The following is a 72,089-nucleotide window of genomic DNA, read 5'->3' on the forward strand; positions in this document are numbered from 1 at the left end:
GTCACTGTGTACATACATTACATTACTGATCCTGTACTGATCCTGAGTTGCATCCTGTAGATCTTTTATTATAAAAATGAAAACCATAACAATAGTAACAACCGTAACATAACAAGAGTATAAGCCAGAAAATAATCCGTATACTGAACACTGGTGCAGCCACTCATTCTCTCCTCTCACACATATTATACATATATACAGAATAATATACAGAATAATACAGGCCGCCTGTGCAAGCTGAAGATATGGATGAACTCTTTATGCATCAAATGGCCAAGTTCTCCCAAAAATATGACATAGTTGTCATGGGAAATTTCAACTATCCAGACATTTGTTGGGAATCTCTCTCAGGCAAAACTAACAGGTCAAGGAAATTCTTATCCTCTCTTGCTGACAACTTTATCTTCCAGAAGGTAGGGGAGAAAACAAGGGGAACTGCTACCTTGGATCTAATCCTTATAAACAGGGAGGAAATGGTTGAGGAGGTAAAAGTGGCTGGGACCCTAGGGGGTAGCGACCATGATATTTTAGAATTTTGGATAACTAGAGGCGGAAGACCTGTGAAGACTCAGACGTCAAGGTTAGATTTCAGAAAGGCAGATTTTAAGGGATTCAGAAAGAGAATTGGAGGGATCCAATGGCTGGATATCCTTAAAGACAAAAATGTCCAGGAAGGATGGGAAATCTTGAAAAATGAAATTCTCAAAGCTCAGTTGTTAAGGCTGGTTTCACATTTGCGTTTTTTTGCGCTTGAAAAAAACGCATACGTGCGCATGCGTTTTTTTCCCCTATATTTAACATGGGCGCGCTTACGTGCGCGCTGGCATGCGCACGTATGCGTTTTTCATGCTCTGCGTTTTTTTGGGGTGTGCGTTTGTGTTTTACAGATGCTACATGTTGCATTTTTTCGTCCGCCCAAGCACTGCAAAAAAGCGCATGCGCACGTATGCGCACGTTTTGCGCTAAAAATGGCCATTATGGCCTATGGATGCGCATACGTGCGCACTGGCATGCGCATGTATGCGTTTTTTTAGCGCTGCGTTTTTTTGGTGGTGTCCACTAGTTGTCCTAGTTATAAAATTCTAAAGTAAAAAAAAAAAAGTCTATATAAAGGAGGTGCTTGCCAAAACTCTGCCACTACTACACTGACAGATTGGAGAGCAGACAGTCACCAAGGAACCCATCTTCTATCAGCGTCAAGAATGTGAGTATTATTACATCATATGCCTGTCCTTTTAAATTATGTATGTACTAATGATTTTTATTATTTTTACATGCAGTATGTCTTCAGAATCAGAATATTCCCCATTGCAGCAGGAATTGGCGCAAGCAGACCGTGAGGTGATTATTTTCGTGCATCTGGTAAGTATATCTGCTGCTACTCCAAATCTCTTACGTTTTTTTCAACTTTTTTAAGACATCATCATCATCTTCTGTGGACGGGACTACTGAGGGCGAACAGCAGGAGCAGCGAAGCCAAGTCACGGTGGTGATACGGAATGTATGTATCAAATGATTTGTAATGTTCTTTATTTTTTATCTTCTATTTTTACTCTTTTTTATGTTTCTTTTTTTTGTAACTTTTTATTCAAATTAAATTTGATTATTCTAATGAATGTGTTTTGTCTAGGTTCCACAACGGGATGAAGACGTCTACCTGGATAATGAGCAGCTCATCAGCCTGGTCCAGGAGCGTGCGCCGTTGTGGGACAGCCATGACCGGCTGTACAAGGACAATGTGGTGACCCAGCGGCTCTGGAATGAGGTGGCTGCAGCGTTGATGGATGGCTGGGACAGCACCACAGCATCCTCCAAAAAGGCGTTTAGTGAGTATTTCCCTGCTCTGTATTGTGCCGCAGTGACTGTTGTCCTTGACGGCACTGTTGGGTTTCGTGCTAGGTATATTCTAGCAGGAAACCCAACAGTGTCATCGGGCTCTACAGTGACTGCTTTGAGTATTGTATTGGTGTATTGTGCCGCAGTGACTGTTGTCCTTGACGGCACTGTTGGGTTTCGTGCTAGGTATATTCTAGCAGGAAACCCAACAGTGTCATCGGGCTCTACAGTGACTGCTTTGAGTATTGTATTGGTGTATTGTGCCGCAGTGACTGTTGTCCTTGACGGCACTGTTGGGTTTCGTGCTAGGTATATTCTAGCAGGAAACCCAACAGTGTCATCGGGCTCTACAGTGACTTCTTTGAGTATTGTATTGCTGTATTGTGCCGCAGTGACTGTTGTCCTTGATGGCACTGGTTTTTTTTTCCCAACAGTGGACAAAGTCCGAACACGTTGGCGTTCGATCAAGGACCGCTTCAACAGTGATGTTCGTGCTGAGGGCCAGGTTCGCAGTGGATCTGCATCAAGGACCAGAACTAGATACCGTTACTATCACGCGTTGCAGTTCCTAAGACTGGTCCTTGCCACGAGATCGTAAGTATTATAAATTGTGGGTTCTTAGTTTTATTAATCTGTGTTTTTCTAATCCACAGCTGATGCTTCTTGTAAAGGCATGGTAGTAATGATTTTCCTTTCTTCCACAGCACCTGTAGCAGCACCCTGCAACCTGGCCCTAGAGCGGTCCTTCCTCGGACGTCCTCTGACCCATCCCAGCCATCCGACAGCCAGGAAGCACCTTGCAGGTCAGCCACACACACAGCTGGTGACCAGGAAGCTGGGCCATCAGGTGTTCCCCTGTCCCAGGTCTCTGCCACTGGTTATGCGGGCACTACACGCCAGCGGCAGAGGGCCTTGGACAGGAATGTCTTGCCCGAGTTTATGCATTTGAGCGAGGCCTTTAATTCCAGCCTCAAGTCGCTGTCCGACAGAGTTGAAAGCGGTTTTGCACTCATGGAACGTGGTTTTAACCACTTTGAACACCGCTTCAATTCTGTAGAACAGCGCCTTGACCGTCTGGAGGCCGACCTCAACAGACCAGCACACCATTTTTTTAGTAAGATTGAAAAGGGCATGGCGGAACACCTTAGTCCTGAGCAACAGCTGAATGTGCTGCAGGCCTGCAACAATGCTTTCTTGCAGGCTATGCAGCATAATCGGTACGGACAGCAGTCAGTGGTGTCATTTCCACCTATGCCACCATTGACTCGCTTCACCTCACTACCGACTTGTGCTGCATACCACTGCACGGACACCTGTATTCAAAGCCAGGACACCCACCGTTACACCACCACAAGTCTGAGTGCAGCTGGTCACTTCACCGACACCACCATGGCAAGCGCAGCTCCTGTCTGGAGCACCACCGCCACTCCCATGCATGCGTGGAGCTCAGCCACCACTAGGCAAACATGGAACAGCCCTGCCGCTACAACAACATGTAGTAGCCCTGGCTCCACCACTCTGCAAACCTGGACCATCACTGCCGCCACCAGTCCTCCTGCAAGGACGAGCACTGCCAACCAAGAGCAGCAGCAGCAGCCACCTCAGCAGCAGCAGCAGCCACCTCAGCAGCAGCAGCAGCCACCTCAGCAGCAGCAGCAGCCACCTCAGCAGCAGCAGCCACCTCAGCAGACGGGGGACCTACACTCAATATTTGCCCCAAGTTCAAGGCGAAATCAATCAAGGCGGGCATTGGGCCAAAGTCGGTCCAGGCACACAAGCCTACGGCGACATGCCATTACAACAAATGTACCTGAACAGATTTCCTCTCCTCCAAGTGTTCCTAGTTTAATTCCCTTAACTGGACTACCTTCCCCCACAAGTTTTGTTGCCCCTTCCCCTCAAACACCGTCTTCAACTGCAAGTGTTGCATATTCCCTGCACACCCCCAAATTGAAACCATCTGCCCCCAAACGCCGAAAAAAATAATTTTATTGTTTATTTTTGTGGTTAAAAATAAATTTACATTTGTGGTTCACCATTACAAAGTTTGATTAATGTTGTTTGCGCCGCTCACACACACTGATGGGTAAATACATGTTAAAAACCAACCCAAGGCCTAGTATAGTCATACCAAGGCCTAGTGTAATAACTCTAGTTTTACCAACTAGGATCTGGTTTCATGAAAAACAAACTGTTGAAACTTGTCTAAAAAAATAAGTTTCTTTCTTAAAAAATGTTTCAATTTTTTTAGTCAAGTTTCACAAGTTTGTTTTTCGTGAAACAAGATCCTAGTTGGTAAAAATCGAGTTATTACAGTAGGCCTTGGTATGACTATACTAGGCCGTGGTATTTCACATATGACTATACTAGTAGGCCCAAGGCCTAGTATACTCATATGTGAAATACCACGGCCTAGTATAGTCATACCACGGCCTAGTATAGTCATACCAAGGCCTAGTGTAATAACTCTAGTTTTACCAACTAGAATCTGGTTTCATGAAAAACAAACTGTTGAAACTTGTCTAAAAAAATAAGTTTCTTTCTTAAAAAATGTAGAAACTTATTTCTACACTACCACAATTTTAAATAAAAGTTGGAATTGTAGAAACTTATTTCTACACTACCACAATTTTAAATAAAAGTTGGAATTGTAGAAACTTATTTCTACACTACCACAATTTTAAATAAAAGTTGGAATTGAGCTGATTACATTCATCCACTCAATGCTGACTTGTATTCCCCATTGACTTTCATTGGGGTTGGGTTTTGAAAAAAAATCACATACTTTTTTTTCAACTAGTTGGACAATTTTCTCTTGAAAAAAATTGGTTTCCTGATTCATGGCCTGGTTAATACGCATCAGATTTAACATGCAGCTTTGCTTACGTTCCAATATATTTCACGCAGACTAGCAATGCTGCATTTTAACTCATATGTGTATTTACCTGCCCAGGTGTGTGAACATCAAAAACTTCACAGTTATACATGGGAAGTTTTTTATTTAATTGGAGTTTAAAAAATATAGTGCACTCAGTACTGGTATCAAATAAGGTTTTTTATTACCATAAACAAACAAAAACATTACACCATTTCATCTTGCCAGTGCACCCGTCCTACATCAGAAATAAAGTAGGCCGCAAATTGGTCCCTCATTTGGCCAACTTCAACGGATGACCTGAGAGGGTGCTGAGTGAATTCAGGCAATGGGTTAGGACCATCATCGTCCAGTTCAAAGGTCGGGTGCTCTTTAGCCATCACAAAGTTATGTAGAACCACACAGGCCTTCACCACCTCATCGACTGTTTCAAGTTTAAGATTAATGGCCGTGCCGAGAATTCGCCATCTGGAGACAAGAATCCCAAAAGCACACTCGACAGTTCTTCTGGCCCTGGTCAGCCTGTAATTAAATATTTTTTTGGTGTGGTCCAAGTCCCGGCTGGAGTAGGGTTTCAGTAAGTTTCCGCACATTTGAAAAGCCTCATCGCCAACCATTACAAAGGGCAGTGGCGGAGCTTCGGTGTGAGGAAGAGGCCGTGGCATAGGGAAATTAAATTGGTTGCCATACAACCTCCGGCCCATGTCTGAGTTTTTAAAAGCCTGTGAGTCATTACCACGGCCAAATGCTCCAATGTCCACTGCTACAAACATACATCCGGCATCCGCAATGGCCATGAGTACTATTGAAAAGTACTTTTTGTAATTATAGTACTCAGATCCCGTTCTTTTGGGTTTGATGATCCGTATGTGTTTACCATCAACAGCTCCCAAACAGTTGGGGAAATTGCATACTGTCCAGAATTTGTCATCAATTTCCATCCACTTTTCAGCGGTGGGCAGGGGCATAAATTCTGGACAAAGAACATTCCAGAGAGCCCGGCAGGTCTCCGCAACAATTCCAGACAAGGTAGAGATTCCAATACGGTACTGGAAGTGTAGTGAAGATAGGGTTTCTCCAGTTGCCAGGAATCTGTGAACAGAGAAAGAAGTTAAATTAATATTTATGTATATTATTTTAAAAAACTATAAAATAAATTAGTACATTCACGAAAACTAATTACCCAAGGTTTTGAATATTAAATTTAAAAAAAAAAAAAAAATCAGACCGCACCCCTTGGTTTTTAAATATTACGTACCGTAATGTCACCAGTAGCCGTTCCTCAGGAGGAATCGCACGACGGAGCTGTGTGTCCTGTCTCCGGATGGATTGTTGGACACGAGCAAGCAAATCCCTGAAACTTTCTTGGGACATCCGGATATAATCTGTAAATTTCTCTGGGTTTGCCTGGAGCTCGCTGTAGAGGGTGTGGTATGCCCCACGGCTCTCCCGGAGTTCAACAATCGGATGTATCCACATATGCCGCCTCTGCCGTCTTCGCTGCCTCTCTCTCTTCCTTTGTTCATGGCAAGCAACTGCATACGCCTGAGTCATCGCGATGTCCAAATCCAAGTTGAAGTGAAAACTCTTCCAGCGCAGATCCATGGTCACGAGAAGAATCAAGCAAATGGGAAGAATACTGTAGACAGGGTCTATATAATAACATACCACACCCACAATGAAGTCCCATTGGTCTTGTGTGTTGTTGAATGGTTTTTTTTTCTTTTTTGGGGGGCTGTCCAAAAATCTGGAAAAAAACGCAAACGCACAAAAAACGCATACAAACGCACAAAAACGCTGCGTTTTTTTCCTGCATGCGCATAAAAATGCTTGAAAAAAGCGCAGCATTTGTATGCGTTTTTTCTATGTGTTTTTTTGTGGGAAAAACGCGCTGCAAAAAAAAGCAAGTGTGAAATTAGCCTAACAATTCCAAAAAGAGGGAAGAATGGGAAGCATTTAAGGAAACCAGGATGGATGAACACAGAACTTAAGCACATGCTAAAAAGGAAGAAAAAAATGTTTATAAAATGGAAAGAGGGAGGCATATCTAAAGAAGAATATAATGCTGTCTGCAGAACCTGCAGGGCACAAATCAGATTAGCTAAAGCTGAAAATGAATTGAGGCTTGCAAGAGATGTCAAAAGCAATAATAAAGGATTTTGGGGATATGTCAAAAGTAAAAGAAAAGTCAAAGATGCTATAGGATTTTTACAGGATGAAAATGATGAAATGGTAAGACAGGATGTTGAGAAGGCTGAACTTTTAAATTCCTATTTTGCATCTGTTTTCTCTCAGAAAGGAAATGTAATATCAACTGTTCACTGTCCTATTAAGGGAATAGAAGAATCCAGGATATCTATAAACAGAAAGATAGTGAGGAAACACTTAGCTAACCTAAATGAATTCAAGTCTCCAGGTCCAGATGAATTACACCCCAGAGTACTGAAGGAGATAGCAGAAGAAATTTTTGAACCCCTCTCCATAATCTTTGAAAATTCTTGGAGAACAGGAGAAGTACCAGAAGACTGGAGAAGAGCAAATGTTGTTCCTATCTTCAAAAAGGGGAAGAAGGTGGACCCAGGCAACTATAGGCCGGTGAGTCTGACTTCTATACCAGGAAAGATCTTTGAACAAATTATTAAACAATATGTATGTCAGTACCTGGATAAGAGTGAAGTGATTAAACAGAGTCAGCATGGGTTTGTAACTAATAAGTCATGTCAGACTAACTTAATATCCTTCTATGACGGAATCACTGATTGGGTGGATCAAGGAAATGCTGTAGATATAGTATATCTTGACTTCAGCAAAGCATTTGACAAAGTCTCTCATACAATCCTTATTGAAAAAATGACTAAGTATGGAATGGACAAGGCAACTGTTAGGTGGATTCATAACTGGCTTAATGATCGGACCCAAAGAGTGGTCGTAAATGGCTGCACATCCAGTTGGAAGAATGTCTCAAGTGGGGTACCACAGGGCTCTGTCCTGGGCCCTGTATTGTTCAACATCTTTATCAACAATTTAGATGAAGGAATTGAGGGTAAACTGATTAAATTTGCTGATGACACAAAGCTAGGAGGGATAGCTAATACTAGAGAAGAGAGAGAGAGGATTCAAAAAGATATAAATAAACTGGAGAAGAGGGCAGCAACTAACAGAATGGTTTTTAACAGGGAGAAATGAAAAGTACTACATCTGGGCAATAAAAATGAAAAAAGCATATACAGAATGGGAGGAATAGGCCTAAGTGACAGCACATGTGAAAAAGACTTGGGTATACTAATAGATCACAGACTGAATATGAGTCAACAGTGTGATGCAGCAGCAAAAAAGGCAAATGCAATTCTAGGATGTATTAACAGAAGCATACAGTCTAGATCACGTGAAGTCATTATTTCCCTCTACTCCTCTTTGGTCAGACCTCATCTGGAATACTGTGTCCAGTTTTGGGCGCCACATTTTAAAAAAAGACATCAACAAACTGGAGCAAATTCAGAAAAGAGCGACCAGAATGGTGACCGGTCTGCAAACCCTGTCTTATGAGGAAAGGTTGCAGGATTTGGGAATGTTTAGCTTGCAAAAGAGAAGACTGAGAGGATACTTAATAGCTGTCTACAAATATCTAAGGGGCTGTCACATTGTAGAAGGATCATCTTTATTTTCATTTGCACAAGGAAAGACTAGAAGCAATGAGATGAAACTGAATGGGAGGAGACACAGATTAGATATTAGAAAAAACTTTTTGACAGTTAGAGTGATCAATGAGTGGAACAGGCTGCCACGAGAAGTGGTGAGTTCTCCTTCAATGGAAGTCTTCAAACAGAGGCTGGACAGACATCTGACTGGGATGATTTAGCGAATCCTGCTTTGAGCAGGGGGTTGGACCAGATGGCCCAGGAGGTCCCTTCCAACTCTACGATTTTATGATTCTAATAACTAATAATAACTTACACCTTCTGGTCCGGTCACCAAACAAACTAATAACAATAAAATAAACAAAGGCCAACATAAATATATACATAAACATTTTATATATATATATATATATATTATATATATATATATATATATATATATATATATATATATCATAACCAAACTATAAAAATATCACACTCAGCCCCACCATTCCCAACCCCCGCACTGACCTGAGAGCTGGTCCTGCATCTCATGCCTCAGTCCATGTCCAACGTTCTTAGGCCAGACCAGGCAGTGCCAGTGTTTCCCCAAACACCCCAGTGTCCCATAGTCCCACAAGATAAACCCACCTCCCCCCTTTTCCCACCACACAACCTGACACCTGCACCCAAACCTATATCACTATATACAATATACAGTGGGGAAAAAAAGTATTTAGTCAGTCAGCAATAGTGCAAGTTCCACCACTTAAAAAGATGAGAGGCGTGGCGTCTGTAATTTACATCATAGGTAGACCTCAACTATGGGAGACAAACTGAGAAAAAAAAATCCAGAAAATCACATTGTCTGTTTTTTTTTCATTTTATTTGCATATTATGGTGGAAAATAAGTATTTGGTCAGAAACAAAATTTCATCTCAATACTTTGTGATATATCCTTTGTTGGCAATGACAGAGGTCAAACGTTTTCTGTAAGTCTTCACAAGGTTGCCACACACTGTTGTTGGTATGTTGGCCCATTCCTCCATGCAGATCTCCTCTAGAGCAGTGATGTTTTTGGCTTTTCGCTTGGCAACACGGACTTTCAACTCCCTCCAAAGGTTTTCTATAGGGTTGAGATCTGGAGACTGACTAGGCCACTCCAGGACCTTGAAATGCTTCTTACGAAGCCACTCCTTCGTTGCCCTGGCGGTGTGCTTTGGATCATTGTCATGTTGAAAGACCCAGCCACGTTTCATCTTCAATGCCTTTGCTGATGGAAAGAGGTTTGCACTCAAAATCTCACGATACATGGCCCCATTCATTCTTTCATGTACCCGGATCAGTCGTCCTGGCCCCTTTGCAGAGAAACAGCCCCAAAGCATGATGTTTCCACCACCATGCTTTACAGTAGGTATGGTGTTTGATGGATGCAACTCAGTATTCTTTTTCCTCCAAACACGACAAGTTGTGTTTCTACCAAACAGTTCCAGTTTGGTTTCATCAGACCATAGGACATTCTCCCAAAACTCCTCTGGATCATCCAAATGCTCTCTAGCAAACATCAGACGGGCCCGGACATGTACAGGCTTAAGCGGTGGGACACGTCTGGCACTGCAGGATCTGAGTCCATGGTGGCGTAGTGTGTTACTTATGGTAGGCCTTGTTACATTGGTACCAGCTCTCTGCAGTTCATTCACTAGGTCCCCCCACGTGGTTCTGGGATTTTTGCTCACCGTTCTTGTGATCATTCTGACCCCACGGGGTGGGATTTTGCGTGGAGCACCAGATCGAGAGAGATTATCAGTGGTCTTGTATGTCTTCCATTTTCTAATTATTGCTCCCACAGTTGATTTCTTCACTCCAAGCTGGTTGGCTATTGCAGATTCAGTCTTCCCAGCCTGGTGCAGGGCTACAATTTTGTTTCTGGTGTCCTTTGACAGCTCTTTGGTCTTCACCATAGTGGAGTTTGGAGTCAGACTGTTTGAGGGTGTGCACAGGTGTCTTTTTATACTGATAGCAAGTTTAAACAGGTGCCATTACTACAGGTAATGAGTGGAGGAAAGAGGAGACTCTTAAAGAAGAAGTTACAGGTCTGTGAGAGCCAGAAATCTTGATTGCTTGTTTCTGACCAAATACTTATTTTCCACCATAATATGCAAATAAAATGAAAAAAAACAGACAATGTGATTTTCTGCATTTTCTTTTCTCAGTTTGTCTCCCATAGTTGAGGTCTACCTATGATGTAAATTACAGACGCCTCTCATCTTTTTAAGTGGTGGAACTTGCACTATTGCTGACTGACTAAATACTTTTTTGCCCCACTGTATACAGAGACAAGCAACAATACCTACAAATCACAAAGCCCAAGTTCGGTGCCTGCAGCCCTACATCACTGTATACTGATCACAAAACAAAAATCTCCAGTGTCAGCAGCAGCCTACCACTAGGAAAGGAGATGACCAGACTAGGGCACACAAAAAAAAAGCCCCTCCAGAGGACAGCGGCCCTACGTGTGCCCAGTCTCTCATACTCCAGAGAGCGCACCTTCACCAGGTCACCGAGTATGGTCCTAAACACATAGTCCACTGGGAGGATTTTCCGTAGAGTCGATACTAAATACCGTGCGTTCCATATGTTACCTAACCACTGCACTAACTAGAAATAAGGTGCAGCGGTCCCGGCCACCAAGGTCTCCGAATGCTCCATAGGCCCATTCCGCATAGGAGAGACCGACCAGCCGAGACCAGCCAATAGAGGCGCCCACCCTGTTGTACACCTCTGTGTTGAAGGGACAATGAAGCAGGAAATGGTCCATACTTTCCAGCATGGTACCACAATGCTCCCGAGGACAGTTCCTGTCCTCAGAGCTCCTACACTTCAGATTGTCTCTCACACACAGTTTCCTGTGGAAGCAGCGCCAAGCCAAGTCCCAAAACTTTGAGGAGATCCTGATAGAATTCAAAAGATGCAAACCCACCCCAAGATGCCGACTTGGGCAATCCCTGAGCACCAGAGGCCTCTGGAAATGGGTCAACAGAACCCTATTGTCAAGGAGTTTCCTTGGCAGAGTCCTAATCTCCCACATTCCCAGACCCCACCGGCGAATTACCATCAGAAGCAAGGTAGCGTAAGCCAGAAGATGTCCATGCAGTGTGCGAAGATCTTTCACTTGCCCTCCTGTCTCCCATTCCTGGAAGAAAGGCTGAAACCATCCTCTACAGGAGAATACCCACGGAGGAGCCCTCTCTTTCCAGAGGTTTGCAATATTGATCTTAATGAAGGTATCCACAAGGAATACCACAGGGTTGACCATACCCAACCCTCCTAGTCTCCTCGTATGGTAAGTAACCTCCCTCTTGATCAGGTTCAGTCTATTCCCCCATAATTGTTGGAAGAACAAACTGTAGACCCGAGTCGAAAGAGACTCGGGCAAGATGCACACACTGCCCAGTTAAATCAGTAAAAGGGAGCAGTTAAGTTTTGATCAGGTTTACCCTTTCCCTGAGGGTCAAAGACCAACCCTTCCATTGGTTCACCTTCTGAGTGGCGATCACTAGCCTGCTGTCTCAACTTTGTTTGGGGTAATCCCCCTGGCCAAATTCGATGCCAAGGTCTTTTGCAGAGACTTTGGGTCCTGGAACTGTGTCCGGGAGATCAAAACCAGGATCTCCTCTTCCCAGCCAGAGACTCTCACACTTATTCCAGTTGATCTTCGACCCGGATGCCTCCAAGTAGCGATCTACCTCTGACATCAGCCACCCTCCTTCCTCGTGAGAGGAAACAAAAACAGTGACATCATCGGCATACACCACCACCCTCAGAGTGGCTTCTGGTGCTGCCCGGTCCATCCCGATCCTGGCCAACGGTCCACGCTCCACCCTCCTAAGAAATTGCTCAATCGCAAACATGTACAGCAGCGGGCTCAAGGGACAACCCTGGCGAACACCAGATCCAACCTTAAAAGGGCTGCCAATCCAACCGTTCATAAGCGAGAAACTCTGCTCCACCCTACGAGGTTTTAAGTCAATCAACAAACCCCCCCAGCAGGCCATATCTCAGAAGGACAGACCAGAGGTACTCATGTTTAACCCGATCAAACGCTTTTGCCTGGTCCAGTGACAGCATGTACCCATTCCAGTGACCAGCCCTGCCCTGCTCCACTGCCTCCCGGACACCGAGCACAGCACTAAATGTGCTGCGATCCTGAATAGAGCAATGCTGGGCCTCCGAAAGGAGTCGGGGTGCAAATTTCACAAGCCGATTAAACAGCACCTTTGCCAGAACCTTTTGTCTGCATTGAGAAGCACTATGGGATGCCAATTCTCAATGCACGATGGGTCCTTGATTAGGGCAGACCTCCTCATTGACTTTGGCAGAGTGCCCGAGGAAAGACACTCATTGAATACCTCAGTCAAGGGGGGAACCAAAGCATCCTTAAAGGTCTTATAGAACTCAGATGTTAAGCCATCTGGACCGGGTGATTTTTTTTGGGCAAGCACTTCAACCGCCAACTTAACTTCCTCTTCCCTGATCATCTGTCATAACATCAAGAGAGGGGTCTACCCCTGGTTCGGGAACGGCTTCAGCCAGAAAAGTCAACATCTCATCCCAATCAAGATCCCTCTTCCCCAAGATGTGCGAGTAGAAGGATCTGACAACCTCCAGGATCCCTGATCTGGATCGCCTCAGGGACCCCATAGTGTTGACCAGTCCTGTAACCACTTTACTATTCACTGACATCTTGCAGTTTCTGTAAGGGTCGGGTGAGCGGTACTTCCCGTAATCCCTCTCAAAAACCAAAAGATGCGTGTCTATCGTACTGACACCTCATAAGTAAAGATTTCACTCTGGAGATCTCCTCGTGGCTACCTCCAGTTGAGACAAGATGCTCGAGTTTCCTCCTCAGGCCCTGATACAAGCGGTACCTATTCTGACTCCTGAGGCTCGAGAGCTGGCTTAAGAATCTCGCCACCCTTTTCTTGAACATCTCCCACCACTCTGACTTACTACTACAAAGATCCAGTAAGGGTACCTGGCTCTGAAGAAAATCCTCAAAGTACTGTCTTATATCTGCTTCTTCCAAGAGAGATGAATTGAGCCTCCAAAAGCCTCTTCCCATCCGGAGGGTCTCTAACATTCAGAGAAAACAAAATTAACCCCTTAACCCCCAAGGGTGGTTTGCACGTTCATGACCGGGCCAATTTTTACAATTCTGACCACTGTCCCTTTATGAGGTAATAACTCTGAAATGCTTCCATGGATCCCGGAGATTCTGACACTGTTTTCTCGTGACATTGTACTTCATGTTAGTAGTAAAATTTCATTCAAATAACTTGCGTTTATTTGTGAAAAAATGGAAATTTGGCGAAAATTTTGAAAATTTCGCAATTTTCCAACTTTGAATTTGTATGCCCTTAAATCACAGAGATACGGCACACAAAAAACTTTCTAAGTAACATTTCCCACATGTTTACTTTACATCAGCACAATTTTGGAACCAAATTTTTGCTTGTTTGGGAGTTATAAGGGTTAAAAATTGACCAGCGATTTCTCATTTTTGCAACACCATTTTGTTTTTATGGACCACATCACATTTGAAGCCACTTTGAGGGGTCTATATGATAGAAAATACCCAAAAGTGACACCATTCTAAAAACTGCACCCCTTAAGGAGCTCAAAACCACATTCAAGAAGTTTATTAACCCTTTAGGTGCGTCACAGGAATTTTTTGAATATTTAAAAAAAAAAAATGAACATATAACTTTTTTTCACAAAAAAAATACTTCAGGTTCAATTTTTTTTTATTTTACCAAGGGTAACAGGAGAAATTGGACTGCAAAAGTTATTGTGCAATTTGTCCTGAGTACGCTGATGCCTGATATGTGGGGGGAACCACTGTTTCGGCGCATGGCAGAGCTCAGAAGGGAAGGAGCGCCGTTTGACTTTTTCTATGCAAAATTGGCTGGAATTCAGATCGGACGCCACGTCACGTTTGGAGAGCCCCTGATGTACCTAAATAGTGGAAACCCCCCACAAGTGACCCCATTTTGGAAACTAGACCCCCAAGGAACTTATCTAGATATGTGGTGAGAACTTTGAACCCACAAGGGCTTAACAGAAGTTTATACCGTACATATTTTTTTCCACAAAAATGATCTTTTCACCCCCAATTTTTATTTTCCCAAGGGTAACAGGACCATAAAAGTTATTGTGCAATTTGTCCTGAGTACGCTGATACCCCACATGTGGGGGTAAACCACTATTTGAGCGCATGGCAGAGCTCGGAAGGGAAGCAGTGCCATTTGACGTTTTTGGCTGGAATTGAGATCGGACACCATGTCGCGATTGGAAAACCCCTGATGTACCAAACAGTGGAAACACCCCACAAATGACCCCATTTTGGAAACTAGACCCCTCAAGGAACTTATCTAGATATGTGGTGAGCACTTTGACCCCTCCAGTGCTTCACAGAAGTTTATAACGCCCGGGCGTGAAAATAAAAAAAAAAATTGTATTTTTTCCACAAACATGATCAATTAGTCCCCAATTTTTTTATTTTCCCAAGGGTAACAGGAGAAATTGGACCCCAAAAGTTGTTGTCCAATTTGTCCTGAGTACACTGATGCCCCATATGTGGGAGAAAACTATTGTATGGGCACACGTCGGGGCTCGGAAGGGAAGTATTGACGTTTTGGAATGCAGACTTTGATGGAATGGTCTGCGGGTGTCATGTCCGTTTGGAGAGCCCCTGATGCACCTAAACTATTGAAACTCCCCACAAGTGACCCCATTTTGAACACTAGACCCCCCACGGAACTTATCTAGATGTGTGGTGAGCACTTTGAACCCCCCAGTGCTTCACAGAAGTTTATAACGCCCGGGCGTGAAAATAAAAAAAATCATTTTTTTCCACAAAAATATTTTTGCCCCAAATTTTTAATTTTCCTAACAGTAACAGGAGAAATTGGACCCCAAAAGTTGTTTTGCAATTTGTCCTGAGTAGGCTGATACCCTACATGTGGGGGTAAAACACTGTTTGGGCGCATGGCAGAGCTTGGAAGGGAAGGAGCACCATTTGACTTTTTCAACTCAGAATAGGCTGGAATTGAGATCAGACGCCATGTTGCATTTGGAGAGCACCTGATGTGCCCAAACAGTGGAAACCCCCAATTATAACTCCAACCCTAATGCCAACACACCTCTAACCCTAATCTCAGCCCTAACCCTAGCCCTAACCCTAATGGGAAGATGGAAATAAATACATTTTCTTTTAATTTTATTTTTTTTCCCTTACTAAGGGGGTGATAACGGGGGGGGGTTTGATTTACTATTTATGGTGGTTTTTATTTTTGGCAGCTGTCATACGCTAAAAGACACTTTTTATTGTAAAAATAGTTTTTGCATCACCACATATTGAGAGCTATAATTTTTCCATATTTTGACCCACCGAGTCATGTGAGGTCTTATTCTTTGCGGGACGAGATGACGTTTTTATTGGTACCATTTTCGGGCACGTGACATTTTTTGATCGCTTTTAATTCCGATTTTTGGGAAGCAGAATGAGCAAAAACCAGCGTTTCATGAATTTCTTTTGGGGGTGCGTTTACACCGTTCCGCGTGCGGTAAAATTGATAAAGCGGTTTTATTCTTCGGGTCGGTACGGTTACAGCGATACCTCATTTAGGTCTTTTTTTATGTTTTGTCGGTTTTATGCAATGAAAACTATTTTATATAAAAAATAATTATTTTTGCATCGCTTTATTCTGCGAGCTATAACTTATTTTTTCACTGATGATGCTGTGTGGTGGCTCAATTTTTTGCGGGACAAGATGACGTTTTCAGCGGTACCATGGATATTTATATGCGTCTTTTTGATCGCGCGTTATTGCACTTTTTGTTTGGCGGTATGATAAATCATTTTTTGCTTCTTTTTTACTTTTATTTTTTAAGGGGTTCGCTAAAGGGGTTAACTAATGGGACAGTTTCATAGGGCAGGTCGTTATGGACGCGGCGATACCTAATATGTGTAATTTTATTGTTTTTTTATTTCCAAAAAATGGATTTATTGGGGGAATTTTTTTTTTTCTAATTTATTTGACGATTTTTTTAAAATTATTTTAACACTTTTTTTTTAACTTTATTACATAGTCCCAGGTGGGACATCACTGTCCTGTGACAGATCGCTGATCTGTCACATCACAGATCACTTTGACAGATCAGCGATCTGTCACAGGCACTGCTGCAGACTTCCTCAAGCCTGCGCTTTGCATGCACTGAGGAAGCCGGCTCCCTGCAGGCCCCCGAAGGCCCCCGTCGCCATCTTGGATTCGGGGGCCTGCAGGGAAGGAGCCCCCCCGCAGCAGCGCTGCACATTTCGCTGCCGTGGGGGGAACAGGGAAGCATGGAGGGAGCCCCCTCCCTGCCGATGCTTCCCTTTAACCCCGGTGTAATATCCACACGTTATGAAGAATTCAAGGTATTAAACTTTAGATATGTTTTATTCTTCGTCCTCCAGCACACAGCATAACAGTTGCATTCCCATGCTACCCAGAAGTGAAAGTGAAACTTCCCTTCTCATCCCTCTTGTCTCCACCCCCCAAGTCCCATAAGTCTGGCTTGCTTAAAGAGACAGATCTAATTATACATTACATCATCCCCCCTTTTTTTTTTTTATTTTTTTTTTACTATAAATAAACCATATTACTGATAAATGCAACAACATGAAAACGTCCAAAGAAATCATATGTCCGTTTTGTCTTATTTGTTCAATTCAAAAACCAGAGAAACAAAAAAAACAAAACAAAAAACTGTAGTTACACTTCTTCAATAAGCCTCGATGGAGCTCTTCTCTCTCGTGTAGGATAACGTCTGGGCTCATTGAGAGGGTTCATTATTGATGGACCAGCTACCTCTTGTTGGTCCTCTCCACCATCGGATACCAAATCTTCCACCAAAGGGAGTTCATTGTCATCATTCTGCGGTATGACTTTAAAATATGAAGAATTTCGCGTTATGGAGTGTCCATCTCGTTCAGCTGTGATCATGCTGCCTTTCCTTTTAGTAACATAATATTTTGCAGGACCTTATACAGGTGAGGTCTTGTTGGTTGGTCTTTGACGTACCACCACGACATCCCCTCTTTCGATGGCACTTGACTGTGTCCTTCGCCTTCTGTCTGCATAACGTTTCATGGCTTGTTTGTTGGAGAAATCTGTGGATCTCACTGAGGAGTCACTCGGTCGGGGATGGCTGGTCACATCAGGGAGACGTATACGCAGGGTTCTGCTGAACATTAAATGAGCTGAAGCAGCATTAGTAGTGGAATGTGGCGTATTGCGGTAATTACGCATGAATTTGTATAATGACTGTTTCAGTGGGATGTGCTCCAGACTCGCTGCCTTGATACGTTTCCCCAGAGTACGCATAAAACGTTCCACAATTCCATTGGCTTGTGGCCAGCAAGGTGTGATTTTCCTGTGATTGAATCCCAAGTATTCAGAAAATTGTGTAAACACATGTCCATTGAATGGAGGTCCATTGTCTGTTTTGACCACTCTTGGAATACCATATGCCGAGAAAATGTCGTCCAGCTCTGGTATGACATTATTAGCAGATGTTGAAGAGATAAATGAAATGACAGGGTATCGAGAATATTCATCAATTGTTACGAGAATGTATTGGCCATTTGGCAATGGTCCATATATATCGACTGCCACTTCCTCCCAGACAGCAGTGGGTAACGGAGACATTTGTAATGGCTCCAAGTTTGATGATGGAGTGACTAATTGACAAGTAGAACAGCGTCTAATCTTTTCTTCCACCAAGTGATCCATATTTGGGAACCACACTTTTTCTCTGAGTAACTTCTTTGTGCCAACAATTCCTAAATGACCTTCATGTGCTATCTGTATGACTAAGTTACGCAAAGTCTTAGGTACAACTAGTTTGGTACCTCGAAGAATGAGGTGTTCTTCAGTGACTGATAATTCCTCACGTACGCTTGAGAATAGTTTTAACTCTTTCAGATCAATCTCAGAATCAGGAAATTTTTCCTTTTGAATTTCATGCCACCTTCGATTTTGGATGATTTGTATTAGGGCACAGAGTGTCTTGTCTTTTGTTGTTTCATTTATAAATTGATCAAGAGAAAGTGCTTTTGGCACGGCATGATCTGTAACAAAACGTAGGTATTCTTCAATGGAGGAATGCACAGGTATATCATCATTAGTAGGATGTCTTGAAAGATAATCAGCCGGATTGCTGTATTTTCCAGGTTTGTGAACAATTTTATAGTTGTAGTCCTGTAGACGTAGGCCCCATCGTTCAATTCGTGCAGGCATTTTAGCTCTAGGATTTCCAAAAATTGTAAGAAGTGCTTGATGATCTGTGACAATGGTGAAGGGAGCTCCATAGAGAAATAAGTGAAAGTGTTCACATCCCCAGACAACTGCCAAGCTTTCTTTTTCAGGTTGAGAATATTTTCTTTCAGTGTTTGTTAAGCTCTTACTTGCATAAGAAATGATGTGAGGATTTTGATTGTTATTCTTGTACTGCGCTAGAATAGCACCCAGTCCCACGGGACTGGCGTCCACAATCAGTTCAGTTCGAAGGGCTGGATCAAAATAAGCCATAGTGGTTGTCGAGCAGAGTTCATTTTTAATTGTTTCAAAAGAGGCCTGACAGTCTTGAGACCATTGAAAAATACAACTTTGTTTTGTAAGTTCCCGTAGTGGATTGCTGATTGTTGAAAAATTCGGAATATATCTAGCACAGTAACTTGCCATTCCAAGGAAAGAACGCACTTCACTGGCATCCTGTGGAATGGAGGCTGTTCTGATAGCTTCCACTTTCTTGGGGTCTGGTTGTACTCCTTTTGCCGAGAAGATGTGACCATAGAATTCTAATGAACCCTTGTCAAACTCGCACTTCTCTTTGTTTAAAGTGAGTCCAGCAGAAAGCAGACATTCGAAGATAGCATATAGAGCACGATTATGCTCAGCTTGAGTTTTACCAAAAACCAATATGTCATCACTGTAATTAAAGGCATTTGGGATGTGTTGAATGACACTCCTTATTGCATCCTGAAAAATTTCTGCTGCTGAGCAGACTCCAAAAGTCAATCTTTTGTATCTTCTGAGGCCCACATGGGTGGAAAATGTGGTCAAGTATCGGGACTCTGGACTCAGTTCTAATTGATGATATCCCTTATTGAGGTCGAGCTTTGAGAAGACGGTGGCTCCATTTAATAAATGAATAATGTCATCAATCGTAGGTGAGATATGTCTTTCCCTCTGTATAGCGGTGTTGGGCAGGCGCATGTCAACACACAGTTTCACTTGATCAGGAGTCTTTGGTTTTGGAACTACCACAAGTGGAGAGACCCACGGAGTGGGACCAGTAACAGTTTCAATAACGTCCTCATCCATGAGCAATTGGAGTTCTTTTTCTACCTTCTGTCTCAGGTGAAATGGAATACGCCTGTGAGGCTGGGCTACTGGACGAACATTGTCATCCACATGAAGGTGTACTTGAGAGTCCTTTAGTTTTCCCAAACCACTAAATAGGGAGGGAAAGCTGTTCACCATAGTTTGTACATCCATATCCGCAGGGTCAGTTATGGTATGAATAACCTGGATGAGCCCTAGCTCCAAGGCAGTGTGATAGCTGAGAAGACAGCCTCCCGATCCTTGTAATGTGTGGAAAGTGGTTTTCTGCCTGTTTTCTTTATATCTAATTTCAGCATCAAATTGTCCCATTATAGCTAGAGGTGTTTTAGATCCATAAGGAAAGATTTTTGTCTGCACTTGTTGTAAGACTGGCCTTGTTTTCAATTGTTCATATGTCGTGCCATCTATGATATCCACTGAAGCTCCTGTATCTATTGTAAAGGTAATGTCAGTGTTGCAGATTGAGAGTGTAACACAGGGAGACTGTACTGAACCAGTGACAGAGGTAGTGAACACATAGTTCTCAGTCGCAGACATTTCTTCTGTGTCCTGATTTATCACTTTTACCTCTGCAGATTTTGTCATAGGCAGCAGAGGCTTGTAGTGCGCTGATTTGCAAACAGCTACAAAATGATTCCCTTTTCCACATTTACTGCAGGTTCGTCCTATAGCTGGACATTTGTTCTGGTGGTGAGGGAAATCCTGTCCACATCTATAACATTTCTTCTGTTTCTGGGCTTGTTTGTCTGGTAAATTTTTCTGTTTGAGATTATGCACATGTAATTTAACCCCATTCTCCATTACAGTAGCCTGATGATCTGCTATTTCTTTAGCACGGGCCATTTTGAGCAAATCATGTAGAGAGATATCCTGCTGCAGAGCCTTACGCCTTAGGTTATTAGACGAGCAGGTGACAATTATTTGAGTTAGGATTTCATCATCTACATCTGTAAAGGCACATCCATGTGCTAACTCTTTCAGCCGTGTGACATAAGTGTCTATGGACTCTTCTGGAAGCTGCTTGGCAATCCTGAATTTATATCTTTCATATCTGATGTTCTGTTTGGGGTTGAAGTAGCCAGTGAGAGCTTTAGTGCAGTTGTTGTATGTGTCTGTTTCTGCTGCAGGTAACGTACTGTATATGTCATAGACTCCTGTGCCTGCACAATGCAGGAGCAAAGCTCTCTTTCTTTTCTCCTCCTTTATGTCCTTGGCTTCTAGGAAATTCTCAAATCTGTTTAGCCATTTTCTCCAGTTATGGGAGAGATTAATGACATCAGTCATATCAAATTGTGGGAATGTGTGCAAGTAGTCAGCCATGATAGAGTCTCTCAGTGGTGCTGGCGTGTGAAGCGGTAAAATATAGTCCGTACTCACAGCAGTAGGTGATTATATCCCATCCTCGTCGCCAGTTATAATATCCACACGTTATGAAGAATTCAAGGTATTAAACTTTAGATATGTTTTATTCTTCGTCCTCCAGCACACAGCATAACAGTTGCATTCCCATGCTACCCAGAAGTGAAACTGAAACTTCCCTTCTCATCCCTCTTGTCTCCACCCCCCAAGTCTCATAAGTCTGGCTTGCTTAAAGAGACAGATCTAATTATTATACATTACATCCGGTACACCGCGATCATGTTTGATCGCGGTGTGCAAGGGGTTAACGTGTCGGGGGCGGTCCGTGACCGCCCCTGACACATTGTGCTGGGTGTCAGCTGTGATAATTAGCTGACACCCGGCCGCGATCAGCGGCGCACACCATGTGGGCACCGCTTATCGCTGAGACGTACTATCCCGTCCATGGGCATAGGGGCCCGGGTCCCATGGACGGGATAGTACGCCTGATGTCAGGAAGGGGTTAAACAGTGATTGGAGAACTCCACCTCAACAACAGACACTGCTAAAGAGACGGCTTCTTCCTGTAAATAAAACCTATTTATTCTGGACCTACAGTTACCTCTATGATAGGTGAACCTCTCGTGGCCTGGGGTGTGCCGAATGTGGACATCCAAGGGCGACGCTATCATAAGTCAGCTTGTCTCTGGAACCTCCTCTATCTCGGGGCCTCGTGATAGTATTGAAGTCCCCTCCAAAGACAACCTGCCGAATTGTAAAAAGGGAGGGTTTGATCCTCATAAAGAGACACTTCCGGTCCCACTTATATTGGACACCATAGATGTTAATGAGCCTGACCTCGTCACTTCATGAGGACATCTAAGATCAGGCACCTCCCCATTTCTAACTCAATAACTCGTCGGCATTCCACCGGTGCGGTAAAATGGACCGCCACTCCGCTATACGGCTCGGCCGCAACAGACCAATAGGATGGCCCGAGTCTCCACTCCCTTTTGGCTTTGAACACATCTGCCATGTTTGGCAGTCTGGTCTCTTGCAAAAAGAAAATGTCATCTTCAACACGGCTGAGAAAATCAAAGGCCGCAAATCTGGCTGTATTTGACTTTATGCTGGCAACATTAATGGACGCCAGTGTCAACGGAGTGGGTACCGCCATCATTGGTGATTGAGTTCGATGGCTTTCTTCTTCCCATTCACCTTATCCTCTGCCTCAGAGGAGGAATCCTTCCCCCTCTTTAATGACACAGAGGTGTTCATTCCCACGTGATTTTTCTTTTTGTCGTCCTCGTCTCCGGACTCTGGGCCAGTCCCTCCCTCCAAGGACCTTACATTCCCAGAAGAAGGAGACTCAGCACCCCCGTAAGCTCCGCCGAAGCCGGAACCTCACCCTCAGCTTCCTCCTCCGAGGAAGAGATGTTCTCAAGGGCTTGGAACCGATTAGAAAGACCAACCAGAGGGGAGTCAGTTTTTCCTTCCTTAGGTACCTTGGTCAGAGCGGGAGAAGATGCTTTATCTCCCTTCTTTCTCTTCTTTTTGGTGCCGAGCTTATACTTATCCTCTAGCCACTGGCTATTATCCTCATCCATATTTTCATAATGGGAGGATTCAGAGGCAATGGCAGTTTCCTCCCTGTGGATCCTCCTGACCTCCTCATCCAACTCATCTCCATATCTGCCAAGCCACGTCATAATGTCATAACAAGAAAGCGACTCGTTATAAGTCATCACGGTCACTTTCTTGACTTGATTTTGGCAAGACACCACCTGGATGGCAAAGTCTCACCAGCCGGGCTCATTTTTTGCCAAGTCATAATTCTACCAGAAGATCTCAAGCCCCTCTGGCCGAACAAAGCTGACATCAAACTTAGGCATGGAATAGGGATGTATCAAGGTGTAGATGTCAATAGCTTTGAAGCCGATCTTCAGCAGGAGCTCCACAACCTTAAACCTTGGAGGACATGCATCACTGCCCCTCCACCGAAGACGGACCACATTCCTACGCACACTACCTGGCCCGGCTTTCGGTAGGGACCACACTGTATTTCCCCCATTTTGCTCTCGGAAGGCCCCGAGGCCATGCCTCTCTATCCAGAAGGATAGATCAACCTCTCGACCCTCTACCATTAGTGATCTCTCCCCCTTCTTTAGAGCCTCCAGGAGACACCGCTGCAACATGCCGTCCCCAGAGGCTGGAGACGAGGAGGACGCCCTATTTCCCCCGGAGGTGACAGCGGCATAACTACTAATGGCTACTGCCACCACTGGGGGGCAACCGGACCAGTGACCACATCAACACCAACAGTATCACTATTACCCACCTCCATAACACCCTCACTCCACCAAACCAGCAACCACACCACTAGACAGAGAAATTTCCTCATCCACACCTCCAACCACATTCTCTCCTGCTGGACCAGTGACAACAGGGGGTGACATTTTGACCTCCACATCATCAGGCACAAGGGGCTCAGTCTCCTCCACAGAACTGGAGGCAACCTCACTCCTGGACTTACAGGTGCCCTCCGCATCATCAGTTGGTAACTTCCGTTGCTTCACTAGGCGCTGCTGATCTTTTGCCGCTGTGAGGCGCCGCTGATCCTTCATATCAAGATCTTGCTGACCAGCGGTGCCAACGCAGAACAGGATTTTGGGAGGATCGGAACGCCCAGCCCCCTCACACTGCGGCCGCTCCTCAACTAAGTGATCAGCGGCAACAGCATTCAGGGGCGCCGAGTCTACCGGAGCGGCCCCCGACACTGGGCCGCTCCCCCCTCCCATTGAGGAGCGCACCACAGTATCGTGGCCTAACTGTATGCTCACCGCCGGGCCGCCCTCACTGTCCAGCCTCTCGGCTGATGCACCTGCTGCTACGTCCCCGCTACTACAAGCAGAAATGGAGCTCTGCGCCTCAGTACCATGCTCTGTACTCTCCCCGCGCCTTTGCACCAGATCCACAGCAGAACCCGGGCTGGGCTGGGCAACGGGGCTTATACAAAACTCACCACTTCCTGGAGCTTTGGCTTGGTCTTCTTTGCCTTAGTTTTCTGGCCCCCAGGTGCCTCCTCTGGTAAATCATCACCAAGATGGAAGTTCTGAAGGCACACTGGGGACTCCAGGAGCTTGATCTCCGCCATTAGTGCCCCTCCCTGGCCGCTGTTGTCACTGTCCTCCCCAGAGCCAACAGAACAGCGACTAGATGCCAATGTCGCCTGTCCAGTAGGGAGCTCGCTATACGAGGCCTGCGGGTGACTTTGTAGGCTGCCAGGTGGGGCTTTCTTCTGGTCATCATCCTCCTCATCGTCATCATCATCATCCTCCTCATCGTCATCATCATCATCATCATCCACCTGGCTCTCAGACTGAAGCCCCATCTGCCTTTGATCTCTGTTTTCAGCCATTTCTCTGAATCTGTCCTCATTTAGTAGCTTTTCTTTAAATGGTCCACTTTTCTCTCTTAGGAATGCTTTCCTCACCTCCAGCTCATTAACCCCTTTCTGTCATGTGACGTACTATCCTGTCCAGGTGCCCTGGGACTTAATTCCCAGGGACGGGATAGTACGTCACAGCGATCAGCGGCGCCCACGTGGTGAGCGCCGCTGATCGCGTCGGGTGTCAGCTGATTATCACAGCTGACACCCGGCACAATTTGTCAGGGGCGGTCACGGACCACCCTCGACACATTAACCCCTTGCACACCGTGATCAAACACGATTGCGGTGTACCGGGGGTTAAAGGGAAGCATCGGCAGGGAGGGGTCTCCCTTCGTGCTTCCCTGAGCCCCCACAGCAGCGCAATGTGCAGCGCTGCTGCGGGGGGCTCCATCCCTGCAGGTCCCCGAATCCAAGATGGCGACGGGGACCTTCAGGGGCCTGCAGGGAGCTGGCTTCCTCATGCCTGCAAAGCGCAGGCAAGGAGGAAGCCTTGTGCAGTGCCTATGACAGATCGCTGATCTGTCACAGTGATCTGTGATGTGACAGATCAGCAATCTGTCACAGGACAGTGATGTCCCACCTGGGACAATGTAATAAAGTTAAAAAAAAAAAAAAAGTGTAAAAATAATTTTTTTAAAAAAATCGCTAAATAAATTAAAAAAAAAATTATTCCCTAATAAACTCATTTTTGGAAATAATAAAAAAAAAACAATAAAAGTACACATATTTGGTATCGCCGCGTCCGTAACAACCCGCCCTACAAAACTGCCGATTAGTTAACCCCTTTAGTGAACCCCTTAAAAAATAAAAATAAAAAACGAAGCAAAAAATAATGATTTATTATCATACCGCCGAACAAAAAGTGCAATAACGCGCGATCAAAAAGATGCATATACCGTATTTTTCGCTTTATAAGACGCACCCCAAATTTTGAGGAGAAAAATAGGAAAAAAACTTTATTTTTAATAAAATGGTGGTGCATCTTATAATCCATGCATCTTATTGCTTTCCAGGGGTGGTGATGGAGGAGGCCGGAGTGGAACATTGCTGCTGGGATGAGGGGGTGTTTTGATGTGCAGCGTGCCGCTGCCGGTGTCTGTTACTGCCGCCGCCCTCTGTCCCCTGATGCTTGCCACCACCGCCACGCTCTGTCCCCCGGTGCCTGCTTGCCACCACCGCCGCACTCTGTCCCCCAGTGCTTGCCACCACCGCCACGCTGTCCCCCGGTGCCTGCTTGCCACCACCGCCGCGCTCTCCCCCGGTTCTTACCGCCACCATCGCGCTCTGTCCCGTTCTGAGGGTACTTGCCGCGGCACTCTGTGCCCTGATGCTGCCGCTGCGCTGTCCGCCACCGCCGCGCTCCTGTCCCCCGGTGGTTTCTTCCGCCCCACCGCCGCCGCCACGCTCTGTCCCGTTCAGCGTGGGGGGGTCTCTGTCGCTCCATGCCTGCTTTCTTCCTGTAAAATGGCCGCCGCGCATGCGCAGACGGACATCTCGGCACTGAAATCTCGGGAGATGAGATTTCAGCGCTGAAATCTCATCTCCCGATATTTCAGTGCCGAGATGTCCGTCTGCGCATGCGCGGCGGCCATTTTCCAGGAAGAAAGCAGGCATGGAGCGACAGAGACCCCCCCCACGCTGAACGGGACAGAGCGCGGCGGCGGAGTGTGGGGCGGAAGAAACCACCGGGGGACAGGAGCGCGGCGGTGGCGGACAGCGCAGCGGCAGCATCAGGGCACAGAGTGCCGCGGCAAGTACCCTCAGTGGCAGCGCAAATGTATATCCTCTTTGTAAGACGCACCCCCTTTTTCCCCTCAATTTTGGGGGAAAAAAAGTGCGTCTTACAAAGCGGAAAATACGGTAAATATCCATGTACCGCTGAAAACGTCATCTTGTCCAGCAAAAATGAGCTGCAATACAGCGTCATCAGTGAAAAAATAAAAAAAGTTATAGTTCGCAGAATAAAGTGATGCAAAAATAATTATTTTTATATACAGTGGGGAAAAAAAGTATTTAGTCAGTCAGCAATAGTGCAAGTTCCACCACTTAAAAAGATGAGAGGCGTCTGTAATTTACATCATAGGTAGACCTTAACTATGGGAGACAAACTGAGAAAAAAAAATCCAGAAAATCACATTGCCTGTTTTTTTTTCATTTTATTTGCATATTATGGTGGAAAATAAGTATTTGGTCAGAAACAAGCAATCAAGATTTCTGGCTCTCACAGACCTGTAACTTCTTCTTTAAGAGTCTCCTCTTTCCTCCACTCATTACCTGTAGTAATGGCACCTGTTTAAACTTGTTATCAGTATAAAAAGACACCTGTGCACACCCTCAAACAGTCTGACTCCAAACTCCACTATGGTGAGGACCAAAGAGCTGTCAAAGGACACCAGAAACAAAATTGTAGCCCTGCACCAGGCTGGGAAGACTGAATCTGCAATAGCCAACCAGCTTCGAGTGAAGAAATCAACTGTGGGAGCAATAATTAGAAAATGGAAGACATACAAGACCACTGATAATCTCCCTCGATCTGGTGCTCCACGCAAAATCCCACCCCGTGGGGTCAGAATGATCACAAGAACGGTGAGCAAAAATCCCAGAACCACGCGGGGGGACCTAGTGAATGAACTGCAGAGAGCTGGGACCAATGTAACAAGGCCTACCATAAGTAATACACTACGCCACCATGGACTCAGATCCTGCAGTGCCAGACGTGTCCCACTGCTTAAGCCTGTACATGTCCGGGCCCGTCTGAAGTTTGCTAGAGAGCATTTGGATGATCCAGAGGAGTTTTGGGAGAATGTCCTATGGTCTGATGAAACCAAACTGGAACTGTTTGGTAGAAACACAACTTGTCGTGTTTGGAGGAAAAAGAATACTGAGTTGCATCCATCAAACACCATACCTACTGTAAAGCATGGTGGTGGAAACATCATGCTTTGGGGCTGTTTCTCTGCAAAGGGGCCAGGACGACTGATCCGGATACATGAAAGAATGAATGGGGCCATGTATCGTGAGATTTTGAGTGCAAACCTCCTTCCATCAGCAAGGGCATTGAAGATGAAACGTGGCTGGGTCTTTCAACATGACAATGATCCAAAGCACACCGCCAGGGCAACGAAGGAGTGGCTTCGTAAGAAGCATTTCAAGGTCCTGGAGTGGCCTAGTCAGTCTCCAGATCTCAACCCTATAGAAAACCTTTGGAGGGAGTTGAAAGTCCGTGTTGCCAAGCGAAAAGCCAAAAACATCACTGCTCTAGAGGAGATCTGCATGGAGGAATGGGCCAACATACCAACAACAGTATGTGGCAACCTTGTGAAGACTTACAGAAAACGTTTGACCTCTGTCATTGCCAACAAAGGATATATCACAAAGTATTGAGATGAAATTTTGTTTCTGACCAAATACTTATTTTCCACCATAATATGCAAATAAAATGAAAAAAAAACAGACAATGTGATTTTCTGGATTTTTTTTTCTCAGTTTGTCTCCCATAGTTGAGGTCTACCTATGATGTAAATTACAGACGCTTCTCATGTTTTTAAGTGGTGGAACTTGCACTATTGCTGACTGACTAAATACTTTTTTTCCCCACTGTAAAATGGTTTTCATTGCATAAAAGCGCCAAAACATAAAAAAAGACCTAAATGAGGTATCGCTGTAACCGTACTGACCCGAAGAATAAAAGCGCTTTATCAATTTTACCGCACGCGGAACAGTGTAAACTCACCCCCCCAAAAGAAATTCATGAAACGCTGGTTTTTGCTCATTCTGCGTCCCAAAAATCAGAATAAAAAGCGACCAAAAAATGTCACGTGCCCGAAAATGGTACCAATAAAAACGTCAACTCGTCCCGCAAAAAATAAGACCTCACATGACTCGGTGGATCAAAATATGGAAAAATTCTAGCTCTCAATATGTGGTGATGCAAAAACTATTTTTACAATAAAAAGCGTCTTTTAGCGTGTGACAGCTGCCAAACATAAAAACCGCCATAAATAGTAAATCAAACCCCCCGTTATCACCCCCTTAGTAAGGGAAAAATAATAAAATTAAAAGAAAATGTATTTATTTCCATTTTCCCATTAGGGCTAGGGTTAGGGCTGAGATTAGGGTTAGGCTAGTTTCACACTAGCGTTTATGAGCGCAGCGACGGCCTGCGCACGGCCGCCGCTAAGCCCTGCCCCCTGACGCGCCTCCGCCGGTAGCTCCGCCCACCGGCGTATGACGCTGCATGCGCCCTGCGTCCCCTATCTTTATCACAGGGGGCGCAGGCCATGTGCAGTATGCGTTTGGCGGCGCATGCGCCTTTTTGACGGTGCGCCGACGCAACCAAACTGCAGCAGGTTGCGTTTGGCGCAGGTTGGCGCACCGTCAAAAGGACGCTTGCGCCGCCAAGCGCATACTGTGCACGGCTTGCGCCCCCTGTGATAGAGATAGGGGACGCAGGGCGCATGCAGCGTCATGCGCCGGTGGGCGGAGCTACCGGCGGGGGCGCGGCAGGGGGCGGCCGTGCGCAGGCCGTTGCTTCGCTCAAACGCTAGTGTGAAACTAGCCTTAGGGGTGTGTTGGGGTTAGGGTTGGAGTTATAATTGGGGGGTTTCCACTGTTTGGGCACATCAGGTGCTCTCCAAATGCAACATGGCGTCTGATCTCAATTCCAGCCAATTCTGCATTGAAAAAGTCAAATGGTGCTCCTTCCCTTCCAAGCTCTGCCATGCGCCCAAAACAGTGTTTTACCCCCACATATAGGGTATCAGCCTACTCAGGACAAATTACAAAACAACTTTTGGGGTCCTATTTCTCCTGTTACCCTTAGGAAAATAAAAAATTGGGGGTAAAAATATCATTTTTGTGGAAAAAAAATGATTTTTTTATTTTCACGCCCAGGCGTTATAAACTTCTGTGAAGCACTTGGGGGTTCAAAGTGCTCACCACACATCTAGATAAGTTCCTTAGGGGTTCTCGTTTCCAAAATGGGGTCACTTGTGGGGGTGTCCACTGTTTTGGTACATCAGGGGTTTTCCAATCGCGACATGGTGTCCGATCTCAATTCCAGCCAAAAAAGTCAAATGGCGCTGCTTCCCTTCCGAGCTCTACCATGCGCCCAAATAGTCGTTTACACCCACATATGGGGTATGAGCGTACTCAGGACAAATTGCACAATAACTTTTATGGTCCTGTTACCCTTGGAAAAATAAAAATTGGAGGTGAAAAGATCATTTTTGTGGAAAAATATGATTTTTTAATTGTACCGCTGTACGTTATAAACTTCTTTGAAGCCCTTGTTGGTTCAAAGTTCTCACCACATATCTAGATAAGTTCCTTGGGGGGTCTAGTTTCCAAAATGGGGTCACTTGTAGGGGGTTTCCACTGTTTAGGTACATCAGGGGCTCTCTAAACGCGACATGGCGTCCGATCTGAATTCTAGCCAATTTTGCATTGAAAAAGTCAAACGGCGCTCCTTCCTTTCTGAGCTCTGCCATGCGCCGAAACAGTGGTTCCCCCCCACATATCAGGTATCAGCGTACTCAGGACAAATTGCACAATAACTTTTGCAGTCCAACTTCTCCTGTTACCCTTGGTAAAATAAAAAAAATTGAACCTGAAGTATTTTTTTTGTGAAAAAAAGTTAAATGTTCATTTTTTTTTTAACGCACCTGAAGGGTTAATAAACTTCTTGATTGTGGTTTTGAGCACCTTTAGGCTGTGTGCACACGATGCAGATTTGCAGCGGATCAGCAGCGGATTTTACCGCGCAGAAACGTTGCATATCCGCATTGTGATGTACAGTAGCCTTAAAATCAATGGAAAAAAATAAACCGCTGTGCAGACGCTGTGGATTTTTCCGCGCAGTTTTCCTGCGGTACAAAATCCGCAGCATGTTACTTCTTTTGTGCAGTTTTCCATCTCCCCTGTCACCAAATCCGCAGGGGGAAAACCGCGATGGAAAACCGCAGGAAAAATGGAAGAAATCTGCAGGAAAAATGCAGGTCATTTGACCTGCGGATTTCTTCCATTCTGCGCGGAAAAATCCGCAGGGCCAAAAAGTACGTCTGCACTCGGCCTAAGGGGTGCAGTTTTTAGAATGGTGTCATTTTTGGGTATTTTCTATCATATAGACCCCTCAAAGTAGCTTCAAATGTGATGTGGTCTGTAAAAATAAAATGGTGTTGCAAAAATGAGAAATCGCTGGTCAACTTTTAACCCTTATAACTTCCTAAGAAAAAAAAATTTGGGTTCCAAAATTGTGCTGATGTAAAGTAAACATGTGGGAAATGTTACTTAAGTTTTTTGTGTGCCGTATCTCTGTGATTTAAGGGCACAAAAATTCAAAGTTGGAAAATTGCGAAATTTTCAAAATTTTCGCCAAATTTCCATTTTTTTCACAAATAAGCACAAGTTATATGAATAAAATTTTACCACTAACATGAAGTACAATATGTCACGAGAAAACAGTTTCAGAATCACCAGGATCCATGGAAGTATTTCAGAGTTATGACCTCATAAAGGGATAGTGGTCAGAATTGTAAAAATTGGCCCGGTCATGAACGTCCAAACCACCCTTGGGGGTTAAGGGGTTAATATCCAGCTTTAGTTGCTTTATCTCCGCTTGGAGTTGGGTCTTCCTGGGTCTGGAGGAACCTGCAGCTTTGGCGCATGTGCAGCGCAGCTCCTCCCGGATCCTCCTGAGGGTCTTACTCGCCTCTTCATACTCACAGAGGCATGACCCGGGAGGCATAGGTGGACACAGACTCCTTTGGTTTCTGCAGCCCTCAACCTTCTTCCGTGAGGTCTGCCTTACCTCCGTGAGCACTCAGCTTTCCTCCGGAAGGACCGCCATCTTGCACGCTGCTAGCAGGCTTCTCCTCCATGTTGGAAGCCTTACGGCTTCTCTGGGTCTCTGCAGACCTTGGGGGAGTAGGAGCCACATTGCTGCGACTCCTGGAGGAGCATCTCACCCCCGTGTCCTCTGATGTGCAGGCCGGTTGCTGGTTTCTTCTGCTCCCCACCGGCCTGGTCCGGGAAACAGAAGCCTAGGACTTGGCTCCTTCACTCATCCCAGGAAACCCACTCCTCCCTGGGTAGGAGAGAGAGAGCAGGTCCCTGGGTGGAGAGGTGTTGGTTCTCTGGAGCTCAGGAACACACAGCAGGATCAGTGTCGACCGCACCCACAATCACCACAATGAGCAGCAGCTGAACAGAGCTGCACTCACTAGTCTGCTGGTGCAGTCACTGTGTACATACATTACATGACTGATCCTGAGTTACATCCTGTATCTCTTTTATTATAAAAATATCAAAAACACAATACATAAGACAGACAAAAACAACATTCCAGAAATCAAAAACCACGATACATGAACTAAAATAAACCACACCGACATACAAAAAAAAAACTTGTGCAAATATGCTAGTTTACGACAGTCCATCTCTGAAGAACATAGTGCAGTGTCTCCAGGCTTTGCAGCCTGAGGGACCCCCAGCAGGAACCTCCAAAAAAAAAACAAAGAAAACAAACAAACAAAAATCCATTCCTTCACATTCAACCCCATTCACACCTTCACTCATGCTCCCATTCATTCCTATATACTGGATTTAAAACAGGAAAGTAAACACTTTTTCTGGCCCACTGCCTTAAACAGAAAAAACTGCCATCTTGGCAGACCCTCAACTACTTCCCCTCAACACAGCAAGAAACCACCCCCCTTTTTCCCTTTTTTTTTTTTTTTTTTTTATATATATATATATATTTTTTTTTTTTTCCCACCACCCACACCACAGGTCCACAAGTTCGTAGCCTTTTCCACACCTAGGTCCATGAAAGTTTATGGCCTCAGAAAAAAAAACAGCACCTCAGGGTCCAGGAAAGTTTATGGCCCGTATCTACATTTCCTTATATATTTCCCATGGTCCTTGGTGTAGTTCCCAGGCCATCTCCTTCTGATCTTCGGCCCTTGATTTCTCAGGGTCCATTCCAGGGTCCAAACTTCCCCCCTCCCTCCCGCAAGAAACCCCCACCCAACCTGACTGTACCCCTTCCCCCTTTCCTAACTATAATATATACATTTTTTTTTAAAAAGCACCATCCTAGCGACATACATACAATACTGCATACATGTACAGATACACAAAAAGCACATACTACACTTGTTATACACCTAAGATACGACCTGCTATAACCATTGATAATATTACCCAAACAATAAGTATTAACCACATTTCCAAAAACCTTGCCACAGGCCCAAGTTTGGTGCCTGCAAGCCCAATATCCATTAAATTTCATGCTTCCAAAACAAAAAGCTAAAGTGACATGCACCAGCCCAACACCAGGAAAGGAGTTCTGGAGGCCCCATCCCTCACTAACACATTCACCCTGTCCCTCAACAACTAAGACTGTCCCTACTTCTGTCCCTAAAAAAAAAACTGTCCCTATCTGTCCCTACCTGCCCCTACTCTACCTAACTTATCATAACTAACTCTCTATCTGTCCCTCAGTGCCTGTCCCTCCCTGTCCCTATCTGCCCCTAATTCTGTCCCTAACACCCAGTGAAACTTATGCTATCCCTACCCTCATTCACACGGAGCTAGCTCTCCCTTGAGTGCGTTTCTAAAAGGAGAGGCCCCTCCAAAGCCAAGAGGCCTTCCTCACACCCAACCTTTCGAACTCCAAAGAACGGACCTTCACCAGGTCACCCAAGATGTTTCCTACCACCTCATCCCTCGGAAGGGTTTTTTTCCGCGTCGAAACTAGGCACCGTGCATTCCAAGTGTAGAACCTAACCACTACACTGACTAGGAATAAAGTGCACGGGTCCCGGCCACCCAGGGATCTGAACGCTCCATAGGCCCACTCAGCGTAGGAGAGGGACGCCAGCCGCGGCCAACGTATGGAAGCACCCACCCTGTTGTAAACCTCTGCATTAAAGGGACAATGAAGCAGGAAGTGCTCCATGCTTTCCAGCACGTCGCCACACTCCTCACGGGGACAACCCCGATCATCGGATTTCCTGCACTTCAAGTTATCCTTTACATACAGCCTCCCGTGGAAGCAGCGCCAGGTCAAGTCCCAAAACTTCATGGGGATCCGCTTAGAATTTAAAAGCCCCAGCCCGACCTCCAGATCCCGGCCTGGGCAATCCTTAAGGGCCAGGGGCTTCTGGAAATGTGTCAACAGGACCCTCCTGTCAAGGCATTGCCTCGACATGGTCCTGATTTCCCACATTCCCAGACCCCACCGGCGGATCACCTTCAGAACCGGGGTAGCGTAAGCCGGGAGATGCCCATGAGGTGTGCGTAGGTCCTTCACCTGCCCTCCTGTCTCCCATTCCTGGAAGAAAGGCCAAAGCCAACCCTTGCAGGAGACTACCCACGGAGGAGCCCTCTCTAGCCAGAGGTTGGAGATGTTAGTCTTAAGAAAGGTGTTTACTAGAAACACCACCGGGTTGACCATACCCAACCCACCTAGTCTCCTCGTACGGTATGTAACCTCCCTCTTGATTAGGTTAAGCCTATTCCCCCATAACAATTGGAAGAACAGGCTATAGACCCGTGTCCAGAGAGGTTCCGGCAAGATGCACACACTGCCCAGGTATATTAATAAAGGTAGCAGAAAGCCTTTAGCCAGGGCAACCCTTTCCCTCAGGGTTAAAGACCAACCCTTCCATTGGTCCACCTTTTGGGCGGCGATCTTAAGTCTGCCCTCCCAATTTTGCTGGGGGTAATCCCCGGGGCCAAATTCGATGCCTAGAATTTTGGCGGTGGCCTGGGGCCCTGGAAGGGTGTCCGGGAGATCAAACCTGGGATCTCCCCCTCCCAGCCAGAGACTTTCACACTTATCCCGGTTGATCATGGACCCGGATGCCTCCGAGTAGCGCACTACCTCCGACATGACCCAATCCGCCTCCCTTCTCGAGGACACGAAAAGGGAAACATCATCGGCATACGCCACCACCCTCAGAGAGGACCCAGAGCCCGCCTGGTCCATCCCGACTCCCGCCAACGGTCCACGATCTACCCTCCTTAGGAAGGGATCGATCGCGAACACGTATAAAAGCGGGCTCAGCGGACAGCCCTGACGGACCCCAGAACCCACCTCAAAAGGGCGACCTGACCAACCGTTCACCAGCGGAAAAGTCTCAGCCCCTTGGTACAAGATCTCTAACCATTTTACAAACCTCCCAGGCAGACCATACCTCAAAAGGACGGACCAGAGGTACTCGTGGTTGACCCGGTCAAAGGCTTTCGCTTGATCTAATGACAGCAAGTACCCCTTCCAGTGACCTGCCCTACCCTGCTCCACTGCCTCTCGGACACTGAGCACAGCACTAAAAGTACTGCGGCCCGGAACAGAGCAATGCTGGGCCCCTGAAAGGAGCCGGGGTGCAAACTTCACCAGCCGATTAAACAGCACCTTGGCCAGAACCTTCCGGTCCGTATCGAGAAGCGCTATGGGACGCCAATTCTCGATACGGGACGGATCCTTACCCTTTGACAGAATAATGAGGGCTGACTTCCTCATTGAGTCGGGAAGAGTGCCCGAGGAGAGACACTCATTAAATACCCCTGTCAAGAGGGGGACCAAGGAGTCCCTAAAAGTCTTATAGAACTCGGATGTTAAGCCATCCGGACCTGGCGATTTCTTGGGCCGAAGCCCATCAATGGCCAGTCTCACTTCCTCTTCCCTGATTTCCTCTGCCAAAACACCAAGAGAGGGATCACCCCCTGGCTCAGGGACGGTTTCAGCCAGGAAAGCCGACATCCTGTCCCGATCCAGATCCTTCTTTTCCAAGAGGTGTGAGTAGAAGGATCTGACCACCTCCAGGATCCCTGATTTGGATCTGTTCAGGGACCCTGTACTGTCGATCAGTCCTGTCACCATCTTACAATTCACTGACATCTTACAGTTTATGTAAGGGTCGGGTGAGCGGTACTTCCCGAAGTCCCTCTCAAAAACTAAAGATGTGTGTCTATCATACTGACACCTCTTAAGCAAAGATTTCACTCTGGAGATTTCCTCACGGTCACCTCCAGTCGAGACAAGCTGCTCGAGTTTCCTCCCCAGGGCCTGGTACAAGCGGTGCCTGTTCAGACTCCTGAGGCTTGAGAGCTGACGGAAGAACCCCGCCACCCGCTTTTTGAAGATCTCCCACCACTCTGACTTACTACTACAGAGATCCAACAGCGGTACCTGGCTCTGAAGAAAGTCCTCGAAGGATTGTCTCACCTCCGCTTCTTCCAGCAGGGACGAAATGAGCTTCCACAGCCCTCTTCCCATCCGATGAGTCTCTGCAACATTCAGAGAAAAGAAAATTAGACAGTGATCGGAGAACTCCACCTCAACGGCGGACACAGCAGAAAAGATGGCGTCCTCCTTCAAAAAAAACCTGTCTATTCTAGACCTACAGCTACCCCTATGGTAGGTGAAACCTCCGTGACCTGGGGTGTGCCGGATGTGGACATCCACCAGGCGAGCTTCGCTGGCTATGCTATTCAACGCGACGCTATCATAAGCCAGGCGATCTCCGGGACCCCCCCGGTCACGGGACCTCGTAATGGTGTTGAAGTCCCCACCGAAGACCACCTGCCGGCTCGTAAAAAGAAAGGGCTTGATCCTCAGGAAGAGACATTTGCGGTCCCACTTGGACTGCGGGCCGTAGATGTTGATGAGCCGGAGCTCTTGTCCCCTCATGAAGACATCTAGGATCAGGCACCTCCCCATTTCCAACTCAGTAACCCGTCGGCATTCAACAGCTGCAGTCTTAAAAAGGACTGCCACCCCGCTATACGGCTCGGCCGCAAGAGACCAGTATGAGGGCCCGCACCTCCACTCCCTCCGTGCTTTATAGATGGCCCCCATGTCTGTTAGTCTGGTCTCTTGCAAGAATAAAATTTCTGCCTCAATCCGGGAGAAAAAATCAAAGGCCGTGAAGCGAGCCGCATCTGACTTTATGCTGGCAACATTAATAGATGCCAGCGTCAACGGGGCGAGTTCCGCCATCATGGGTGATCAAGTTGCATGGCCAACTTCTTACCACTGCTATCACCTCCACCTGGGGAGGGGTCGGACACCTTCCTTTTCAGGGAAGCTCCCGTTGTGTCCATCCCACCCCCCCCCCGGTGTCCTCGCCCCCGGGTTCCAGGTCTGTCCCCCCCCCAGGAGGAACACTGCCCCCTGAGGGACGGACCCCACCATCCCCCGAAGGACCCTCCGGTGGTACCCCCGGCCCAGCATCCTCGTCTTGCGGCCCATCATCCGAGCCTCCGAGGACGCTGAACCGGTTGGAGAGATCAATCAGAGGGGGGTCAGCGGGCCCTTCCGTGCGCACCCTGGTGGTCGGGGGCGGGGGAGATTTTGAAGGCTTGCCAGCCTTCTTCCCCCCCGATTTGTTACGATTGGCACGTTTACTTTTGCCACCCGCTGCTGTAGGCTGCTCCTGGACCTCCTCATCAACACTTTCATACTGTGAGGACCCGTCCGAGTCAGCCGCTTTATCCTCCCTCTCCATCCTCCTGATCTCCTCTCTCACCACACTCTCCCTCAGGACCTCAGAGGCTTTTGCCACGGGTCTGGAGGGAGGAGCAGGCATCGACCCGGTTGCCCGAGACTTCACCTGCCCCCCACCCCCATGGCGTTTTTCTTGCCTCCGCACATACGCGGGGCCCCTCACCTTGGCATTGCCCTTCCTCACCGGTCCCTCAGCCCCTTCCCCTCCACCACCACCTGCCACAGCTGCAGGAGCGCCGCCAGAGGTTTCTCCCTCACGGACTCCTCCCGCCGGGCCTGCAGCGGCATTAGAAAAGGAGCGAGGGCAGCGGCTGAGAGGGTGACCTAGGTCACCACACAAGTGACACCGAATGTCTTTACACGAGGCGGCCAGATGACCTACCCCACCACACAAGGCACATTTCTGTACCTTGCAGCTAGCGCTGAAGTGAGTGGGGTTGCCGCACTTGTGGCAGACCTTCGGTTGCCCCTGGTAGAAGACCAGGATCCTGTCCCTTCCCAGGAACGCCGAGGAAGGGATGTGGGTGACCGTGCCACCGGAAACCTTCAGTTTAACCATGAAGGTCCAGCCCCCCGACCAGATGCCGAATTCGTCCCTGTTCTTTTTGGGGACCTCGGTGACTTCCCCGTAACGGGAAAGCCACGTCATAATGTCCACGCCGGCAAGTGACTCGTTACAAGTGACCACGGTCACTCGCTTGACGGAATTTTGGCGAGACACCGCTTGCGCAACGAAGTCTCGCCATCCGGGCTCTTCCCGCACCAGCTCATAGTTAGACCAGAAGAGCTCAAGCCCCTCTGGCCGCACAAAGCTGACGTCGAAGAAGCGGGACGCCGAAGGATGTATCAGGGCAAAGATGTCATTCGCCCCGAAGCCCATCTTAAGGAGGAGCTCCACCACCTTGCTCCTAGGTGGACAAGCTTCACTGCCCCCCCACCTAAGACGGACCACATTCCTCCTTTGCGGCCCCTGCCCGGCTGCGGGGAGAGACCAAACAGTCCCTCCCTCCCTTTGGTTTTGGAAGGCAGCAAGGCCGTGTCTCTCTATCCAGAAAGACAAGTCCACTGTCCTCCCCTCTACCACTATCGATCTTTCTCCTTTTTTGAGGGCCTCCAGGAAACGGTGGTGCAAAGTGCCGTCCCTGGAGCCCGGAGGCGAGGAGACCCCCCCAGGACCACCCCGACCCCCAGCCGCGGCCCCCGCATAACTATGTTGGGGTCTTGCGGCCAGGGGGGCAGACGGGCCAGCCCTCCCACCACTACCACCACTTGTGCCAGCACCCTCATTCGTCCTCCCACTCACTCTCCCATTCACTCTTTTATTATTTGCATTCACTCCAGCACACTCACCCACATTCACAGTAGCACTCACTCCCTCATCCATGTCACTCATATCACCATTCACTTCAGCAAACATCTCCTCAAATATATCCACTCCGCTTTCGTACTCACTCTCACTCGCACAATTGGTGAACATAGCAACATTATTTACATTTTTTACATTTTTAACATTTCCCAAACCAGTGTAGTTCCTCTCTTTGCCTGCTGGGGGCCCTGAGCTCTCTTGCTGGGAGCTACTCCAGCTCCTGTCCAGGAGCGCCGCTGCCCCTTTAAATGCCTCAGTGCTGATGACATCATGCACTCTGCCCTGGCTGGGCCTAGGAGCAACAGCAGCTCCTGGTTTCAGCTCCATTTTTTTTTCTTTTGCTGAGTTTTGTTTACTCTGGGCAGGGACGGCCACTGGCACCGCTCCCTGCTCTGCACTTTTCTTCACCCCCGCCGCCGGCTTGCCAGGGAGCGCCAGAGTCCCCGCACCCTCAGATGAAGGTAGGTGGGCCGGGGACCCCGACAACTCCCCGCCAGCTTTTGGGGGCAGTACAGCATTACTTGGAAGGGTGGGTGGGACAGAGGGCAGCGGGCCCGCAGCGGCCACGCCCCCCCCGCTGGCCGCAGCCACCCCAGGCAGAGCCGCGGCCCCCTGCGAGGCCACGGCCCCCCCGGGTGACGCGAGCACAGCGGGCGGAGTCGCGACCGCTGAGGCCACGCCCCCCCGCCAGTCACAGCCACCACGGGCAGAGCAGCGACCCCTTGCGAGGCCATCCCCCCCCGGGCGACGCAGACGCAGCGGGTGGGACGACGGCCGAGGAGGACAAGCCCCCCCCGCACGCCACAGCCTTTGCAGGCCGGGCAACACTCGGGGAGGCCACGCCCCCCTCACGGACCACCGCTGCCACCCCATGCCCACCACTTGAGACAGGCAAGGCCGGCCACTCCCCCTCGTCGCCCAGCGGCGGCGGAGCCCCCTGCACGGACCCCTTTTTGGGTCGACGTGCCGGAGACCCCGCTCTCACCACAGGCGCCGACATGGGAGCGACCAGCACTTTGCACCGCCTCAGCTGCTGCTTGATGTTCTGTTCGCCCTTCCTAGGCTTCTGGACCCCCACTAGCGATCCAGACTTAGCGGATCCGTACGTGGGGGGTCCAGAAGCCCCAGCACTCGCCGCCGGAGGTGCGGCCCTGGCTGTACCAACTTTACCTGGTGCCAGGCCAGCCCCCCCTGCCACCGAGGGCTGAGCCCGGACACCACCACCACAACCAGCACCGACCTCCATGTCGCTGCCCTGGTCTGAACTGTCACCAGATGCGACAGTCAGGTCACAACAGTCATCTCTCTCCCCGCTCCCTCGCTGCGGACCCACCACAGGGCCCGAGCCGGGGTGGGTAGCGGGTTCCACACAGCGGGACAGAGGGGCCCTGGGAAGAGGAGCAAAAACCAGTTGTTCTTCCACGCCTTCAGAGGCCTTACGCCTGCGCCTCCTGTTTCTCCTCTTCCCGGTTGCCTCATCCTCCGGGCAGACTTCATACCCAAACAACAGCATGCCAAACCGTGCTGGGGATTCCGTCTGCCGTACTTGTTTAAGGATGAGGCAGCCCCCCTCAGAACTACTCCCACTCCCTCCATCCTCCCCCTCGCTCCCGCTTTCCTCCGCATTACTGGAGTCCAGCGGGAGGGCCATCTGCTCGGGGGCTATCCCACTGTATGTTACCTGGCTCACTCTGGTGTCCGCCAGGTCTTCAGGTGGAGGTGGCCCGGGTGTGGTGTGGGCGCCATCTTGCTCTTCCTCCTCCTCGCTTTCCTCCACCTGGATGGGGACTCCTGACCCCCCAGGAGACCCATCGGTCATGGCACTGAACCGGTCCTCGTTGTGCAGCTTCTCCTGGAAGGGGCCGCTGCTGGCCATAATGGTACTTCGCCGGTCCTTCAGGGCCCAAATCTCCCCTTTCAGCCGCTTGACTGTGGCAGTGACCTCCGCTCTCTTTGAGGCAGGGAGCCTGTTTTTACTGATGACCCGGGCTCCCTCCAACTCCCCCGGAGTCTCCTGAGCTGCTTGCCGGCCTCCTCGTACTCGGAGAGGTGGGCATGGATGCGGGAGGCGTAGGTGGTATGGAGGGATTGATGTGGACCGCCTCATCGATCTCGTCAGAGAAAGGGAGCCGCTCTGAAATATGGCTGACCGACGCCACGCTGACCTGATCGTTACCCGACGACTCTGGGAGGAAATCTGTTCGCTCCTTGTGGACCGCTGGGAGGACCTCGAAGCTCGGGCCCAGATTAAAGAGCGTAAGTATATACAGTACCGGTTGCTTGATTTAAACCAGTGTTTCCCGAACTCCAGTCCTCGTGGTCCCCACGGATCATGTGTTCAGGATTTCTATTTACTTTGGAAATCCTGAAAACATGACCCCTGGGGACCATGAGGACTGGAGTTTGGGAAACACTGATGTTGTATACTAACCACTTTGTCCTTTCTCGTTTCAGGGGAGAGAATTGTGAAGCGGTGGCGGTCTGTGAGGGATCGTTTCAAGAAGGAGTTCAATTATGAGATGTGGGCCCCGAGTGGATCTGGAGGACGCAGGAGCAAGTACAAGTACGCACGAGCCCTGTCGTTCCTCCGGGAGACAATGCTCACCAGAAGGTAAATATTACACACCACATGTGACAAAAAAATGTTTAGATGTAACTTTTTTTTTTCAGCCAGGGCCATACCATGTCACTATTTTAATTGTTTTTTTTTCTCTTTATTCCACAGCACGGTGAGCAGCACTCGGGAGCCTGCACGATTGGACCCTTCTGAGGTGATCCCTGAGGAGACCGGCACCGAGGGACACTTCGACCGCCCCGGTACATCTGCACCTTCCCAGCTTTCCCACACATTCGACCCATCTGTCCCATCCACCAGCACAGGAGCATCGTGGCCGCCTACATTACATGAAGCTGCTGGTGAGGAGATCGCTTTCCCTTTACCCCACCCTTCTGCCCCTGCCACCTCTAGTACACCTGCGGGTACTGGGCGGCAGCGGCAGAGGGGTCAGGAAAAGACTTATGCGCCAGAGTTCTTGCATCTGAATGCATCTTTCCAGAACTGTCTAAAAGTCTTGTCAGAGCAAATCTCCGCAGGCTTTCAGCAGATCAACTCCAGCATTCTGGAGGTGAAGACACTTCTGCAAACCATGCATTCAGAAGCAAGATCTTCGCCAAACCACACCTTTTTCAGGTCTGTTGTGGAGCGCATGGAAACGCTCTCTCCTGCCCAGCAGATGCATGTAATGCATTCATGCCACGCTGCTCTCCAGCAAGTTACCTCCCAACCTCCTCCTCCCACCACAGTAGTTCCTCCACCTGCACCCCCTCCAGCCACTTTCCATCCTCCCCCTCCTATTACATCTACACCCCCTCCAGCCACTTTCCATCCTCCCCCTCCTATTACATCTACACCCCCTCCAGCCACTTTCCATCCTCCCCCTCCTATCACATACCATCCACCTCCCCAGCACCATCCACCTCCCCAGCACCATCCACCTCCCCAGTACCAGCAACCTCCCCAGTACCAGCAACCTCCCCAGTACCAGCAACCTCCCCAGTACCAGCAACCTCACCAGTACCTGCAAACTCCCCAGTACCAGCAACCTCCCCAGTACCAGACATCTCCCCACTTCCAGCAACCTGCCCCATACCAGACATCTCCCCACTTCCAGCAACCTGCCCCGTACCAGACATCTCCCCACTTCCAGCAACCTGCCCCGTACCAGACATCTCCCCACTTCCAGCAACCTGCCCCGTACCAAACTCCTTCCCCATACAACTTGCCATCAACATCATCTGCTCCTACAGTCCCTGCCCAACCCTCCACTCCACCACCCACCACCTCTTCTGCTTCCCACATGTCCACCCATTCTGTAGTTTTTTCCACACCTTCACCTCTAACTGTTCCTTCCCCACCACGATCCCAGTCCTCTCTCCACACTCCCAGTGTCGAAGTGTCCCGCAGCCCCTCCAGCAGTATTTCCACCACACACTATACAGATTTATAATGTGTGTATTTAAATAAAAATGACCAGTTTTATGGTTTCAGTTTTATGGTTTCAAAGCTTTATTAAACAAGTTTATTACAATTTTAAAAAAGTTTACTAAAAATAACATTTTTCAATAAAAGTTAAATTATTTTACACTGGTTGTCTGTCATTTCTTTCTGCGGCGAAAAAGGTTAAATACAGGGTATTTAAAAGGATGTAATGGTATTCAAAACTAGGTATATAACTGTGTATGTAAATTTTAGCTTTTTGCCACAGTTGTGTTCCTGGTTGTGTTTGAAGCAAAGTATTTCACCTAAAAAGTTGTGTTTATTGTTGGTGATTTCATAACAATGTACACAACTTTTGTTAAAAGGTGAAATACTTTGCATAAAACACAACCAGGTACACACCTGTGGCCTAAAGCTAAAAATAGAGACCATGACAAGATAGCCAACTTTGGTTGGCAAAGGTATATACTGTTGGTACAGAAGGTACACAAGTTTGGTTGGGCACAAATCTTTCACACTCTGTCATCCTGCCAGTGTACTCTGCCTTGAGGTGACATAAAGTATAGTGCAAAATTGTCCCTCATTACTGAAACCGTCACAGAACTTCTAGTGGTAATGTCATGGTAATCTTGCAAGGTGGTTTCTTCAGAGGTGTCCTCAATGGAAATGGGTTCCTCGCAGATAACAAAATTGTGGAGTACCACGCACGCTTTGATCACCTCGTCCACAGTTTCTGTCTTGAGGTTGATCGCAGTCAATAGGACCCGCCATTTGGCTGTCAGAATACCAAAGGTACATTCAACCATTCTTCTTGCTCTTGTGAGGCGGTAATTAAAAATGCGTTTTGGTCTTGTCAATCCTCTGCTAGAGTACGGTTTCAAAAGGTGTTCTGACAGCTGGAAGGCTTCATCCCCTACACAGACAAATGGCATAGGTGGACCAGATGTTTGCGGCAGCGGTCTAGGTGGTGGGAACTGGAAGGTGTTTCCATACAGTTTACGCCCCATGGCAGACAGTTTGAAAACTTTAGAGTCATTGGAGCGGCCATAGGCCCCAATATCAACCGCAATAAATTTGTATTCCGCGTCAGCGATGGCCATGAGGACAATTGAAAAATATTTCTTGTAATTGAAATATTCCGATCCAGCTGGCTTTACAATGCGGATATGTTTCCCGTCCACAGCGCCCAAGGAGTTGGGAAACTGACATATCTGTTGAAACTTGTCAGCAATTTCAATCCACCTCTCTGTTGTGGGCTCTGGTAAAAACTCTTCAGCTAAGGAGTCCCACAGTGCACGGCATGTGTACTTCACTATTCCAGATATGGTGGAAATCCCGAGTCTGTACTGGAAATGCAGTGACGAAAGGGATTCTCCAGTTGCAAGAAATCTGTGGGGAATTAAAAAACAATCAATTAGTTTAAAATCACAGCTTTACATACCAAAACTGACCTATAACACTTGGAGATACAAACTACCACCAACAAGATTGCAGTGAAAGTGTGCTCTGATGCGATCACATCCAATAAATGTGGCTTACCTTAAAGTCACCATCAGACGCTCTGTGGGTGAAACAGAGAAGCGGCAATAGGTGTCCGCTTTTCTTATGAGGTGTGCAATGCGCTCCACCAAGTAATCAAAATTCTCCATTTTCATCCTAACATATCCAAAAAATTTATCCGGGTTTCGTCGAAGGTCCATGCAGAGTGTAGAATAGACCCCACGCGTCATTCTCTTGGCTGTGATGGGGTGGATCCACAAACGTCGTCTACGATGCCTGATGCGCTGCTGTCTCGCTCTCTCCTTCTCCAGAACAATCACCCTCAAACGATTCGCCTCCGCTATAAAATCCGCCAAATTCTTCAAAATATTTCCAATGACAACATCCATCTTCGCCAGTAACTTGCTCTTCTCTCCAACCTGCACTTTCTCCTCTACAACCTGTCAAAGAAGGGCTGTAGGAACATGCTATATATAGTTTTCCAGTAGCCAATCCCGTTCGGAAGGCCACAAGGGTCAATTTTAAAAACCGGATCCGGCGTAATCCGTCGAAAAACGGATAGAAAAATGGATGAACCGGATGAGACGGATCCGGTTTTGTCTGTCAAGAAAAAGACGGATCCAGCAGAAAACCGGATCCGTCACATCCGGTTTTACTAAACATTTGCCGGATCCGGCGTTCCGGCACGACGCCGGATCGCGCCTGACGCCGAAAACCTGAAGTGTGAAAGTAGCCTTATACTCCAGAGCTGCACTCATAGAATCATAGAATCATAGAATCGTAGAGTTGGAAGGGACCTCTTGAGCCATCTGGTCCAACCCCCTGCTCAAAGCAGGATTTGCTAAATCATCCCAGTCAGATGTCTGTCCAGCCTGTTTGAAGACTTCCATTGAAGGAGAACTCACCACTTCTCGTGGCTGCTTGTTCCACTCATTGATCACTCTAACTGTCAAAAAGTTTTTTCTAATATCTAATCTGTGTCTCCTCCCATTCAGTTTCATCCCATTGCTTCTAGTCTTTCCTTGTGCAAATGAGAATAAAGATGATCCTTCCACAATGTGACAGCCCTTTAGATATTTGTAGACAGCTATTAAGTCTCCTCTCAGTCTTCTCTTTTGCAAACTAAACATTCCCAAATCCTGCAACCTTTCCTCATAAGACAGGGTTTGTAGACCGGTCACCATTCTGGTTGCTCTTTTCTGAACTTGCTCCAGTTTGTTGATGTCTTTTTTAAAATGTGGTGCCCAAAACTGGACACAGTATTCCAGATGAGGTCTGACCAAAGAAGAGTAGAGGGAAATAATGACTTCACGTGATCTAGACTGTATGCTTCTGTTAATACATCCTAGAATTGCATTTGCCTTTTTTTGCTGCTGCATCACACTGTTGACTCATATTCAGTCTGTGATCTATTAGTATACCCAAGTCTTTTTCACATGTGCTGTTGCTTAGCCCTATTCCTCCCATTCTGTATATGCTTTTTTCATTTTTATTGCCCAGATGTAGTACTTTGCATTTTTCCCTGTTAAAAACCATTCTGTTAGTTGCTGCCCACTTCTCCAGTTTATTTATATCTTTTTGAATCCTCTCTCTCTCTTCTCTAGTATTAGCTATCCCTCCTAGCTTTGTGTCATCAGCAAATTTAATCAGTTTACCCTCAATTCCTTCATGTAAAACGTTGATAAAGATGTTGAACAATACAGGGCCCAGGACAGAGCCCTGTGGTACCCCACTTGAGACATTCTTCCAACTGGATGTGCAGCCATTTACGACCACTCTTTGGGTCCGATCACTAAGCCAGTTATGAATCCACCTAACAGTTGCCTTGTCCATTCCATACTTAGTCATTTTTTCAATAAATGCTGCAATCACTGAGTATGTACATTACATTACTGATCCTGAGTTACATCCTGTATTATCCTCCAGAACTGCACTCACTATTCTGCTGGTGCAGTCATTGTGTACATACATTACATTACTGATCCTGAGATCCTGAGTTACATCCTGTATCTCTTTTATTATAAAAATATCAAAAACACAATACATAATACATAAGACAGACAAAAACAACATTCCAGAACTAAAAAACAAGACAAAACCATACAGAAACATACAACGCCTGTGCAAAACTTGCAATGTCCTTTGTGGTCCTCAAGCTTTCCAGCTTGGAAGGCCCCCAGCAGGAACTCTCCAACAACACTATTCAATTTAAAAAATAAAAATAAAAAACCCCAGATATAATCAATTCATCCTCATGCATACCCGTTCACACCCCATTCACGTTTCCCACCCATACCTATATACAAATAACTAAAGAAATACTTCCGGCCCATACTGCCTCAAAACTAGCTTTAGCCATTAAATTGGCAAAAAGAACCGCCACCGAGCTTAACACCCCTATCCTTTTTTTTTTTTTTTATTTTTTTTTTATTATATATATATTTTTTTTATTATTATTATTATTATTATTATTTTTTATTTTTTTTTTTTATTTTTTTCCCCCCACCTTTTTTCCTCACCACAGGTCCATATACGTCCATGGCCTATCACTCCACAAGGTCCATAACAGTTCGTGGCCTTATCACATCTACTTGAGGAGCACAAAAGTTTTATGCCCCTCAAGAAAAAAAAACCCTCCACCATTTGCCTCCGATGTGCTCCAGCATGCCTTTTTCCTCCATGGTCCATGGTATATCTCCACTTGCCACTTCCCTTGACTTGGGGTCCTTTGATTTTTCCATTCTCACCTCCCCCATTCACCCCCCTCCCAACCTCACTATACCCTCCCATGCCCTCTAACTAAAAGAAAATAATAACACATACACAACACATAATAACATACAATACAATACATAATACAATATAACACCAATTAAATACAATTAATTACTAAATACACCATACCCTTCAAAACGTTTCTTACAGGCCCAAGTTCAGAGCCTGCAAGCCCAATATCCATTAATTCTCTATGTTTCCAAAACAAAAGACTAGAGTGGCATGCTTTTAGCCCACCACCAGGAAAAGGAGTTCTCGAGGCCCCGTCCCTCACTAACTCATTCACCCTGTCCCTCAACATCTAAGACTGTCCCTGCTTCTGTCCCTAAAGAAACTGTCCCTATCTGTCCCTTCCTGTCCCTACTCCACCTAACTTAACATAACTAACTCTCTATCTGTCCCTCAGTGCCTGTCCCTCCCTGTCCCTATCTGCCCCTACTTGTGTCCCTAACACACCCAGTGAAACTTATGCTATCCCTACCCTCATTCACACGGAGCTAGCTCTCCCTTGAGTGCGTTTTTAAAAGGAGAGGCCTCTCCAAAGCCAAGAGGCCTTCATTACACACCCAACCTTTCGAACTCCAAAGAACGGACCTTCACCAGGTCACCCAAGATGTTTCCTACCACCTCATCCCTTGGGAGGGTTTTTTTCCGCGTCGAAACTAAGCACCGTGCATTCCAAGTGTAGAACCTAACCACTACACTGACTAGGAATAAAGTGCACGGGTCCCGACCACCCAGGGATCTGAACGCTCCATAGGCCCACTCAGCGTAGGAGAGGGACGCCAGCCGCGGCCAACGTATGGAAGCACCAACCCTGTTGTACACCTCTGCATTAAAGGGACACTGAAGCAGGAAGTGCTCCATGCTTTCCAGCACGTCGCCACACTCCTCACGGGGACAACCCCGATCATCAGATTTCCTGCACTTCAAGTTATCCTTTACATACAGCCTCCCGTGGAAGCAACGCCAGGTCAAGTCCCAAAACTTCATGGGGATCCGCTTAGAATTTAAAAGCCCCAGCCCGACCTCCAGATCCCGGCCTGGGCAATCCTTAAGGGCCAGGGGCTTCTGGAAATGGGTCAACAGGACCCTCCTGTCAAGGCATTGCCTCGACATGGTCCTGATTTCCCACATTCCCAGACCCCACCGGCAGATCACCTTCAGAACCGGGGTAGCGTAAGCCGGGAGATGCCCATGAGGTGTGCATAGGTCCTTCACCTGCCCTCCTGTCTCCCATTCCTGGAAGAAAGACCAAAGCCAACCCTTGCAGGAGACTACCCACGGAGGAGCCCTCTCTAGCCAGAGGTTGGAGATGTTAGTCTTAAGAAAGGTGTTTACTAGAAACACCACCGGGTTGACCATACCCAACCCGCCTAGTCTCCTCGTACGGTATGTAACCTCCCTCTTGATTAGGTTAAGCCTATTCCCCCATAACAATTGGAAGAACAGGCTATAGACCCGTGTCCAGAGAGGTTCCGGCAAGATGCACAAACTGCCCAGGTATATTAATAAAGGTAGCAGAAAGCCTTTAGCCAGGGCAACCCTTTCCCTCAGGGTTAAAGACCAACCCTTCCATTGGTCCACCTTTTGGGCGGCGATCTTAAGTCTGCCCTCCCAATTTTGCTGGGGGTAATCCCCGGGGCCAAATTCGATGCCTAGAATTTTGGCGGTGGCCTGGGGCCCTGGAAGGGTGTCCGGGAGATCAAACCTGGGATCTCCCCCTCCCAGCCAGAGACTTTCACACTTATCCCGGTTGATCATGGATCCGGATGCCTCCGAGTAGCGCACTACCTCCGACATGACCTAATCCGCCTCCCCTCTCGAGGACACGAAAAGGGAAACATCATCAGCAAACGCCACCACCCTCAGAGAAGACCCAGAGCCCGCCTGGTCCATCCCGATTCCCGCCAACGGTCCACGATCTACCCTCTTTAGGAAGGGATCGATCGCAAACACGTATAAAAGCGGGCTCAGCGGACAGCCCTGACGGACCCCAGAACCCACCTCAAAAGGGCGACCTGACCAACCGTTCACCAGCGGAAAAGTCTCAGCCCCTTGGTACAAGATCTCTAACCATTTTACAAACCTCCCAGGCAGACCATACCTCAAAAGGACGGACTAGAGGTACTCGTGGTTGACCCGGTCAAAGGCTTTCTCTTGATCTAATGACAGCAAGTACCCCCCCAAGTGACCTGCCCTACCCTACTCCACTGCCTCTCGGACACCGAGCACAGCACTAAAAGTACTGCGGCCTGGAACAGAGCAATGCTGGGCCCCTGAAAGGAGCCGGGGTGCAAACTTCACCAGCCGGTTAAACAGCACCTTGGCCAGAACCTTCCGGTCCGTATCGAGAAGCGCTATGGGACGCCAATTCTTGATAAGGGACGGATCCTTACCCTTTGACAGAATAATGAGGGCTGACTTCCTCATTGAGTCGGGAAGAGTGCCCGAGGAGAGAAACTCATTAAATACCCCTGTCAAGAGGGGGACCAAGGAGTCCCTAAAAGTCTTATAGAACTCGGATGTTAAGCCATCCGGACCTGGCGATTTCTTGGGCCGAAGCCCATCAATGGCCAGTCTCACTTCCTCTTCCCTGATTTCTTCTGCCAAAACACAAAGAGAGGGATCACCCCCTGGCTCAGGGACAGTTTCAGCCAGGAAAGCCGACATCCTGTCCCGATCCATAGAATCATAGAATCGTAGAGTTGGAAGGGACCTCCTGGGCCATCTGGTCCAACCCCCTGCTCAAAGCAGGATTCGCTAAATCATCCCAGTTAGATGTCTGTCCAGCCTCTGTTTGAAGACTTCCATTGAAGGAGAACTCACCACTTCTCGTGGCAGCCTGTTCCACTCATTGATCACTCTAACTGTCAAAAAGTTTTTTCTAATATCTAATCTGTGTCTCCTCCCATTCAGCTTCATCCCATTGCATCTAGTCTTTCCTTGTGCAAATGAGAATAAAGTTGATCCTTCTACAATGTGACAGCCCTTTAGATATTTGTAGACAGCTATTAAGTCTCCTCTCAGTCTTCTCTTTTGCAAACTAAACATTCCCAAATCCTGCAACCTTTCCTCATAAGACAGGGTTTGCAGACCGGTCACCATTCTGGTCGCTCTTTTCTGAACTTGCTCCAGTTTGTTGATGTCTTTTTTAAAATGTGGTGCCCAAAATTGGACACAATATTCCAGATGAGGTCTGACCAAAGAGGAGTAGAGGGAAATAATTACTTCACGTGATCTAGACTGTATGCTTCTGTTAATACATCCTAGAATTGCATTTGCCTTTTTTGCTGCTGCATCACACTGTTGACTCATATTCAGTCTGTGATCTATTAGTATACCCAAGTCTTTTTCACATGTGCTGTCACTTAGCCCTATTCCTACCATTCTATATATGCTTTTTTCATTTTTATTGCCCAGATGTAGTACTTTGCATTTCTCCCTGTTAAAAACCATTCTGTTAGTTGCTGCCCACTTCTCCAGTTTATTTAAATCTTTTTGAATCCTCTCTCTCTCTTCTCTAGTATTAGCTATCCCTCCTAGCTTTGTGTCATCAGCAAATTTAATCAGTTTACCCTCAATTCCTTCATCTAAATCGTTGATAAAGATGTTGAACAATACAGGGCCCAGGACAGAGCCCTGTGGTACCCCACTTGAGACATTCTTCCAACTGGATGTGCAGCCATTTACGACCACTCTTTGGGTCCGATCACTAAGCCAGTTATGAATCCACCTAACAGTTGCCTTGTCCATTCCATACTTAGTCATTTTTTCAATAAGGATTGTATGAGAGACTTTGTCAAATGCTTTGCTGAAGTCAAGATATACTATAGCTACAGCATTTCCTTGATCCACCCAATCAGTAATACCGTCATAGAAGGAAATTAAATTAGTCTGACATGACTTATTAGTTACAAACCCATGCTGACTCTGTTTAATCACTTCATTCTTATCCAAGTATTGACATACATGTTGTTTCATAATTTGTTCAAAGATCTTTCCTGGTATAGAAGTCAGACTCACCGGCCTATAGTTGCCTGGGTCCACCTTCTTCCCCTTTTTGAAGATAGGAACAACATTTGCTCTTCTCCAGTCTTCTGGCACTTCTCCTGTTCTCCAAGAATTTTCAAAGATTATGGAGAGGGGTTCAAAAATTTCTTCTGCTATCTCCTTCAGTACTCTGGGGTGTAATTCATCTGGACCTGGAGACTTGAATTCATTTAGGTTAGCTAAGTGTTTCCTCACTATCTTTCTGTTTATAGATATCCTGGATTCTTCTATTCCCTTAATAGGACAGTGAATAACAGTTGATGTTACATTTCCTTTCTGAGAGAAAACAGATGCAAAATAGGAATTTAAAAGTTCAGCCTTCTCAACATCCTGTCTTACCATTTCATCATTTTCATCCTGTAAAAATCCTATAGCATCTTTGACTTTTCTTTTACTTTTGACATATCCCCAAAATCCTTTATTATTGCTTTTGACATCTCTTGCAAGTCTCAATTCATCTTCAGCTTTAGATAATCTGATTTGTGCCCTGCAGGTTCTGCAGACAGCATTATATTCTTCTTTAGATATGCCTCCCTCTTTCCATTTTATAAACATTTTTTTCTTCCTTTTTAGCATGTGCTTAAGTTCTGTGTTCATCCATCCTGGTTTCCTTAAATGCTTACTATTCTTCCCTCTTTTCTGAATTGTTAACAACTGTGCTTTGAGAATTTCATTTTTCAAGATTTCCCATCCTTCCTGGACATTTTTGTCTTTAAGGATATCCAGCCATTGGATCCTTCCAATTCTCTTTCTGAATCCCTTAAAATCTGCCTTTCTGAAATCTAACCTTGACGTCCAGATCCTTCTTTTCCAAGAGGTGTGAGTAGAAGGATCTGACCACCTCCAGGATCCCTGATTTGGATCTGTTCAGGGACCCCGTACTGTCGATCAGTCCTGTCACCATCTTACAATTCACTGACATCTTACAGTTTCTGTAAGGGTCGGGCGAGCGGTACTTCCCGAAGTCCCTCTCAAAAACTAAAGATGTGTGTCTATCATACTGACACCTCTTGAGCAAAGATTTCACTCTGGAGATTTCCTCACGGTCACCTCCAGTCGAGACAAGCTGCTCGAGTTTCCTCCCCAAGGCCTGGTACAAGCGGTGCCTGTTCAGACTCCTGAGGCTCGAGAGCTGACGGAAGAACCCTGCCACCCGCTTTTTGAAGATCTCCCACCACTCTGACTTACTACTACAGAGATCCAACAGTGGTACCTGGCTCTGAAGAAAATCCTCGAAGGATTGTCTCACCTCCGCTTCTTCCAGCTGGGACAAATTGAGCTTCCACAGCCCTCTTCCCATCCGATGAGTCTCTGCAACATTCAGAGAAAAGAAAATTAGACAGTGATCGGAGAACTCCACCTCAACTGCGGACACAGCAGAAAAGATGGCGTCCTCCTTCAAAAAAAACCTGTCTATTCTAGACCTACTGCTACCCCTATGGTAGGTGAAACCCCCGTGACCTGGGGTGTGCCGGATGTGGACATCCACCAGGCGAGCTTCACTGGCTATGCTATTCAACGTGACGCTATCATAAGCCAGGCGATCTCCGGGACCCCCCGGTCACGGGACCTCGTAATGGTGTTGAAGTCCCCACCGAAGACCACCTGCCGGCTCGTAAAAAGAAAGGGCTTGATCCTCAGGAAGAGACATTTGCGGTCCCACTTGGATTGTGGGCCGTAGATGTTGATGAGCCGGAGCTCTTGTCCCCTCATGAAGACATCTAGGATCAGGCACCTCCCCATTTCCAACTCAGTAACCCGTCGGCATTCAACAGCTGCAGTCTTAAAAAGGGCTGCCACCCCGCTATACGGTTCGGCCGCAAGAGACCAGTATGAGGGCCCGCACCTCCACTCCCTCCGTGCTTTATAGATGGCCCCCATGTCCGTTAGTCTGGTCTCTTGCAAGAATAAAATTTCTGCCTCAATCCGGGAGAAAAAATCAAAGGCCGTGAAGCGAGCCGCATCTGACTTAATGCTGGCGACATTAATGGATGCCAGCGTCAACGGGGCGAGTTCAGCCATCATGGGTGATCGAGTTGGATGGCCAGTTTCTTCCCTGCCCCGCTATCACCTCCACCTGGGGAGGGGTCAGACACCTTCCTTTTCAGGGAAGCTCCCGTCGTGTTCATCCCACCCCCCCGGTGTCCTCGCCCCCGGGTTCCAGGTCTGTCCCCCCTCAGGAGGAACAGTGCCCCCTGAGGGACGGACTCCGCCATCCCCTGAAGGACCCTCCGGTGTTGCCCCCGGCCCAGCACCCTTGTCTGGCGGCTCATCATCTGAACCTCCGAGGTCGCTGAACCGGTTGGAGAGTCTGATCAGAGGGGGGTCAGCGGGCCCTTGCGTGTGCACCCTGGTGGTCGGGGGCGGGGGAGACTTTGAAGGCTTGTCAGCCTTCTTCCCCCCCGTTTTGCACTTGGCACGCCTGGTTTTGCCACCTGAAGCTGTAGGCTGCTCTCTGACAACCTCGTCGACACTTTCATAACGAGAGGAGTCGTCTGAGTCAGCCGCTTTCTCCTCTCTCTCCATCCTCCTGATCTCACTCACCGCTCTCTCCCCCAGGGCCTCAGAGGCTTTGGCCACGGGCCTGGAGGGAGGAGCAGGCATCACCCCGGTTGCCCGAGGCTCCACCTGTCCCCTACCTCCCTGGCGCTTTTCCTGCCTCCGCTGGTACGCGGGGCCCCTTGCAGCATTGCCCTTCCTCACTGGCCCCTCAGCCCTTCCTCCTCCGCCACCACCTGTCACAGCAGAAGAAGCGCCAACGGGGGTTGCCCCCCCACGGTCTCCCCCCACCGGGCCAGCGGCAGCATTATAGAAAGAGCGAGGGCAGCGGCTGAGAGGGTGACCTAGGTCACCACACAGGTGGCACCGAATATCCTTACACAAGGCGGCCAGATGACCTACCCCACCACACAAGGCACATTTCTGCACCTTGCAGTTGGCGCTGAAGTGGGTGGGGTCGCCGCACCTGTGGCAGACCTTCGGTTGCCCCTGGTAGAAGACCAGGATCCTGTCCCTTCCCAGGAACGCCGAGGAAGGGATGTGGGTGACCGTGCCGCCGGAAACCTTCAATTTAACCATGAAAGTCCAGCCCCCGACCAGATGCCGAATTCGTCCCTGTTCTTTTTTGGGACCTCGGTGACCTCCCCGTAACGGGAAAGCCACGTCATGATGTCCACACCTGCGAGTGACTCGTTACATGTAACCACGGTCACTCGCTTGACAGAATTTTGGCGAGACACCGCTTGATCCACGAAGTCTCGCCATCCGGGCTCTTCTCGCACCAGCTCATAATTCGACCAGAAGAGCTCAAGCCCCTCTGGCCGCACGAAGCTGACGTCGAAGAAGCGGGACGCCGAAGGATGTATCAGGGCAAAGATGTCATTCGCCCCGAAGCCCATCTTAAGGAGGAGCTCCACCACCTTGCTCCTAGGTGGACAAGCTTCACTGCCCCCCCACCTAAGACGGACCACATTCCTTCTTGCCGGCCCCTGCCCGGCTGTGGGGAGAGACCAAACAGTCCCTCCCTCCCTTTGATTTTGGAAGGCGGCAAGGCCGTGTCTCTCTATCCAGAAAGACAAGTCCACTGTCCTCTCCTCTACCACTATTGATCTATCTCCCCTTTTGAGAGCCTCCACGAAACGGCGGTGCAAAACGCCATCCCTGGAGCCCGGAGGCGAGGAGACCCCCCAGGACCACCCCGACCCCCAGCCACGGCCCCCGCATAACTGCGTTGGGGTCTCGCGGTCGGAGTGGCAGACGGGCCAGCCCTCCCACCACTACCACCACTTGTGCCAGCACCCTCATTCGTCCTCCCACTCACTCTCCCATTCACTCTTATTATTTGCATTCACCCCAGCATTCACTCCAGCACTTTCACCCACATTCACAGTAGCACTCACTCCCTCATCCATGTCACTCATGTCACCATTCACTTCAGCAAACATCTCCTCAAATATGTCCACTCCGCTTTCGTACTCACTCTCACTCGCACAATTGGTGTACATAGCAAAATTATTTACATTTTTTACATTATTTACATTTCCTGAACCTGTACAGTTCCTCTCTTTGCCTGCTGGGGGCCCTGAGCTCTCTTGCTGGGAGCTACTCCAGCTCCTGTCCAGGAGCGCCGCTGCCCCTTTAAATGCCTCAGTGCTGATGACATCCTGCACTCTGCCCTGGCTGGGCCTAGGAGCAACAGCAGCTCCTGGCTTCAGCTCCATTTTTTTCTCTTTTGCTGAGTTTTCATTACTCTGGGCAGGGACGGCCACTGGCACCGCTCCCTGCCCTGCACTTTTCTTCACCCCCGCCGCCAGCTTGCCAGGGAGCGCCAGAGTCCCCGCACCCTCAGATGAAGGTAGGTGGGCCGGGGACCCCGACAACTCCCCGCCAGCTTTTGGGGGCATTACTTGGAAGGGTGGGTGGGACAGAGGGCAGCGGGCCTGCCGTGGCCACGCCCCCCCGCCGGTCGCAGCCACCCCAGGCAGAGCCGCGGTCCCCTGCGAGGCCACGGCCCCCCCGGGTGACGCGAGCACAGCGGGCGGAGCCGCGACCGCTGAGGCCACCCCCCCCGCCAGTCACAGCCACCACGGGCAGAGCAGCGACCCCTTGTGAGGCCACACCCCCCTGGGCGACGCAGACGCAGCGGGTGGGACGACGGCCGAGGAGGACATGCCCCCCTGCACGCCGCAGCCTTTGCAGGCCGGGCAACACTCAGGGAGGCCACGCCCCCCCTCACGGACCACCGCCGCCACCCTATGCCCACCACTTGAGACAGGCAAGGCCGGCCACTCCCCCTCGTCACCCAGCGGCGGCGGAGCCCCCTGCACGGACCCCTTTTTGGGTCGACGTGCCGGAGACCCCGCTCTCACCACAGGCGCCAACATGGGAGCGACCAGCACTTTGCACCGCCTCAGCTGCTGCTTGATGTTCTGTTCGCCCTTCCTAGGCTTCTGGACCCCCACTAGCGATCCAGACTTAGCGGATCCGTACGTGGGGGGTCCAGAAGCCCCAGCACTCGCCGCCGGAGGTGCGGCCCTGGCTGTACCAACTTTACCTGGTGCCAGGCCAGCCCCCCCTGCCACCGAGGGCTGAGCCCGGACACCACCACCACAACCAGCACCGACCTCCATGTCGCTGCCCTGGTCTGAACTGTCACCAGATGCGACAGTCAGGTCACAACAGTCATCTCTCTCCCCGCTCCCTCGCTGCGGACCCACCACAGGGCCCGAGCCGGGGTGGGTAGCGGGTTCCACACAGCGGGACAGAGGGGCCCTGGGAAGAGGAGCAAAAACCAGTTGTTCTTCCACGCCTTCAGAGGCCTTACGCCTGCGCCTCCTGTTTCTCCTCTTCCCGGTTGCCTCATCCTCCGGGCAGACTTCATACCCAAACAACAGCATGCCAAACCGTGCTGGGGATTCCGTCTGCCGTACTTGTTTAAGGATGAGGCAGCCCCCCTCAGAACTACTCCCACTCCCTCCATCCTCCCCCTCGCTCCCGCTTTCCTCCGCATTACTGGAGTCCAGCGGGAGGGCCATCTGCTCGGGGGCTATCCCACTGTATGTTACCTGGCTCACTCTGGTGTCCGCCAGGTCTTCAGGTGGAGGTGGCCCGGGTGTGGTGTGGGCGCCATCTTGCTCTTCGTCCTCCTCGCTTTCCTCCACCTGGATGGGGACTCCTGACCCCCCAGGAGACCCATCGGTCATGGCACTGAACCGGTCCTCGTTGTGCAGCTTCTCCTGGAAGGGGCCGCTGCTGGCCATAATGGTACTTCGCCGGTCCTTCAGGGCCCAAATCTCCCCTTTCAGCCGCTTGACTGTGGCAGTGACCTCCGCTCTCTTTGAGGCAGGGAGCCTGTTTTTACTGATGACCCGGGCTCCCTCCAACTCCCCCGGAGTCTCCTGAGCTGCTTGCCGGCCTCCTCGTACTCGGAGAGGTGGGCATGGATGCGGGAGGCGTAGGTGGTAGCCGGCTCTCCCGCAACCTTGGAGCCCCAGATGTTAAGGGGGGGCCCCGCCTCATCTCTGCCGGCTGCTGCACCTCCGGGGGAAGGGCCCGCCACAGCCTTCACTTCAGGGGTCCCGGACCCTGGAGCCTTGCGGCCCCCTGGGGTCCACTTTTTCCCCATCCCTGGGACTGGCTGGCTGTGCCTTGGGCCTCCTGGTGGTGGATGAGGCCCCCCACCCCCAGCTGGCTTGCCGGGGGGTGGGAGCCAGGGGCACAGCCCCGGCGCTCAGTCCCAGGGAGAGTCCTCTTTCCTGGGAAGGGGGCAGATGGAAAGTCCTTGCAGGAAAAACCTCCCTTCCCAGGAGCTTAGCAAAACCCCAGCCTGCAGACGCTCAGCTGCGACGCTCCTCCTCTTCTGGGGTGTGTCCAGAGCTGCACTCACTATTCTGCTGGTGCAGTCACTGTGTACATACATTACATTACTGATCCTGTACTGATCCTGGTTACATCATGTATTATACTCCAGAGCTGCACTCATAGAATCATAGAATCGTAGAGTTGGAAGGGACCTCTTGAGCCATCTGGTCCAACCCCCTGCTCAAAGCAGGATTTGCTAAATCATCCCAGTCAGGTGTCTGTCCAGCCTGTTTGAAGACTTCCATTGAAGGAGAACTCACCACTTCTCGTGGCTGCTTGTTCCACTCATTGATCACTCTAACTGTCAAAAAGTTTTTTCTAATATCTAATCTGTGTCTCCTCCCATTCAGTTTCATCCCATTGCTTCTAGTCTTTCCTTGTGCAAATGAGAATAAAGATGATCCTTCCACAATGTGACAGCCCTTTAGATATTTGTAGACAGCTATTAAGTCTCCTCTCAGTCTTCTCTTTTGCAAACTAAACATTCCCAAATCCTGCAACCTTTCCTCATAAGACAGGGTTTGTAGACCGGTCACCATTCTGGTTGCTCTTTTCTGAACTTGCTCCAGTTTGTTGATGTCTTTTTTAAAATGTGGTGCCCAAAACTGGACACAGTATTCCAGATGAGGTCTGACCAAAGAAGAGTAGAGGGAAATAATGACTTCACGTGATCTAGACTGTATGCTTCTGTTAATACATCCTAGAATTGCATTTGCCTTTTTTGCTGCTGCATCACACTGTTGACTCATATTCAGTCTGTGATCTATTAGTATACCCAAGTCTTTTTCACATGTGCTGTTGCTTAGCCCTATTCCTCCCATTCTGTATATGCTTTTTTCATTTTTATTGCCCAGATGTAGTACTTTGCATTTTTCCCTGTTAAAAACCATTCTGTTAGTTGCTGCCCACTTCTCCAGTTTATTTATATCTTTTTGAATCCTCTCTCGCTCTTCTCTAGTATTAGCTATCCCTCCTAGCTTTGTGTCATCAGCAAATTTAATCAGTTTACCCTCAATTCTTTCATGTAAAACGTTGATAAAGATGTTGAACAATACAGGGCCCAGGACAGAGCCCTGTGGTACCCCACTTGAGACATTCTTCCAACTGGATGTGCAGCCATTTACGACCACTCTTTGGGTCCGATCACTAAGCCAGTTATGAATCCACCTAACAGTTGCCTTGTCCATTCCATACTTAGTCATTTTTTCAATAAATGCTGCAATCACTGAGTACGTACATTACATTACTGATCCTGAGTTACATCCTGTATTATCCTCCAGAACTGCACTCACTATTCTGCTGGTGCAGTCATTGTGTACATACATTACATTACTGATCCTGAGTTACATCCTGTATTATACCCCAGAGCTGCACTCACTATTCTGCTGGTGCAGTCACTGTGTACATATATTACATTACTGATCCTGAGTTGCATCCTGTATTATACTCCAGAGCTGCACTCACTATTCTGCTGGTGCAGTTACTGTGTACATACATTACATTACTGATCCTGAGTTACATCCTGTATTATACCCCAGAGCTGCACTCACTATTCTGCTGGTGCAGTCACTGTGTACATACATTACATTACTGATCCTGAGTTACCCCCCGTATTACCCCCCTGATGAAACTGAATGGGAGGAGACACAGATTAGATATTAGAAAAAACTTTTTGACAGAGTGATCAATGAGTGGATGCCACGAGAAGTGGTGAGTTCTCCTTCAATGGAAGTCTTCAAACAGAGGCTGGACAGACATCTGACTGGGATGATTTAGCGAATCCTGCTTTGAGCAGGGGGTTGGACCAGATGGCCCAGGAGGTCCCTTCCAACTCTACGATTCTATGATTATACCCCAGAGCTGCACTCACTATTCTGCTGGTGCAGTCACTGTGTACATACATTACATTACTGATCCTGGTTACATCATGTACGGTATTATACGCCAGAGCTACACTCACTATTACAATCTGCAAAAAAGAGACAGAAGCTATAGGTAAATAGGGGGGGAAGCCAGCACTGCTTAAGGTTAGAACGCATAAATTGAAGTGCATATGCACATAATATCCAGCTGTATTCAAAAATGAGATATTTAGCAAAAAAATTGATCAATTCAATTGAGCCACCCCGCCGCGCCAAGGCAATCTTATGTGGGGGGTCCTACTCTACATTAATAATAAATACTGTGCCATTACGGCCTCCTAAGAGCATGACCACATCAAGTGCAATCTGTACCTGAACATTGCTGGATCGCTCCCATGAAGCCAGATGAAGCAAGTGCAGATGTTAGGCAATGTGTGGAGGTCAATCCTGTTATGTCTGTGTTCAGACTTGGTTGGCCTTCATCTGCACTTGTTTCATATTATGTGCATATGCACTTCAATTTATGCGTTCTAACCTTAAGCAGTGCTGGCTTCCCCTCCTATTTTCTTGTTGTTGGTTTGTGGCTCACCACCACTGTTGCCGTGCACGCTTGGCTATGTCCGCTATAAATTTTTCTGTGTTCATTATGATGGATCTAGGCTGCTGTGCACACACACGGCAGCCCCGCCCTGCCCCAAGCTTTATTTAATTGTGCACCTGTGTCTGGGCCAATATCGCCCTTCATCTGTGTTTGCTGGTCAGGCAATGTGTGGAGGTCAATCCTGTTATGTCTGTGTTCAGACTTGGTTGGCCTTCATCTGCACTTGTTTCATATTATGTGCATATGCACTTCAATTTATGCGTTCTAACCTTAAGCAGTGCTGGCTTCCCCTCCTATTTTCTTGTTGTTGGTTTGTGGCTCACCACCACTGTTGCTGTGCACGCTTGGCTATGTCCGCTATAATATTTCTGTGTTCATTATGATGGATCTAGGCTGCTGTGCACACACACGGCAGCCCCGCCCTGCCCCAAGCTTTATTTAATTGTGCACCTGTGTCTGGGCCAATATCGCCCTTCATCTGTGTTTGCTGGTCAGGCAATGTGTGGAGGTCAATCCTGATATGTCTGTGTTCAGACCTGGTTGGCCTTCATCTGCACTTGCTTCATCTGGCTTCATGGGTGCGATCCAGCAATGTTCAGGCACAGATTGCACTTGATGTGGTCATGCTCTTAGGGGGCCGTTATGGCACAGTATTTATTATAAATGTAGAGTAGGACCCCCCACATGAGATTGCCTTGGCGCGGCGGGGTGGCTCAATTGAATTGATCAATTTTTTTGCTAAATATCTCATTTTTGAATACAGCTGGATATTATGTGCATATGCCCTTCAATTTATGCGTTCTAACCTTAAGCAGTGCTGGCTTCCCCCCCTATTTTCTAGAAGCTATAGGTGCCATGTAACAGCTATGGGGTCACTGGAGACACAGCGTCCAGTAATATTTGATATTATTCTGTTTGCTGCAGGGTATCAAAAACGTACAAAACCTTGTAAGAATTTTGTTTTGGAGGGTCAAGGGTGGTAGTAAACAAGTGTTAATGGCTCAGAGGTCATGGAAAAGGGGTGGAGGAGAAATGGTGAAACTTAGGAGCACAACAGAAGCACATTCTCATCTATAGGTTTTCTCAAGTACTGCGGCTCAACCCTAAACAGGTGAATGGGACTGACTTGGGAACTGTGGTGGTTGGAGATGTTTCGGGACTTTAGCCCAACCCTTTTGTCTAAACTCAGATTTTCCTTTAAAGTGTTAATAAAAGGAACAATACTGAAATCTTATCTCAGTCATTATGCGGTGGCCACCTCCGGATGAGTGGCAGCACAGATGCCTGTTGTCAATGCCTTGAGACGTTGTCATTATTACATTGTACCCTGCACTTCTGAGTGTTTGTGTTGGTGCCGCTCGTCTTCAGCCCTGACGCAGCCTCTTTAAGATGAAACATTGGAGATTGAAGTAAAGAAGATGAACTAAATGTCACAAATGGCAGAATGACATGTCTCTGGCAAGAGAAAGAACCCAGCCAGACGGCTTGACAGCTGCAGCAAATCCTAAAAGGGCAGATACAAGAACAGGACATGATCATTTGGAAAAAAAAATCACTTCACTTATCAGAAGGAAAATATCTCTGCACGCTTTATTGAATATTTCTGTTAATTTTACATAGAATTTTGGGATTCATGTCTTTTCTATAGGTTAGAGGCAGGGACGTTTTAGGCAAAGTGGGGCCCTAGGCAAAGTTTAAAATGGGGCCCCAAATGCTAATATATTGCACATCATACAGAAGCATTGCATTTACATGCACTGAGTTCAGGCTGCTAAATGAGTGTGATCGACAATATTAAAGTCGGTCAACACTTGTTTCCCGGTCTCTTTCCATCATCTGAGAAAGAATGATGGGGAAAGAACAGTCACTAATGGATCACTAACAGATCACCATACAGTAACATGTTATCAGCAGCACATCTACAGTTTACACCCCATAGTCCTCCATAAAATATAATGTGCCACATAGTCCTCCATATAGTATAATACACTCCTCATAGTCCTCCATATAATATAATGTGCCACATAGTCCTCCATATAGTATAATACAATCCTCATAGTCCTCCATATAGTATAATACACTCCTCATAGCCCTCCATATATTAAAATACACTCAGTCCTCCATATAGTATAATACACTACTCAGTCCTCCAGATAATATAATACACTCCTCATAGTCCTCCATATATTAAAATACACTGCTCATTCCTCCATATAGTATAATATAGTCCTCATAGTGCTCCATATAGTATAATACACCGCCAGTCATCCATGTAGTACAATTCACCTCCCATAGTATAATGCACCCCTTAGTTCTTCATATAGTATAATGTATTTCCCATAGTCCTCGATACAGTATAATACAATTATACACAATAGCATAATGCAGCCACCTCATAGAGCATAATGCAGCTACCCCACAGAGTATAATGCAGCCCCACCATACAATACAATGTAGCCCCCCATAGAATATAATGCAACCCCCTTATATAGTATAATACAGCCCCTCCATGCAATATATGGCAGCCCCCTCATACAGTATAATGCAGCCCCCCATAGAATATAATGCAGCCCCGTCATATAGTATAATGCAGCCCCCCATAGAATATAATACAGCCCCTTATATAGTATAATGTAGCCCCTCCATAGAATACAATGTAGCCCTCCTAGAATATAATGTAGAATGTACCCCCCATGGTATATAACACAGCCACATAGTATATAGCACTGCCACAAAGTATATAACACACCCGCATAGTATATAGCACAGCCGCATAGTATATAGGACAGCCGCATAGTATACAGCACAGCCCACATAGTATATAACACAGCCCACATAATATATAGCACAGCCCACATAGTATATAACACAGCCTGCATTGTATGTAGCACAGCACCAGATGGTATATAGCACAGCACAACATGGTACACTGCGTGCAGTATTGTTAGGCAAGTTGTATTTTTTTAGATTTGGCTATCTTAGGAGGATATCTGTTTTTTCAGGTAACTATTACTGTGCAGAATTATCATTTCTGACATTCAAAAACAAAAAAAAAATCAGTGACCAATATAGCCACCATTCTTTACGATGACACTCAAAAGCCTTCCATCCATAGATTCTGTCAGTTGCTTGATCGGTTTATGATCAACATTGCGTGCAACAGCCACTACAGCCTCCCAGACACTGTTCCGAGAGGTGTACTGTTTTCCCTCCCTGTAGATCTCACATTTTATGAGGGACCACAGGTTCTCTATGGGGTTCAGATAAGGTGAAAAAGGGGGCCATGTCATTATTTTTTCTTCTTTTAGACCTTTACTGGCCAGCTACGCTGTTAGGAATCTGGGTTCTATGCTGCCTATGCGGGAATCAAGGTTCTCACATTTGTCTCCAGAGGCTGTCCTTTTTTCCAACTTCTGAGCATGCTCACAGGACGAGCTCACATTGGAGTTCAGGAGTCAGGTGCTCAGGTCCTGCTCCTGATTCCATTGGCTTAGCTCAGGGCTCTGGAGATTTCTGGCAGGTCCCGTACGCTATAAAAAGTGCGCATGGCCGCTATGCCATGCGCTAGTATTTTCATACTGCTGCTGTATGGATGGTGACGGATGCTTGGACTGGTGGCTGACTTATTAAGAAACCCCTTCCCTCTGATAATACGATTGTATGAGTGATTGGGCAGCCGCCAGAAGCAGCGCCAGCGCGCTCCAGCTATTCCTGTCTCAGCAGCTAGCGTCCTGCATCACGGTGTCTCCGCTGAGGCTCCGTTCACACCGCGCTGCGATTGCAGTTCCTCGAGCGTTCGCAGTTGCGACGTCTCGCACCTCCTTTTCACGGTAGGTCTTGTCGGAGTAGTTCTGACATTTAAGGCTGCTCCAGTGACCCTATATTACCGTGTCGCTGTTGTTCTGTGGCTTAAACAGACACAGCGTTTTTGTGTACTTTAAGATTGCGGCTCTGTGTCCTTAACAGAGCTTGCTTCAGTGCACTCTGGGTGCAGTTAACCCCGTGCACTTTAATGCCATAGTGCTCTGCCTCTCTAGCAGCGGTCATATCACCTGCCGCACGGTGGACCCCGAGTGGCGAAGGCACTTTAATTATTTATTTTTTTTTTTTAGGGCCTTCCGCCACTCCTAACACACGCTGTGGAGTATTTGGATGCATGTGATGGAGCATTGTCCTGCATGAAAATCATGTTTTTCTTGAACGATACCGACTTCTTCCTGTACCACTGCTTGAAGAAGGTGTCTTCCAGAAACTGGCAGTAGGTCTGGGAGTTGAGCTTCACTTCATCCTCAACCCGAAAAGGTCCCACAAGTTCATCTTTGATGATACCAGCCCATACCAGTACCCCACCTGCACCTTGCTGGCGTCTGAGTCGGAGTGGAGCTCTCTGCCCTTTACTGATCCAGCCTCGGCCCATCCATCTGGCCAATCAAGAGTCGCTCTCATTTCATTAGTCCATAAAACCTTAGAAAAATCAGTCTTAAGATATTTCTTGGCCCAGTCTTGACATTTTATCTTATGTTTCTTGTTCAAAGGTTGTCATTTTTCAGCATTCCTTACCTTGGCCATGTCCCTGAGTATGGCACACCTTGTGCTTTTTGATACTCCAGTAATGTTGCAGCTCTGAAATATGGCAAAACTGGTGGCAAATGGCATCTTGGCAGCTTGACGCTTGATGTTCCTCAATTCAGGGGCAGTTATTTTGCGCCTTTTTTTATCAACACGCTTCTTGCGACCCTGTTGGCTATTTGCCATGAAACGCTTGATTGTTCGGTGATCACGCTTTAAAAATTTGGCAATTTCAAGACTGCTGCATCCCTCTGCAAGACATCTCACAATTTTTGACTTTTCAGAGTTCGTCAAATCTTTCTCCTGACCCATTTTGCCAAAGGAAAGGAAGTTACCTAATAATTAAGCACACCTTATATAGGGTGTTAATGTCATTAGACCACACTCCTCCTCGTTCCAAAGATGCAAATAACCTGATTTACATAATTTGCAGTTGGCTTTCAAGCCTATACAGCTTGCAGTAGGACAACATGTGTAAAAAGGATGATGTGATCAAAATACTCATTTGCCTAATAATTCTGCACACAGTGTATATAGCACAGCCCCACATGGTATATAGCACAGCACTATGGTATATAGCACAGCCCCCCATGGTTTATAGCACAGCCCCACATGGTATATAGCACAGCACTATGGTATATAGCACAGCCACATGATATATAACACAACCCCACGTGGTATATAGCACAGCCCCACATGGTATATAGCACAGCCCCACATGGTATATAGCACAGCCCCCCATGGTATATAGCACAGCCCACATGGTATACAGCACAGCACCACATGGTATATAGCGCAGCACCACATAGCATATGACACCCCCCCGAGAATGGCCAAAAAGTCCAGTACTCACTGTTATATTAAAAAAAAACTAAAAACCCCACAATCCTCACCTCTCCTCGTGCCCGCGCTCCTCCCAGCTCCTGTCTCAGCGGCTGCACTGCCTGGCACACAGTGAGTGTGCGATGACATCATCGTGCACCCGCAGTGCCAGAGGCAGAGCGGGGAATGGATGGGAGAGGGAGCGTCTGCTGACACTCTCTCCTCCATCATTGCTATGAACTGTACCGACATCTGTGTGGTGTGACACTGAGCTCCTATGTGATCTAAGATAGTGAAGGCAGCATTGTGGTCTACTGTGGATTACATCAGCGTGTAACATTGCAGATTAACGTGAGCATCTGTGGACTGTACTGAGTGTGCTATACTCAGAAGTGTGGCAAGTGATTTTCTTTCAGTTCTGGGCTATTAGACAAGACCCTGAGCAGTTGGCAACCACCTATTGTGAAATATATTATATGAGACTATTCTTGTTGTTATATGTAACCGCCAGGTGTTGTGCTTCTATTCTGATATGTAACCTGCAAATTTTGTGCCTATACTCTGATATTTAACTGTCAATCTTAGGGCCTCAACTTTGATGTGTAACCGCTAAGCTTAGTACCTTCACCCTAATATGTAACTGTCAAGTTTTGTGCCACTACTCTGATATGTAACTGCCAAGCTTAGTGCTTCAATTCTTGTAAGTAGGTGGCAACCTTTATACAAATACTCTTATATGAAAATTCCAAGCTTATTGTCATAACTCTGTTGCTGGGTGTCCAGAAACCAAGGGACTTCTTCCCTCTCCCTAACAGTGGGGGACTCCCTAGCTTGCCCAGTTAGCCAGATTACTTCTGATGGTGAAGATGCTGAGGGCACGTACCTTGCCTTGGCTCCTGAATCCGCCCTCAGTCTGTACCCTTTCTCCACCCAGAGAAGAAGAGAGTAGTAGTATACTGTTATACACCAACCAGACTAACAAGGTAATACAAACAGGGGTAATGAAAAATACCAAACATACAAATACTGTATGCTCACACATATAACAGAGGTATGCAAAGGTGAATGGAGGATTGGGTTAAACAAAGTAGGAGAAGAAAGGGAATTATCACACAACCAAAATCTAGCAACAGTCTCAGATAAATCCACTAAATGCCTTCTCAAATAATAACCACCAGCAACCTCCAGCCATGCAGCATAAACTAGCTCTGACAATGAGTACTAGCTAGGGCGCAGATTATATAGGAGATGGGAGTGGCTAACAGTACACAACTGAGACCCTTAATGCAGGAAAGCTTCCAGGAGCTCTCAACAGAGCAGATTAATCCCTGCACTTCTAAAAGAAATTTAGTGCAGGAGTAGGAGAAATCAAATGCTGCAGTCTTCTGACTCTCTGTCACGGTAAACCTGTGACACTTATTGCTTCTAGACTGTTATGCAAACATTAAGTTTTGTGTCTCTACTGTGATATTTAACAACAACACTTAAGGGGTCTACTCTGATAAGTAAGTGACAAGTTCCCTGCGTATATTATTATTATTTTATTAATTTATATTGCACTATTAATTACACAACGCTTTACAGACATTATTGGCACTGTTCCCGATGGGGCTCACAATCAAAGTTCCCTATCAGTATGTCTTTGGAATGTGGGAGGAAACCAGAGAACCCGGAGGAAACCCACGCAAACACGGGAAGAACATACAAACTCCTTGCAGATGTCCTTGGTGCCTCCACTATGTTATGGAATCACCAAGCTTAGTGCCACTACTGTGATATGTAACCATCAAGTTTTATGAGTCTACTCTGAAATGTAACTGCCAAGTTTAGTGCTTCAATTCTGATATACAAGTGTAAACTTTATGCCCATACTCTAATATGTAAGTGCCAAAATTGGTGCTACTAGTCTGTTATACAAACATAAGTTTTGGGCTTTTACTCAGATATTTAACCAAAACCAAAAGTGTCAAGTGCCTTCCTATACTCTGATATGTAACTTCCATGCTTAGTTCCTCTACTCTGACATACAATCCCCAAGCTCAGTGTATCAACTGTGATATGTAACCATCAAGATTAGTGTTTCTTCTCTGATGTGTAACCATCAAATTTTTTGACTCTACTCTGATGTGTAACCACCAAGTTATGTGACTCTACTCTGATGTGTAACCGCTAAGATTAATGCCTCAACTCTGATATGCAAGTGTAAACTTTGTGTCCATACTCAAATATATAATTTCCAAGCTTAGTGCCTCAACTCTGATATGTAACCACCAAGCTAAGTGCCTCTACTGTGATGTATAAACCCCAAGCTTAGGGTCTAAACTCTGATATGTAAGAGTAAACTTTGTGTTCGTACTCTGATATGTAAGTGGGAAGCTTAATACCTCTTGTCTGATAAGAAATGTCCAAGATTTTTTCCCTTTACTCTGATATGTAACCACCAAGCATTGTGCCTCTTATTTGCTAAATAACCATTGCCAATGTGGTTCTTTTTGTATATATCATCTTTGATCTAAGGTTCTGGAAATACGTGTTGTCAGTCATAGTGTTGTACTTATTTACAGTGTTAACTTTACTTTTTTTCTTAATTTTCTTGGAATTGTTGGTTGGTGCAGATTTTTCGCGTGGATTTGCAAATGGAAAATATCTAATGTACTTGCACAGGACACATTGAATAGATGAGATTTTAGACATAATTTTACAACAGACATGTATACGAACCCTGTGGTGTCATACATCAAATGGAAGATGCGCCAAATTTATAACGATACTCCATTCAAATTGACATCCAACACCGGGGAATCAACATACGGATAGAATGGAATAATTGTAGAATTTGCTACATATGGGTATAAATAGATAATTGATTGGGATTTATTCTAATTTCAAACCATTGGTTCCCCCCTTCTAAATGTGAAGTTGACAGTGGTTAGACATGGATTTATTTTTGCTTCCTCTGGATCACAGCATGTGTGATGCCCTGTCTTAAAATGTAATGTGGTGAACTACTATGCACCAAATTTATTAGGGTTCAAGCAACTTTTAATAAGTTTGGCACATTTTTGCAATAATTTTCATTATAATTTGTGCCAATTTCTGATGTAACTATTGCCCAATCTGTCAGTATGTGAGTGGCTCACACCATCAAGCGTTACTACAGTTATTTTTCCAGCTGCCATTAAAAATGGTCGAAAGGTATAAAAATTTGCAACTTATAGCTCAAATATGTTATTTGCCATAATTCTCAACTTTTCTACACCGTATCGGTGGCAAAGAACCTTTAATAAATTTTGTCTTGGTGTTCTCTATCAAGAATGGGACTTAGATATCTAGACATAAAAAAACATGAAACTGGTGAGGTGACTGGATCAAAATGGAAGGAGAAGGAGTTAGGAGAGCAGTGAAGGGGAAGACAGGAGAAAAGAAAGGAATTGTGGGTGAAGGGAGGAGAGGAAACACAAGGGATGAAGGCGAGAAAAGGCAAGGAGAGCAGAAGGAAGAGGGTTTTGAACATAAGGGAAGGAAAGGGAGGAGGAGGGAAAGAGGAAAACACAGGGAAGAGGAGATGATGGTGTTGGAGTATGCAAAAGCTGCAGGCTTATGTTTTTGAAGGACTACCTTGAATTAGCAGCAAATGGCGATTTGTTATCTAATAGAGTTGTACATGTAGTTCCTTGACTGTACTGTATGACCTTTCCGGTTTGTTTTAGGCATTTCTATATCCTCCTTGTTGATGATGAAGATAAAGGTTGCTATTGTAGCTCTATTACCAGCTCCCCTGCATGGTGTCTTGTTCCCCCCTCCAAGCAGGTGAAACAAGGTGGCAAGAGGTGGTAGTCGCAGGCGAGTATACTACAGCAGAGTCAGTCCACACCCCGGCCCTTTGCACATAAAACACAGGCAGGACAGATGCAGCCCCCAGGCGAGTTACCTCTTGTCCTCAGTCACTGCAGTCTAGGCAATCAGGATAAAGGGACACAGTTATAGTCCAGCAGGGAAACTATTTATTTTGGAATAAACAAGGTAGAAAAAGGTAGAAAAGTGTTTGCAACAAATCTGGTAAAACGTCCTGCTCTTTCCCTAATGCTTTTCACTGCCATATCAGCAGCAGCAGTGGCGGCAGCAACAGCAGTAGCCCACAGTGCCAGTTCTCAGTCCAACTTCTGAGTGCTGATAGTCCTCAGCGGGGCACCACACAGTCCTGTGCCCACTTCACTGCCCGTTGGTCTGGGCAGCACGCTCTGTCCCCTCCAGGGGTCTGGCCAACTCCCAAAAGGGAGCACACCCTGCCATGGGCACACTTGCCCGGGCTCTGACCAGGAAGCAGGAACTTCCTGCTCCCTTGAGGCTGCAAGTCCAGCCCAAAAAGGGGAGCACACCCTGCCATGGGCACTCTTGCCCGGGCCCTGACCAGGAAGCAGGAGCTTCCTGCTCCCTTGAGCTGCAAGTCCAGCCCACAAACTAACTCTTTGCTGTCCCTAACCTAACATTACACAATACAGGTTCATAACAGTGCAAACACAAGAGACATCACAGCACATACATTACAAGACAATTAAAGGGGAACTCTACATAGTCAAACAATGCAAACAGAGCACATCAATAATACACATACATTTCACAGTAAGAGATAGAAACATAGGTACACCATCTAGGTATCTCACAAAGAGCACGGGACCAGCCCGTAGGAGAGAGGTTAATAAGGTTCTCCGCCACCTCCTTACACCACTTCCACCTAAAACATGGTCATCCTTGACCATCAACCCTTTAAAAGCATACTGTTCAGAAAAAAGCATAAGAGCGTTTTGCAGTCCATAACACAAATGCAGTCTCTGAATGTGGCCCGATGGCCCTTTAGCACCGATATGTCCAATCCAGGCCCAGCAGCTTTCCCCCTCCCTCCTTTGAGTGGACCACGGGTTTCTTAAATGGTGGTGGGCTGCATACAACAGGGGCCAGTCCAGGAGCAGGAATGGGGCAAAGTCGAAGGGCAACACAGTTCAGTTTTTTTTCCTTTTTAGCAGCCACCCACACAGTTCACCGTAGTAAACCCTCATAGGGTTACAGCCTCATGGTCCCACAGGAAAGGTGCAACAGGCACAACTGAAAACTGGAAGGGGGAAAGACAACTTTTTGGACAATTGTGACCGCATCGGCCACCATTGACGCCTCAGTCCTTTGACATCATACTGGGCTCCCTGCCCTCTCAGGAACACGGAACAGTCCCTGGTAATTTTTCCTCCGATGCAACCGGCAGAACACAAAAATTTTCCTTTTGTAACAGGACCACATCATTTGATGCCAGACATCTGAGCAGCATAATGGGCTGCATTCGGGCCCTGCATCATTATGTACATGCGGCACGAAGATTCACTGGAAGAGGATTCCCCGCTGCTCCTTCTGCTCCTCACACTCAGCAGTGAGTCCAGGGTCTCCAGAGCTTTCAGTTTCTTTCCTCCAGCAACGGCCAGTTCTGCAAACTTGGAGCCTCCTGCTACCGTGACCCGACTGTGGCCACAATTTTTTTTAAGGGTGCCTCTTCCCTCTGACTTACTGTTGGGGTAGGGACCATTGCAAGTGGCCGCACATAACACCACGCTTCCAGCGCCTGTCTCTCCTCGATGCTGGAGAGCACTTTTACTGCCGCTTCATACGGTCCCCGGGGCTGAAGTAGGTGCGAGGACTGGGGTGAGGGTAAGCGTCGCACTCACTGTGACTGCATCTGGCTGCGACACTCCTCCACTGTGGATCACGGCCGCAATAGTCCCTCTTTCCACCTCTTCTGCCTTCTCGACTGCTCCTTCTGACTCCTGCTTCTCCACACCCGCGGTGCTCCAGCTCCCAGCAATCCTCTGCTACATTCGGACAGTTATTTCACTGGACAATGGCGTCTCTTTTGAAAGCATGCTTTCTGGTCTTTACGGATTCCACCCATTCGTGGGCTGGATCCCCCTTGGCCGTTCCACCCGTTTCCTTGGGTTCTGCTGTATGGGTGGGAACTTCTTCTTCACCCACAATTGGGTGGGCCTTCTTCACAGGGGGTGGGGCAATTCCCTGCCCTTTGGCACCAAATCTTCTCCATGATGCCCACGAAAGGCGGCAACATCTTTCATTTTCGCGCCAACAGCCATCATCTTCTCGGTAGCTGTTGGCGCCATCTTGCAACCCCTGTCAGCCGCCATCTTTATTTCCTTCACTGTGGGTAACAAGTCACAAATCTCGAGCTCAAAGTCTTTATCAGCCGCCACCTTTAATTCCTTCATGACGGGCAACAAATCACAAATCTCAGGCTCAAAGTCATGGTCCACATAGAAGAAAAGGTCGCACTTAATGAGTTACGTAAATTTTCACAGGTTTATTGACACATGCAACACATGTCAGGTCGGGGGAGTGACATAGGAGTGCGAAAAAGACTGACAACGGCCGTTTCACGCTGCTTGAGCACTTCAATGGGTCAAACCATGGAAGGAAGTGGTTTGACCCGTTGAAGTGCTCAAACAGCGCGAAACGGCCGTTGTCAGTCTTTTTCGCACTCCTATGTCACTCCCCCGACCTGACATGTGTTGCATGTGTAAATAAACCTGTGAAAATTTACGTAACTCATTGAGTGCGACCTTTTCTTCTATGTGGATTCCAAGGATTGCTTTTTCCAAGGTCGGGCACCCGAGATTCCCAGTTGTCAGCTTCCTGCATGCCGCATGCCATCTGAGCTTCTACGGTAACAGCGGTGCCATCCGCGTTTGTTTCTTTTGATTTCAAAGTCACGGTCAGCCGCCATCTTAAATTCCCAACAGGGGAGCACATACTGCCACGGGCACACTTGCCCCGGTTCTGACCAGGAAGCAGGAGCTTCCTGCTCCCCTGAGGCTGCAAGTCCAGCCCACAAACTAACCCTTTGTTGTCCCTAACCTAACTTACACAATACAGGTTCATAACAGTGCAAACACAAGATTCATCACAGCACATACAGTACATGACAAGACAATTAAAGGGGAACACTACATAGTCAAACAATGCAAACAGAGCACACCAATAATACACATACATTTCACAGAACGACAATGAAACATAGGTACACTATCCAGCTACCGCACAAAGTGCAC

Source organism: Dendrobates tinctorius, unplaced genomic scaffold (assembly GCF_039654945.1).
Source record: "Dendrobates tinctorius isolate UK_male_01 unplaced genomic scaffold, ASM3965494v1 ptg000135l, whole genome shotgun sequence".
Classification (NCBI taxonomy): Eukaryota; Metazoa; Chordata; class Amphibia; order Anura; family Dendrobatidae; genus Dendrobates; species Dendrobates tinctorius.